The sequence below is a fragment of the Mus musculus genome, chromosome 4 (assembly GCF_000001635.26).
Source record: "Mus musculus strain C57BL/6J chromosome 4, GRCm38.p6 C57BL/6J".
NCBI classification, from domain to species: Eukaryota; Metazoa; Chordata; class Mammalia; order Rodentia; family Muridae; genus Mus; species Mus musculus.
In genome coordinates this window covers 11,955,665-12,016,612 of record NC_000070.6, presented here as the reverse complement: position 1 = coordinate 12,016,612, position 60,948 = coordinate 11,955,665, and the positions used below count along the sequence as shown (strand labels likewise).

General features: G+C 42.7%; 1 protein-coding gene and 4 long non-coding RNA genes across 9 annotated transcripts; 1 reads left to right on the top strand and 4 right to left on the bottom strand.

The window, feature by feature from the left end:
• Window positions 1-451: 451 nt before the first annotated feature.
• Window positions 452-2,653, bottom strand: Gm46844. Its single transcript, XR_001784245.1, has 2 exons — window positions 1,722-2,653; window positions 452-907 (listed from the first exon to the last, which is right to left on the bottom strand). It is a non-coding gene; the product is annotated as a predicted gene, 46844 (long non-coding RNA).
• An 8,174-nt stretch (window positions 2,654-10,827) lies between these two features.
• Window positions 10,828-14,117, bottom strand: Gm42255. Its single transcript, XR_881131.3, has 3 exons — window positions 13,940-14,117; window positions 11,678-11,788; window positions 10,828-11,251 (listed from the first exon to the last, which is right to left on the bottom strand). It is a non-coding gene; the product is annotated as a predicted gene, 42255 (long non-coding RNA).
• Window positions 14,118-14,760: 643 nt separating this feature from the next.
• Gm52722 lies at window positions 14,761-21,349 on the bottom strand. The gene is made up of 2 exons (XR_003955368.1): window positions 17,703-21,349; window positions 14,761-16,879 (listed from the first exon to the last, which is right to left on the bottom strand). It is a non-coding gene; the product is annotated as a predicted gene, 52722 (long non-coding RNA).
• Window positions 21,350-22,317: 968 nt separating this feature from the next.
• 1700123M08Rik (RIKEN cDNA 1700123M08 gene) lies at window positions 22,318-50,039 on the bottom strand. Its single transcript, NR_040577.1, has 5 exons — window positions 49,930-50,039; window positions 40,026-40,169; window positions 39,043-39,156; window positions 36,205-36,471; window positions 22,318-22,748 (listed from the first exon to the last, which is right to left on the bottom strand). It is a non-coding gene; the product is annotated as an RIKEN cDNA 1700123M08 gene (long non-coding RNA).
• A 123-nt stretch (window positions 50,040-50,162) lies between these two features.
• Pdp1 (pyruvate dehyrogenase phosphatase catalytic subunit 1) lies at window positions 50,163-58,430 on the top strand. Of its 5 annotated transcripts, none has more exons than NM_001098230.1 (3): window positions 50,163-50,311; window positions 50,965-50,999; window positions 54,380-58,428. In NM_001098230.1, the coding sequence occupies exons 2-3, from the start codon at window positions 50,969-50,971 to the stop codon at window positions 56,038-56,040; spliced, it is 1,692 nt and encodes a 563-aa protein (NP_001091700.1). In that variant the 5' UTR covers window positions 50,163-50,311; window positions 50,965-50,968; the 3' UTR covers window positions 56,041-58,428. The 5 variants fall into 5 exon arrangements, with proteins under 5 accessions (NP_001091700.1, NP_001028625.1, NP_001277320.1 ...); NM_001290391.1 differs by lacking the exon at window positions 50,163-50,311 and adding an exon at window positions 50,632-50,729 and having other exon boundaries at window positions 54,380-58,430; NM_001033453.3 differs by lacking the exon at window positions 50,965-50,999.
• Window positions 58,431-60,948: the final 2,518 nt, after the last annotated feature.

Below are 60,948 nucleotides of genomic sequence, written 5' to 3'. Positions count from 1 at the left end.
TGTGACTTTGACTCTCTTTAGGGGACTGTTTGAATCCTGTGTCACTCAGGAAACAGAGTCACACAGAACTTTCAAAGGGACAGAGGAAGGAAAGTACCTCATTCTGAACATACTCCACGGGACAGAGCAAGTCCCAGGCTACACCCAGTGTACAAGAGTTCTGGGAGAGACAGGCTCCAGAGTCTCAGATAAACAGGCCAAAGAGAATGTCCTTCCCCTATGGGGAAGCCTCCATTCTTAAATAGCATTTAAAATACTTTACTTCAAACATGAAATGAAATGAAGTGTGTATGTGTTTGATGCAGCTATGCATTGTTATATAAACATGTTCTTTACAAACTTCATATGAAAACTTCTTCATTCTTATCCAAAATAATAAAAAAGGAGTCTTTTGTAAAAGCTAGACACATACCCACTGAGTCATAGAATAATTGGAATTCTGACAGAAAGGTAACTGTAAAGTAGTTCTTTAAAAAGGAACACCACTCTGCTTTATTTAAACCCCACAAAGTAGGTAAATGTTTTATGGGTCATGGATCTTCAAACACAGGCATTATGTAACATGGGGCTCGGCTTTGAGTGTGTTTCTTCTTTGTCCTTCTTGCACACAGTGTACACGCTGCCTGCTTTCATCCTGAGGTCTGGGAGGCTATTGGGTTAGACCTCCTGAAAAGAAAGGTTACTTGACACCAGGTATAAGGAACGGCTTTGATGAATCACAGAATTAAAGCGTTCAGTTCTTGGCAGGGGGAGCTTCTAGCCAATGCATTGAAAGGACAACCATATCCCCACCTGCTTGGAGACAGAACTACAGATCTCAGCTGGCTTTCTGCAGACAGGACAGGTCACTGACTGGTTGTCTAATAGACAACTTTTAAGCAGCATCAGCAGACAAAATGTTTCATTCCTCAAAGAAGAAGTAGAATAAAGGCCAGTAAGCTTGCATCCTATGGAGAATGTAAGTAAAGATGGCTTGATCTAGCAAAAGTGTTCTTATCTGGAATTCTCCTTGAAGCACTTCCCAAAATCAACCAGCCAAACAAAGAGTGGAATATAATTTTTTAATGTGCCCCAAAGGGAAAAAAACCACTAAGTTTTTTTTTTTTATTCTTTGTCATATGCCATTGGTTCATAGTCCTGAGGTATATCTGATAAGAAAAATGTTACCTCAGAAAATAAAAATGTTCCTTAAAAAACATGGCCTAATCGAATTTACCTTAGCTGAGGGTCAGAACTGAGCCATCCCTTCCACCAAGTATTTTTGCTTTTTCCTTTTTAACCGAACAGAACACACTGCTTCGGCAGTATTCTGCTGTGGTTTATATCTGAATTGATCCTTCAATAATTGGAAGAGCTTTAAATTTAATAAAAAGGAGTTCTCAGACAAGCGTGGTGGTGGCAGGTAGCTCAGATCTACACTCCCAGCTGCTCAAGAAAAGTAGGAAAAAAAATAAAAACAGGACTGGAGATGTAACTCAGTGGGTCTAGGGCTATAATATCAGTGATAGGCCAAGACCCCGTGTCAGATCCCCAGAAACACACACACACACACACACACACACACATCGAGGGGGTAAGTGAGAGGGAAAAGAAAGACAGAACCTTGGTAGATGTTTTCCCTTTTGGGGCATATAAAACATGCTTGGCTGGTTGATTTTGATTTCTTGAGACAGACTCTTGCTATGTAGACCAGGCCAGCTTCAAACTTGAAATCCTTTTACCTCCATCACCCAAGTCCTGGGATGATGATGTGTACCAAGACATCTTGCTTCATCCAAAGGCCTTCTGCCAGAATTCAGCCAGCAGAGTTTACATTTTCATCTTGAGCCATTCTGATGAAATGCCCACTGCAGATACCACAGTGGAACCTGTTTGCCTCCAACTGTTCAGGACTATACAGAGTATGATCTACAACACCAGAGTACCTGAGGACAAGAGCCAAAATTATTGATCAATAAAAGAATGAACCAGTTCTTTCAGAATTTATGTGACTCATTCATAGCTAGCACTCAGTTGAATTCTCGTTCCACTGTCTTATACAGGAGAGTGCCTCAAGCTAGCAGCAGCAATGAATTTATTCCTGCTCTTGCATTTCTAAAAAAAATAAAAGATAAAAAATACTTTAGGTCGCAAGTCTTCAATGGGTAATTTTATATACCTTAATGGCATTCTACTTTCTTTGTTTCCCCCTGTGTGTAGTAGGTGAAATAAACTTTCTAGTAATCAAGTGATATTAAGTTTTCTTTAAAAGTAAATATGATCTTGCTAAAATAAGATTTTATTTAAAGGCAAATATGGAATATCAGAGTAAGTGAAATGGTCTGTAGAATTTGGCAGTGGTATCATCAGATTCTAAGTTGTTTTGTTTTGTTTTGTTTTAAGAGAGACATTATTGAATCACTGTCTTTGTTCATTACTGGTCTGTTCAGATATCTTATACACTTTGTTGTGATTCAATGCTAACAGGCTGTTTAAGACCAGGGATATATGATTTTCTTCTAGGTTTTCCAACTTCTTAGTGTACAACTGTTCATGATGATCTCTTAAGATCCTTCATAGTACTGTGGTATCAGCTGCAATATCCCCCCTCTCTCTTTGTCTCTCTGTGTCTTTGTCTCTGTCTCTCTCTCTTTCTCTCTAGTTTTGTTTTTGTTTGTTTTCTGTTCTTTGGTTTTTTTTGTTGTTGTTGTTTTTGTTTTTGTTTTTGTTTTTTTGAGACAGGGTTTGTGGCTTCTCTGTGTAGCTGTAACTGTTCTAGAACTCAGTCTGTAGACACGGCTGGCCTCAACCTCATGGAAACACACTTGTCCTGCTTCCTGAGTGCTGGGACTAAGGGCGTGTGCCACCACGGCCCAGCAGTCTTTCTCATCTGTGAATTTACAAATTTAAGTTTTCTCTTTAGATTTCCTAATTAGTCCAGAGAAAAGTTTGTTGATTTTATCTTTTTTTTTAAGTAATCAACTCTTAATTTCACTTTTTTAAAAGTAAAATAAAAATTTCTCCAGGTTTTCCCACAAAATTGAAGAAGCACAAATTTTAGGAGTCCCAAGTCTCCCTAAATCTCAAAGCCAAACAACAGCATTGTATATAGGAAAAAAAAAATTAAAGACCAAACTCCCTGATAATGCTAAATACAATTCTTCAAGACAACATTACTAAAACAAATTCAATAATGAGGGATGGAGAGATGGTGATGGCTGCTTGCTCTTCTAGTGGGCTAATGCCAGGAGTCTCACAACTGTCTATAGCTCCAGCTCCAATGGATATTATTCCTATAACCTCATAGCACACCTGCATTTAGGTGCATAAACACACACAATGAAAGATAATAAAATATTTTTTTAAGAAGAAGAAACCTAGAACTGTAAGACTACCTGACTTCAAAGCTATAGTAGTCAAAACAGCATGGTACCAAACTGAAAAGAAACATTTTGATCAATGGCGCAGACTAGAACGCCCTGTGATAAACATCTGCTTTCACAGTCATTTTATCTTTTTGGGAGCAAGAAGATAATCTTGTCACTACACAGTTTGAGACTAGTGAATATCTACTTGCAGAACAAAGAAATTAATGCCCTTCTTGCATGTCACATAAAAATAAATGCAAATGAACTCCATATTCAAGCTTTAAGGAAAATAGTAGAAAACACAGAGAAAAGTGATAGTGATCTGGACAAATATTCTAAAGCACCAACCACAAAAGCAAAAATTATTCATGTTGTGAGATTGCTGGAACTTAAAAGTCTTATGTACAGCCAAGGAAACAATAGAGGGAGCAAAGATGCAGCGTAGGAAAACAGAAAAAATAATGCTTGCAGACCATACATCTGATAAGTGGTTATTGGCCAAAATATACAAGAACTCAACTCAATGGTAAGAAAATAGCCTGACTAGAAAATGGACCAAGAACTAAGTAGACATTTCTCAAAAACAGATAAAAAGGTCAATGAAAAAATGTTCAGTGTCACCCATCATTGGAGAGAAGAGAACTTGAACTTCAGTGAGATACTGCCTCACAAATATTAAAATGGCTTCTATCAAAGAGACAAGAGGCAACAAGCGTTGAGAAGATGATTTTCATGGGTGATAACAATGGTTGCACTGATGCAATCATGAAATATATGTAAGCATTCTGTGTGACTAGTCACATGCAGTAGCTTATGATCATTTGTCTTAGTCAGGGTTTCTATTCCTGCACAAACATCATGACCAAGAAGCAAGTTGGGGAGGAAAGGATTTATTCAGCTTACAATTCCATACTGCTGTTTATCACCAAGGATGTCAGGACTGGAACTCAAACAGGTCAGGAAGCAGGAGCCGATGCAGAGGCCATGGAGGGATGTTCTTTAATGGCTTGCCCAGCCTGCTCTCTTATAGAACCAAAACTACCAGCCCAGAGATGGTCCCACCCACAAGAGGCCTTTCCCCCTTGATCACTAATTGAGAAAATGCCTTACAGTTGTATCTCATGGAGGCATTTCCTCAACTGAAGCTCCTTTCTCTGTTATAGCTCCAGCTGTGTCAAGTTGACACAAAACTAGCCAGTACATCACCCTTCACTGACTTTGATTGTCGAATGTATGTTGCATGGCCATTACTATTAACCCAGGAATTGTACACAGCATATGTTAATAAGCTCAATCCCACACTATACACATATTTTAAAATGTGTATACAATAAGTATATACTTTAAAAAAGATCAAGTGACTTGTGAATGAGCTGATCTGAGAAACAGTTTCTTGGTATATAACTGTTCACGGAAGACTCTTAGGATCCTTTGTAGTTCTGTGGTATCAGCTGAAATGTCTTTTTTCTTTTTGTGTTTTTGTTGGTTTGGTTTCATTTTTCTTTTGTTGGTTGGTGTTTTTTGTTTGTTTGTTTCTTTCTTTGTCATGAGAAGAGTAAACATCTACTCTTAGCATGTTTTTCTTTGTGTGCATGTGTGTGTATGTGCATGGGTGTGTGTGTACATGTGTGCATGTATACATTTGTGTGTGTGTGTGTAGGTACTCAGGCCACAGGGAAGAAATAAAAGTCAGAGGATAACGGAATTTTGGAGAGTCAGTCATTTCCTTCCACTATGTGAGTTCCAGGGATCTGCGCAGGGCAGACATGGTCTCTTCCTTATATAAACAGTGATGTAGCAGAAGCAGAACAATGAAACCGACAATGGCAGGGTCAGGTAGGAACAGAGTGAGGAGCACCATCTACAGACCTCAAATGTATTGTTCAAATTCGATAAATAAAACGCAAAACATTCAGCCAGGCGGTGGTGGCACACGCCTTTAATCCCACAACTTGGGAGGCAGAGGCAGGCAGATTTCTGAGTTCGAGGCCAGCCTGCCTGGTTTACAAAGTGAGTTCCAGGCCAGCCAGGGCTATACGGAGAAACCCTGTCTTGGAAAAACAAACAAACAAACAAACAAACAAAAAAAACTCAAAACATTCTCCTGTGGGCATGGTGTTCTTTTTCACCTAGGTTGCTAGCTCATGATAATGCAACTTTCATTAAATGGAAAAGCTAGTGGTGTGAATATTTCTGATTTGACTTTTAATATTCAGGAGCATGTGTGCTCCTGAAACAATAGCAAGTACTCAATCTCCTCTTCCCTCTCCCCCTCCTACCTGGAAGGCACCTTTGGAGACACTGCATTGCTTATAGAAAAGGTAAACACTTTCATTTACAATCCACTTTAACTCTGAACAGCAACGAGACGAGACTCACTTCAAGAATGAAGTGATGCATGCTATTTCATTCAGATAAGAAATGGACTACATTCTGGTGTGCTAAGACCTTAGAGAGAAGATCAACAAGGTGATTTACATAGAAATAATCAGACTAAGTTCAAAGGCAAAAGGAAAATTTAACTTTAAGAATAACTCTTAGATTGGTTAATTTTTACAGAGAACGATTTTGATCCAAAACAAGCGGCACACACGGCTCAGTCAGGCCTTGTGGTTTGAATTTCATCTGTGGAATCCAAAAGGCAGAAGAGAATCAATTCCCACAAGTTGTTCTTTGATCTTTATACATACACAGGCATGTGTGATGCCTGATCACAAGTGCACTCACACACACACACACACACACACACACACACACACACATGCACGTGAGTGTGCATTCATGCACACATGTACACACTACAATGCCAAAACCATATGATAATGGCTCATCTATTTTGTATTTTAAAAAATAATGGACCATGGTTAAAGTAGTGGTGTATACACAGGAACATGTGAAGAAATACACAATGTAATATTCTGGTGAGTAACCTAGCAACCAGGAAATGTTCATAGAATTTCCAGTCAAGCGTTCATTGGGTGCTAGCATCCTAGCATGAGAATTAGTGCTGTATTAATGTCTTGTCATATGGCTCACACATAATGGATATCCAGACAAATATCAGTGCTCCTCAGCACAAGAAAAATGCAACATTCTATACACCCCCCTCCCTCCTTCATCCAGAAGTGCAGGCTACTTGGCACTTTGCCTCACAGAACAATCATGTGGGTTAGTTAAATGAAGGCTGGCCACATGAGGTCTGTCATATCCAGGTCTCTGTGACTTCCCCATGAAAGACACAATCACCTGGTTTTTTGCTGTTATTTGCTTGAAGCAATGGGAATGTTTAACATGAAGAGTGCTTCAATCTGTTTATGAAGGTCTGCCCTATACTTCCTGTGCTCTGTCTGTCTCTCAGGTGTGCTGATTTCCCCTCATAGTCTCTGGTATCAATTGCTCATGAAGGAAACTACTCTGTGTTCTTTTCAGTGTCCTGTCATCCTGTCCAAGTCAACATTCTGGAAGGACAACCTCCTTGGGATGCCTCCCCCACCCCATCCCTCAGACTGTTGGCTCTGCTGCCTTAGTTTTGGCTGTTGTTGCCATGAAAATCTCACCCCCCTCTCTCCTCCTGCCTGCTCCTCCTCTGTGAGGAGTTGCTGTGAGTTTGGAGTTGTCAAGACTTTCCCTCTCTCTAAGGCCTTACTCAGATGCTCTGGTTTCCCTTAGCTCTTCACTTTTTACTCCAGCTTTTTCTACCATCCCTAGCCCCCTTCTCACAATGTCACCCCCAATGTCACCTCTAAGACCCCTTTGCCACTGATGTCATGTCTATACTCCAGACTGACTTCTGTTGTCACGAAGTTTCCCTAAAGTGCTCTCTGGGTCAGCACTCTTGAGACGAGGAAGTGCCCTGCTTCCCTGTTGGCACACTCTGCTGCATATACACATGTCACTGACAGCAACAACAGCTGCTCCTGTGACTGAGCCGTCATGAGTCAGGCCTGGGACAAACACTGTATTCATCGAATATCACAGCTTCTCACAACATTGCTACAGAGTGGGTATTAAGCTCTCTGTACAGATGAGGGAACAATGGGAGCATGTGTTTTAATGGCTCATCCAAGATTTCCAGTTAGAATAAGGCAGAGGTTTGACTACACTTCTCCTGATGCAAGTGTTAAGGCTACGCTGCTTTCCAAAGGCGTGAGCTTCCAGTTCTTGGTCTAACGTTCATGGAATCTTCTGTTCTAAACTAACTGATTGGTGTTCTGTAGTAGGTGCCGTCTACTTCGGAAGGGCCAATCTCTGCCCCTCACATAGCCCATGCTAACCCTGTCCTCTCCACCTTTTCCTCAGCGGAGTCTCACCCTAGGAATGTGTTTGCCCTTAACTGCTGTTGATATAAAAATCACTGATTCTTAGAGGTCCTGAGAACGTTCAACCTCCAACACAGATTGCTCTCCAACCAGTGGGTGAGTATCCCCATTTTTATTTATGGTCACTGGGCTGGAGAGCAGGCTTAGTGGCCAAGAGCACTACTGCTCTTACAGTGGACTTCTGTTTAGTTCCCAGCCCCCACATCTTACAACCATCTACAACTCCAGTTCCAGAGGGAATCTGATGCCCTCTTCTGGCCTCCATGGGTACTGCACATACACATGGAGACCAAACATTTGTTGATATAAAATTAAAATAACCTTTACAAACTTTTTTTTTAATTTACCATCAGTATTCTGTAACTTAGTTTAATCTCTCCAGTTGGACATGAAATTGGAGCAGGTAGAAAAGATTATGTAATTGCTCTACAGATCCACAGAACTGTTAGGATTCTAATCTGGGATCTGGAGCTGTGGGACCAGAGATGCTATTTGTCCTGCCTGAAACTGAGTTTACTCCTCTGTAAAAGATAAGAGTCCTTGTTTGGCAAAGTTGTTACACCTATTTTATGAGATAAAGACTCAGAAAGCTCTTTCTGGGACCAGCCCTGTGCTTCCTAAGTGCCCGTGAGTTTCCCTTCCTGTTTGAGGGTTGGGCTATGACTCAGACTTTAAGAACTATAATAAGGATGTAGCATGTGTTTTCAGTTGTATAACAGGGTATTGAGTTACATTGAAAAAAGTAGGAGAAAAATATCCCGTGTGCAGAACCCATTTATCACTTTGGTAGAGAGAGTAGATTTGTGAAGTATCTGAGCTGAGAGTGCTTGGGAGAGAATAGACTCAAGCAGACATGTGCGCATGCGTCCTCCTGGAAGCCCGGAGCTGGAAGCCAAACGAGCATCTGCTGGTGGATGACGGATAAACAAACTGTGGAGTGTGCAAACAGCAGACTCCTTCAGCCTCCAACAGACAAGAGACCACAGTATATAATGCATACATGGACAAATGTTGAAGACGTATGTCTCATGCACAGAGTCACTGACAAAAGGATAAGCGATGTATATATAACACCCCTGGGCGCCTCGGGTAGTTAGATACACAGAAAGGGAAAGGAGAAAGATGACTTCCAGGCATCAGGGAGGAGAGCGACGGGAAGTCACTGTTTAATGGGAGCCAAGTTTATTTGGGGTTAAAAGATGATTCCAACTGCACCTCGCTGTGAGTGTTTAACGCTCGTGACCTGTGCACCCACGTCAGCAGCAGGATAACATTTTATGCTATGCATATTTTGTCCTAATGAGCAGAAATCTTGAAAAGAAGAAAGAGGCAAAGAGAATGGGACTCTTCCAGATTTCCACTCAGAGGCAAGAATGCACCTCCATTCCCATCCCCAACCCCCCAGTAAACAGATTCCTGGGGACTCAAAGGACACACTATAGCTGTGTTTGTCATTGCTTCATCAGTCTGGCTAGTTCAAAGTACAGGTGACACAGGAAACAAAAACCCAACTGCCTTATGCTCGTAAGCAGATTTACTGGCTGACGTAACTAAAAGAGACTGTGACTTCCAAACTTTAACAAGTATTGGAGTCTTTTACTCAGTTCATAGGAACACAGGTGGCTGGAGCCTGCTCCCGAGTTTCTAGTAAGGCAAGATTGGGGTGGGGCCTGAGAATTTGTCTCTAGCTGCTGCTGCATTGCTGGATTGCACTGAGAACCACATTTCTCGCACACTCAGACACCTTCTATGTCCTCAGGGCTCAGACACTGGTGCCCTCCACACTCTGATGCTTCCTTCAACCTGTCAATCCGTACTTGTCTTCAGGTAGATCTTCCCCATGATCATGATGTCTACCCTGAGAGGAGTCTCTTTCATGCATGGTGTGTGGTTAGCAAGCCAAATGCCAGCATTTCGAGAGCAATACTAACTGGATCTCTTTTGAGTGGATTTCTCTCACAATCCCATCACACTGGCTGGGTGTGGGTTGTATGGATTGGTTAGTAGGTACTGCTAAGGCTGTGGTGGCTCCAGCTTCCTTGGAATCAATTATGTAACTCCCAAGAGGAAGTGAGAAAAGGAAGCATGTCAAGGAACAGTCTTTTCCAGAAGAAAGGATGTCTGAGATAGGGAGAGAATACACCACAATGCATGCTGGGGTGGGGGGTGTCAAACGACCCTTAAGCCAGTGAACAGGGCTGGCATATAGTTCAAGGTTTAAAAATGTTTGTGGTACATCTTACTTTTGCTTCTTATTGCTGAGGTACAATATCCTAACAAAAGCAACTTAAAGGAGAAAGGGTTTAGTTCTTTCATGATTCCAATACAGTCCATCATTGTGGGGAAGTCAAGAGGCTAGGCATGCAGCATCCACAGACAAGAGAGTTAATGAGTGCCCGCTAGTGCTCAGAACGCCCCTTCCTGTTCATCTGGTGCCCCGCCCACCATGTGAAATGGCTCCATTCAGACTTTGTATGTCCACAGGTCAACCTAATCTAGCTGCTTCCACACTGAGATTTCCCTTCCTGAGATTTCCCTTCCTGGTGATTTTACATTGTGTCAAGCTGACCATCAAAACTACTCACTGGTGACCTGAGTTTGAACCTTGGAATTCATGGCAGGCAAGAACCAATGTCAGGAATGTCGTCCTTTGACCTACACTCACAATCTGTGGCAAACACACCCAACCCCTAACCCCTGCCCTGACACACACACACACATCATACACCCACACGATAAAAGTATTATTTAAACCCAGTGAACTCCAAGTAATTATAATCACAGGAGTGCCGTGGTTGGCATCGGGATGACCTCTCAGGCAGATGTAAAGGATGGACAGTTCCATGTACAGTGTTGTGGGAAGAGATGGCTCTGAGTGAGCCTCCTCCTCGCTTGCTGCCCTTTGGAAATAGTAAATCGGCCGGATGTTCCACACCCTCCACTAGGCTCTACCTCTTCTCCTTCCTCTTTCCCAAGCACCTCATCTAATATGCTACATTCTTTTGTTTCAAAAAAGGATTTATTTATTATGTAATGTTTATTATATAATAATATATAATATATAGATTTAGTATATAGATTTATTAATTTATTATTATGAATATGTGTACACACACACACACACACACACACATTCTAATCTAGCTCTCTCTTTCTACAAAGTGGCTAATAGTCAACAATGGGAATTCTACCACGCTGCTTTTTTCTAAGCCTAGAGTCTTCCCACAGGCCTGATTCCTAAACATCACAGTTAGATACAGCTATCCTTTTTTACTAACTACCTACAATGGAGATTACATTCAACTGAGTTTCAGATAGCACTCGCTCCATTCAAAGCAAAGTCATTGGGGCTCTTCCCTGATTGCCAGCCAGGAGCTTCCATCTTCAGGCTGCTTTTCCTCTTATGCACCTCTACACTGCCCAGAACAAGACAAAAGTGCATACCTCAGTCATCAAGAGCACATCCACTGGGGTTTGTATTTGTGTGGCCTGTGGCATCCGCCTGCCACAATGTATCACAAACGGTGTGTTCTCTCCACCAGTGGTTACTCAATATCGGCCAGAGAAGTGTTATTAGCTTACACACTGCAAAGCAAGAGAACATGCCAACCAGCATTGGATTCATGCACTGAGGTGTGGTTCCCCATTCTACTTCCTCCCTTAGGGTGTCCTGGCACTGTTGAACACCAGGATGGAAGGGTGAAGCAGAGCTCAGAATGGGTGGGGCTTCAAAATCTGGTCCACCTGGGGATGCCAAGGGAGGACAAGGGGAAGGCCTTCTCTGAGGATTTTAATGCTACTTGCATCTGTCTTAGACGATATTCAGTGAAACAGTTTGTGCTCATACACTCTATTCCGGGTGAATCAAGGGCTATGTATGAACCTTGGAGAGTGGGGAGGGGTTCTTCTTAGGGTGAACTTTCATTGGCTGATGCTGAAGGTTCTGGGGATACCTTATTTGCATGGAGAGGCAACCCAGTCACACCAAGCGCTTGCTGAGCAGGTCCTTACCTGAAGAGAGGAAGTCGAACCTTTAAATGTTTCCAAGGACTCTGGGACATTCCTCAGGTAGAAGACTCGGGGGTCGGGCTCCCCACATCAGGCAGAGAAGAGGAAGCCCTGCTAAGAAAAGGGAGTCCTCCATTTTGGCCTGCTCTCAGGAAAGCTGTGCAGACACGGTAGGCTACAATTTTAGTAGTGAGGCGTAAGTGTAACACTGAGGAACAACGACAAAAAGGAATCAAGACTCCCAGTTTGCTGTTTGTTAACAGAAGGGACAAGGAGCAAAGCAGGATCCTCTGTAGTTGGAAACCACGTAGCCATCTTTCCTGATAACGACAAACAGGAAGTAGGACGGCTAACCAGTGTCCTACCTGTCCTACTTTTTGAGTGTGTATTTGCATGCATGTTTGTACATGTGCATGTGGCTGTACATGTATCCACATGTGAGTATGTAAGCCACAGGATAACCTCAAACGTCTTTCCTTGGGTACAATTCACTGTGTATTTGTTTATTTGTTTGTTTGTTTGTTTGTTTTTTAGACAGGGTCTTACACTGGACTAGAGTTCATAAAGTAGATGAGGCTGGCTGGCTAGTGAACCCTAGGGATCTATCTGCCTGCTTCCACCTCCCCAGAACTGGGGTCACAAGCTTGTACCACCACCCCAGACTTTTTACATTTTTGTTTTGTTTTTCCATGGGTTCTGGGAATTGAACTCAGGATTCCATCCTGCTGAGCTCTCTTCGGGCCCTTATTGCCCCCTACATCTGTAGCACTCACACTAACCTCTCTCCCAATCACTCATTCATGACTAAATGTCCCTGCAGCAACTCTCACTTAAGAGTCTGAACTCTGTACTTTTAACACGGGTGGATGCGAGCAAAGGACAGCATCAACTCCATTTCCCTGGTGGCTTTGAAAGCATTATAGTTGCTGCAGAGCAAGTCAACAAGCAGGCCTACATTAGCGGTGGCACGCCTGCCAGCCAGCCTCCATAGAACCACCCACCCTGGGCCTACCTACAGGACCAGCTTAATGGGGCCACTTCTGAGCCACTTGGCATCTCGGCTTGTCACGAAGACAGAGACTTAACAGCTTCCCTGCCCAGCTAAATTCTCCTCTGCACAGCTCGAAGGCTAGGGTTCTTTTTTCAGGCTCTACCTAGCAGACCATCTGGCATGGTAAGTTCCCTGAAGCAACTATCTATGTTTGTAAAACTGAAGATTTGTTCCTATCACTCTAAGGGATTTTTGACATCCTAACCAAAATGTGCTGCATTTACGGACTGGGGGCATTAGGTTTGGGGTTTTATTACAGCAGCGCACAAAGGCTAATGCTGGCTGTTCTAACCACAAAGAAGTTCTCAGATTTATGACCTGGATTTTACCCAGAACCTGACAAAGAAGGTCTGGGAAGGATCACAGAGGACTCTGATCTCTAAAGTGAGACATTTTCACCAGCTAACAAAGAAGGCAGTGCCTTCAAAGCCTGTTCAAAGCTATGCTCCAGAACACTATGCCTTCGAAACTCCCCTTCCCCTGGACTCCTTGAGAATTCTGTTTGCACTGACTCTCCATGCAGTACCTGGTGTTTTACAATCCTCTGCTTTCTTCTCCTAACCCTAAATTCAGCTCTAGGTGATTTGAGGACAGAAACCACATTGGTATCTCCACCATAATCTTCACAGTGCACAGCACAGTTCGACTTCTCAATTAAAACACGTGGATTATCACCATAAGAAGCCTTTGAGGTTTGGGGACTTATTGATGATGGAGCCTGTCATCCTTGCAAGGACAATATTTTAGTAGTAGATATTCAATACTGAACTTCGTCTACACTCTCTATCAAAACTGATCTGAAGAAGTACCTGTCAACAACTTCCAAGTTCATTTCTTTGCAGTTTGATGTTATTCTCATGCAGTCAGAGAATGGTTTTGCTTTATTACAAACAGTAAGACTTCGCAAGTTAAATTGACAGGCATGCATTGAATGTCACCACTATGTATAAAATGGGTCTAGATGATTTAAGAGTACAAAGAGAAATACAGGACAAGCAGACATCCTTGCAAGCACAAGGGCCTGAGTTCTATTCCCCAGAATCCACATGGCGCCATGGTCCATGCTTGGTATGCTAGCGCTCAGAGAGCAGAGGCATGGAAGGTTCACCAGTCAGCTGGCCTACACTACCAGGCAAGTTCCAGGCTACAGTTAGAAACCCTGCCTCCAAAACCCCGGATGACTGGGTTTGTAGCACAGTTGGTAAGATGCTTACCCAGCAAGCACAGAGACGTAGTTTCAACCCAGCACTGTGCAAAGCAGTTATGGCAGCTTACGTCTATAATCTCAGTGCTTGGGCGATACAGGCAGGGGGATCTGAGGTTGTCTTCTGGTATCCACATGTGATGAGTCTATATCCACAGTATATGCACCTGCACATACATGCACATATACACAAACAACTTTTTAAAGTTAAAATAAAAATACAGGATACCCTCGGCCCTCAAAGACTTTAGCCTACCAGAAGACAGACACGTGTACATGCCAATGAGGTGAAAGGTGAAATGATATAAGCACCTTGGAAAAGCTCCCTGAAGTCCATGGAAACATAACCCAGGGATGCAAATGAAGTCACCCAGGACGAGCAGGAGGCGCATGGCTGTACCATCAGCCCTCAGGAGGCCGAGGCTGGAAGACTACAAGCTCCAAGCCATTCTGGGTTACATAGCAAAATCCTATCTCAGAAAGAAAATAAAATCATCCAGACTAGTGCTCCGAGGGTGACTTACATCCTCCCCATGATGTCATCAAATGATCATCCTATCTAGCCCATGGTTGTTTAGCTGTACCAGCAGGGATTCATTGTCTACATGACTTCTAGTACAGCTGCGGTCTTAATAGTATCAGTGGGTAGATGCAGAGGTATGCTGGGCAGTCCACTCTCCATCCTTCGAAACCCTGGATGCCTACCAGTCTTAGCCATCTGCCACATGGCAGTGGGCAGGCATATTTGCATAGATGTGGAGCTCTCTATGAGTACCTTAAAAATATGTACAAAAAAGAATAAAAACAATGAGATGAAGATGGAATGCATTCTACTTTTCAAATAATCCATTTTATTAATGTTACCCAACCTTTTTGCTCTCATTGTAATCATGCTGTTATTAACAATGTCTCATTTTCCATGCATGGGTTATCATGGTAACTTCACACTGTCATTAGTTCAGTATTCTAACAAGGCCTGCTATTCTCTTCATGTATTGCTAATGCCCGCAGATGCAAATGCACATTTCAAATTGTCTTCTCAATTATTCCAACTGTGTTGGGCAACTTCTAGCTAGATAATATGTTTGTCTCATTAACATGGCTGACACAGAGCTCATTCTGAGGACTGGAGAGGGTCCACCTCTGCCTCTTTATTGATGTCCTCCTGTGTGTCTCTTTGTGATCTGCAATCCTTATAGGGGGCTACTTTAGTTAAATCAAGATAAGATCCCCCCTAGATAAGCAATCCGCTGCATATCGAGATAACTCTAGGTCAGCAAAGAGCCAAGCTGTGTCTGTCAGCTTTCCATATTACAGAAACCCGCTCTTTCCTGCAAACGCTGGGTGAAAGACGTTCAATACATGATGAATTATCACGTCCATAATCCCTTCATTAAAAATCACTGATTCTGATTTATTGAATGCTTTGGTTGTGAGGGGAAGAAGGTTGCATTTGGGTATGAAGTGCCCTTCCAGGAGGCCTATATATTGAAAGGCTGGTCTCCAGATTATGGTAATAGTTCGAAAGGCTTTGGAAACTTAGGAGGTGGGAGCTGGTTGGAGGCGACAGAGATAATATACCCTCTAGATCCTCTCCTGTCACTCTTTGTTGCTTGTCTGTGAAGCAGCAGCAGACAGCCTCCATGACACACCCCCATTGTCACAATGCTCTGTCCAAGGACAGGGCTCAGGCAAGCGTGGGCTGAATGTTCTGAAACCAAAAGCCAGAATGAGCCAGTAGATCCTCCTCAGCTGTTTGTGGGAAGTATTTTGGTCCAAGTAGCAGACAATGGCTGAGACCTGAAATGAGCCTTGACACTGAATCTCAGAGATAAATGCTGCGAGCTTCCCATGAGTTGTCTACACATGGGGATTACAGTCAGGTCTTTCTACAGTGAATCATTCAGCTGCTCAAATGTAACAAACACAGCTATCAAACACTGGACAAGCAGCAGCTAAAACATCGTCTTTCCATGGAGTCGCTTTTGGTCCCGACTCTCTGTGTGTACCATGGCTTAGGGAGACCAGAGCCTTGTATTTATAAAGAGTGTTTTAAGTCAGATCATCCTATCCCACTCACTAAAATCCCAGCCCTGTCAGAAGGTGTTCAGTTTTCCTGCACAGCCACGCTGGAGTCTCATGGCTTTTCAATAAAACCTACTCTATCTCCAACCATTTCACACCCCACCCCCTAGGTCTCAGAAGTCTGTGCTGAAAATGGCAGCCATTGATGTACCTGAGACCCAGAGAACGCAGAGACGACCAGAGAAAGCTGAGAAAGATAGGGTAGAATGGCCTGAGAAGGGGTATATGAGCAAGTGTTTACCAAGAAAGATGGAAAATCTTTACAATCCCACTGTCCGGCAGGACTCTACAATCCCGATGTATGGCAGAAGGTGGTCTGATGGAAAGCCTGGCTTTCAGGGCAGATACAAAGCTGGAAACAGCATTTTAATGAGTGCTCGACTGAGTTTTAATACTATTTCTCTATATATATTTTTAAATATCCCCTATCTGATTTCCTAGTTACATCAGTCATAAGTGCTCCTTCACACTTCATTATAGAATTGGAAACCCTGGTCTGAAGTTGGAAAATCAGTTCATCCAAGGTGAACAAAAATACACGTGTTCCTTGATTCTAAGGACACAGTTGAATCATTATCTCTTATTTGGTATAAACTCTGACCATGTTTTTTTTTTGTCTCAGCTGGGGTGCTATTGGGACAAGAGACTTCCAGGCTAAGGATGTTGAAAGACTTTTGAGGTCATTGTTCAGTTTACATCTGTGAACAGGCTTAACCCAGAACATCTCCCTGAAAATCCTGACTGCTCATAGGCCAGACCGGTGGATGCTTCAGCTCACTTACTTGAGTCACTTGGAAGAAATGGGGACATCTCCTGCTGGTGAGGTGGAGCACAGACCCTTTCTCAAGGCCGCCTTTGTGAAGGGCTAGGACAAATGGACTTCATTTAGTTTAGCATAAAAATTTCAGTGTGAGATAAAAGAAATAAAAATTAAACTGTAAAGGAAAAACTAAGGTGTAGCATTCTCAAAAATACAAGAGAATAGTGCTCCTAATGTATTTTAAATGAGCATTATAATTGAAGTATAGACTCCCATTCTTCCTTGTTACCTGATTGATGGGGTCACAGTCATTCTTGGTCATTACCTTCCTATTTATTTGTTTGCTTATTAAAATGCTACACATGTTATTTATGTGTGAGAGAGAATGTGCATGTACTCATGCATTTGTGTGTGCATGTGTGTATGTGCATGTGTGTGTGTGTGTGTGTGTAAATGAGGCATGTGTGTGCTAACACACATGTGTAGAGTTCAAAACCTTGAATATCGGCTCTCCCCTTCTACCTAGTTTTTCAATGAGGTGCCTTTGTTGATTTTTTTCCTGTATAGGTCAGTTTAGCTTGCCTAAGAGCTTCTAAGAATCCTCCTGTCTCTGACCTCATTTCCTCATAAGAGCCCTGCAATAGCAGAAGTTTGCTCTATCACACCCAACTTGAACACAGTATCTGGAAACTCAGACTCAGGTCCTCTCATTTGCTCAGCAAGCATTCTTACCGCCTCTGTGCTGTGCTACACTCCCCACACCCTGGCCACGGCTTTTCAGAACGCTCTCTCTCAAAGACTAGAGAAAGGCATGCATGGGTTGAAAGACCATCAAGGGACTTATGTAACCTTTAAAGCAGTTTATAAATATCTCGGGGAAGGAAGGAAAGGAATCAACCCCAAACCAGGTGCATTGGCAATAAGCTACCTGGCATAGTGTCCTGGGAAGCCCTCTTATCTGGGAGCCAGGCATTGTTGGTCTCGAGGACACGCGTGGGATGAAACGCCTCTCCTTGTCTATCAAGAGCAACACTTCCTTCTGTCTTTGCAGTCTCTTTAGCAGTTTTCTCAGGATGCTCACGCGCTGCGCTTTAGTGCTTATTCAATAACAGAACTGTTCCCTCTCTCCTTGACTGTTGAGAAGAGCGATTCTTGTGTAGGAGGGTCTCTTCTAATTCTATTTCACCAACACGAGGCATCCACTGCAAGTGAGAAGCGCTCCCACCACTAACACCCACATGCTCTCCACGGAGGAGAATCTCCAGGCAAGCTAAATTATCTCTAGAAGATTCTTTGGCAAGTAGATGTAATTATGACACCCCCTCCCCTCCATGAAATGATACTTCAGAGTCCTGACCTTAAAATATAAAGGTTTTTGGAAATTAATTCTTTACAAAGATGATCAAGTTAAATAAAGTCCGGGATGGAGTCTTCTTCAATAAGAAGAAATGTGGACACGGAGACAGACATCCACAGAAGAAAGATGAGGTAAAGAGAGAAGCAGCAAAGGCAGCCTTTTTCAAGACAAGGAGAGAGGCCTTCCTCTACGGCCTTCAGGAGATAACCTGAAGATAAACAACGCCTGGATATGGTCTCCTCAGGAACCAGAGTGCATGTAACCTCTGTGATGTGAGCCACTCGCTGTGTGGTACTTCGTCATGAAGTCTCTCACCAATTAATATAATGATATGGAGTCAGAACAAGGAATATCCCTGTATGAATTGACTATAAAGTGGCACTGGTGTGCCCTCATGTTCCACATTAATGGAGCAGATCAACACCACCATCTACCACATTGCCTCCATTCCTGCTCCCAGAGTGCTAGGGCCAGTGGTGCACCTCGGCCTTGCATTCTTTCTTCACGCCACACAGCCTGCTCTGTGAACATTGGTTAGCTCTGAGATCAAGATATGAGAGGCCTGTCTGGTTATTTTTAAATACATTTTGTTTGTATTGTGTGCAGGTCCTTATAGTGGCCAGGAGAGGGAGTCAGATGCCCTGGAGCTGGAGTTACAGGAGGTTGTGAGGCACCTGCTGTGGGTGCCAGGAACTGAACTCCGGTCCTCTGTGATATGGACACTTAACTGCTGAGCCATCTTTCCAGTTCTGAGACCTTGTATTTTACATCTGTCCTTGGCACAACTGCTACTGAGCTTTATCTGTCCCATCAAAGGACTTGGCCTCTGCTTATGACCCCACAGCATTCAAACAGTGATAGACTGAAATATTAAAACTGCTAAATATTTTTTCTCTTAATCCTCATAAAATTGTTGGAAAGAAGCTAGTGCTGTTTATAATTTACAGATGAGAACGTGATGGGGTTGGGAGTGTTAAAATTCACAGCCATCCCGAGGCTGCAGATCTAGTAACTTGGTTTGTGAGCTGCCTTGTTTTGTACTACGATAGATTCAAACACCAGCAACAACAGCACATCAGCGGAAACACAACTCTAGGCATTTCATCGTAGCTATGCATGAGTATCCACTTCAAGCTTTGAATGAGAAAATGAACTTTATTGGAGATATGCTCAGCTTTATCAGAAATGTGCACTCTTCCAAATTGACATCAATTATTCTTTACTTGTTATTTATGCAGTATTCCCTTTATTCCAGAGGATCAAATATATAACAGATTATCTTGTATAAATGTCACCATGCTTTGGCAAACTAGCTACACAATAGTACCCAGCTCCAATGAGCAATAGCAATAGCCTAGATAAGAAAGATCCAGGCAATACAGGAGCTGAATAGACTATCGTCTATTCAGGAGTAGACAAGACTGTTGTCTACTTCAATCCATTTCCTCTCTTATTCCTTAACAGACACTCACCATGCTGGTTTGCTACTCTCTAAACGGCAAGTGAGGACTACATGTTCTACCTGTCCTGCAGCCAACTGAACTTGTGTGGCTAAGTTCTAGCCAATAAAATAGAAATGAAGTGTTATGAGAAACTTCCAAAATATCAGGTCTGAGGATGCACATGTATGTCTGCGTTTGGCTCTTCCTACTTCATGCAGACTGGAATAAAGCTGTGAGACCATGTTGGACAGCAAAAAAAGCAAAGGGCAAAGAGCCTGGTTTCTTAGTGAACATGATTTTGATATCAGTTCCTGACTCTTGACTCCTCTATATGACCTAGAACTAAACTTCAATCATCCTTAAATCTCTGTTATTACATGTAACTGTAATGTTTTACATAAAGATGTATTCCTAATGTAGTTATTTAATTTTTAGATTTATTTATTATTTTATGAATATGAGTGTTTTACCTGTATGTATGTCTGTGCATCATGTAATGTGCCTGGTGCCTGAGGAGGTCAGACAGAGTGTTAGCTTCTCTAAGACTAGAGTTACAGATGGATGGGAGCTACTGTGTGGGTGCTGGGAACCAAACTTGGTTCCTCTAGAGGAACAACAAGTGTTCTTACCTGCTGAGCCAACTCTCTGTAATTTTAGAAATCCCAAGGAATTAGATTAAAAAAAAATAGTAACTCATAATATATTCCAGGCTGTTCTTGAACTCATGATCCTCCTACCTCAATGATCCACCTTCAGGAATTACAGGCACATACAACCCAGCAGTGGAATGGAATACTTTTTTTTTTTTTTTGGTTTTTCGAGACAGGGTTTCTCTGTGTAGCCCTGGCTGTCCTGGAACTCACTTTGTAGACCAGGCTGGCCTCGAACTCAGAAATCCACCTGCCTCTGCCTCCCAAGTGCTGGGATTAAAGGCACCACCGCCCAGCTGGAATACTTTTTATTATTCAATTGTGTTCCATTAAATTTTGTTCATAAAAAGAGAATAGTGGTTGTCTGGCTTACAAATTCATTATGTAAGTTGCCATCTTGCTTGTATGTTCATTCTCAAGGATTCAACCTGATCCTTCATACCTACCAAGTGCCTAGACTGAAAAGGTCTCTGCATTAGATTAAAGAGGGTAAAGTCTTTGCATTAGGGGCACGCCCAATCTGGTTCTAGAAGCAAAGGTATAAGTATTAAATTGTAAACTATACTAACATTGAAGACACAAATGTGAAGTCAAGACAGTCACTAAAGCAATTATCTCTGCTTGGAAAAAATGAGGATAAGTAAAATTGTCAGAAAAAAAAAAGAAAAATTAAAAGACAAAGAAAGCAACCAGGAGTCCCTGGTGGACAGAACACAGGGTAAATGCAGAGGAAGGAAGGAAGGAAGTGAGCAGAGGAAGGAGTCAAGAGCCCAGTCCTGTCATCATGGATGCTGCCCTCAGGGCCAGCCACCCATGGGAACCTTCAGTAAGTGGAGACACATGCCCGTGGTTGTGCTTTAAAATAAGAATCATAAAAATAGGCCAAAATCCTAGAAGTAAGGAGTGGGATGACAGTTACCAGCAGCTGGAGTGCATGTGGACTAGGGAGATGCTGGTCAAAGTATCGGGGGTTCTGGTGTGGTGATGACTCAAGGTGTGGCTCCGTGGGAGAGAGTTTGCCTGCCACTCAATTCTGAAATTCTGAATATTGAAAAATGTGTGTGTGTGTGTGTATACATGCAAGCGAGCAAAAGAAAGGAGGGAGGGAGAGAGAGAGAGGGAGGGGAGGAGAGGAGAGGGGAGAGGGGAAGGGAGGGGAGGGGAGAAGGGAGGGGGGAGGGGAGGGGAGGGGAGGGGAGGGGGAGGAGAGGGGAGGGGAGAGGGGAAGGGAGGGGAGGGGAGAAGGGAGGGGGGAGGGGAGGGGAGGGGAGGGGAGGGGGGAGGGGAGGGGGGAGAGGAGGGGAGGGGAGGGGAGGGGGGGAGAGAAAGGGAGAGACAAAGAGATTTTAAGTTTTCTGAGGCTGGGAAGTTACAAACAAGATGGGGTTTGAAACTTGGAGGGAATGGAAAAGTTACCTTAGAACTAGACCTGAACAAAACAGGAAAGTAGTGTGCACAAGGATCTGAAGCCCTGTGACTCTAGTTAGGGACACGGAGGGAGCAAGGGGACAAAGACCAGATGGTTGTGTGTGTGACCGGAAGAAGAGAAGTGCTCATAGAGCATGCAGTGTTAGGGCTCCAAGTATGCATGGCTAAGTCCTGAAAGCTACAGAAGGCCCAGTTTCTACTCTGCTCATGAGCAAGCAAGTTCCCTGTGGCTGCCCAGAGTCACCAGGTCTCTGCAGTGGTGGCAGAAACACTGTGGGAAGACTATCACAGAGAACACGGAAACAGTGCAGAGCTAGCCTCTCCATGGCTTTCTACCTGTTGCTGGGCACTGGGTGGGGAGAAGACACGGAAATAGTTTGGACCTTGATGTCTTGATGACATTTTCTAGGCACAGGGCAATGGTTCTTTTTATTTTTTAGTTTATCTCAAACTGTGCCTAGGAAACTACTGGTCCTCACCAGCCTTATAATGGATGCAAACACTGGCATTTATCAGCAAACTCATACCACAGCATTCCAGAAAGAACACTGAAAGTGTTCCAGTTACAGTGGCCATATATGTGATTTCTAAATTAACATTTGAACTGATCAAACACCCCTCTGCAAACATTTGAGTGGGGTGGAAGGAGCCTGATTACTTGTTGTTCTGAAGCAAGCAAATGCACAAAGCGCATCTTTATTGAGCCAACTTGATGTGGCATCATTACTTCTCGGACAGTCACCTCCTTCTTGAGCATCAATTGTTGCCAAGGGTTCTTGATTCATCCAACCTTGTATTCACTCACAACAGCTTTACCAAGGTAATGTATCAGTGTAAGTCCTGTTTTCTATTCTACCTGACTCCATATCGATGCCCAGCTCACTCACTGTGCCAAACAACAAAATCTGAGACTCAAGCCCTGGCCTAAGAGTCTGAAGACTGGGGGTCCAGAGACTACTGGTCCACAAACTGTAGCCATGGCTCCTTTACTTGTCTCTGGCCTTGCACAGACAACGTTTGTCTCTTCTCCAGGCTCTTGAATGTCTCATGTCCAGTGCCTTGGAACATTCCAGACTTGACCTTGAAAGCAGCTGTTACTGTGGGTAAAACAGACAGAAATGATCAATGCGATTGCTCTCGTTCTCTCATGCAGCCATCAACAAACAGCTAGTGAGTCGTTTCTAAAAGGAATGCCCAGGGAGGTACACGCTTGAGAAGTCCTATATAATAAAAGTTTGAACCGAGACTATGCAGGCGGTTCTCAAGGGCTGCCTTCCTCCTTGCATGATCTTTTGGTGGAATCTGTGTCCTCATAGCACCCACGCTCACTGGCTTTAATCTTGCACATCTCTCTAGCAATTGCCTGGTGCTTCTTTGCTCATTCTAAATGTGTAACGAAGTAATCTGCGACTGCACTGCTCTCTCCCCTCCCTCTTGCTCCTCACCTTCACCATCTGCCCGCTTATTTGCGTTTCAACCTTTGTTTTCTGTACAGCTGGCACTGTGCTCAAGGGTGTGGCTACAGAAGATGAGGGGCACTGTCATTGTCCCAGTGCACATGGTCTTCAGGAATAAAACACAGCACAGAAAAGAGCTTAGTATGAGGAGAGCAGTTACTTGGCTTTGAATCTCGACTTTCTTATGGCCTTGAGGCAAATGACTTTACCTCTCTCCTCTGAACCAGTTTCCTTATCAGTGCAATAGGGTTCTTCATGATTTCTTCCCTCTACAGTTCTTACAAGGATAATGCTAGGTAAGAGGATAGTACATTGTCTAACAATGGGGTGGATTTCCTGTTATTATTGTAACACAAAGAGCTCAAGAAGGTGCTTTGGAACCCATGGGCACTGTTTTCAACTCAGGCCAGAGAGGGAAACAATGTTTGGAAAGGTTTCCTGCAACAGAAGAATGGCCTAAGATGAGACTTGAAGTTTAATTAGCAACTAGCTAAAAGGAAAGGGAGAGAGGAAGGTTATGCTAAAGGTACTTAGGGGAACTGTCCTGGGACAGCAGAAGCCTCAGAAGGACTTCACAGAACAGCGGAAGACTCAGACTGGCTTCCTTGGAAGGTCTCTCTGGAAGCAGATAGATGGCAAAGTGGAGGAGAAACCAGAAAATGGCGAAAGGGAGGTGTTGGCTTTGATGGCTTTATTTTTAGTCTCTCTCTGTATCTGTCTGTCTGTCTGCCACCCATGTGCATGTGTACATAATGAGGGTTATGTATGCTATAACATGTACTTGGAAGTAAGAGAACGAATCCATAGTTTGTTCTCTCCTCCTACCTTTACCAGAATTCTGGAGATCAAACTCAGGTCACCATGAGGTTGCTGGCATGGCAAGCAATCTTACCCACTGAGCTATCTCACTGGTCCTGTGACAGTTAATTTAGTGTGTCAATTGACTGGGCCAGCCAGTGAGCTGTCCAGATAATTGGACAACTCTGCAAGAATGTTTCCAAGTGGGGTTAACATGTGACTCCGTAGAGGTGAAGCAAGCTGTCCCCCACCCCAGTGCAGATGACTCTACTCCATCAGCTAGTTGGAGACCTGAATAGAACAAAAGGAATGAATAAGAAGAACTCTTTCCTTTTGCTTGATTGTCTCCAAATTGGGTGCAACTCTTCTGCCTGTTGACTCTGACTTAGTTCTGAGCTTATACTATCCATTCTCTTGGTACTCTGGCCTTTGGCTGCACCACTGAGTCTCCTGGGTCTGGAACAGCAGTCTCCAACATCAGAAGACATGAACACATTACCATTCTGTCTCCTTGTACTTCAGGATAACCCTCATGCACTGGAGTAAACTAATGCCGCCTCCTGTCTAGCTAAGTTGCCTTTCCAACAAGTATCTAGGCAGACCAGGAACTCCCTTGAGACCCTTCTAGTCCCTGCTTCTCCATGATCCACAATCCGTATCTTAGAACTACAGACCTTTTGAAATTTGCATTCAGCATCTGGTTTGACTTTCTTCTTTTTCTTAGTCCCCTCTTTACCACTATCACCATGCTAAAGACACCCCATCCCTCAGACATTTGTACCTCTTGCACCAACCATCTCCATTCTCTGCTGTGCCCTTCCCCATTCTCTCTCTGGCTGGATAAGTGCTAGCAAGCATTTGAAATCCATCTTAAGTGTCACTTCATCAACATGTCCATCCCCAAAGTTATACAGCCCCAGTTATGCTCCATTCTGTATGAAAGAGTGTTCTCCATTGTGGCAGGAATGAATCTTTTCATGGCACCTATTTCTATCACTAGATAGAAGGCTTCACAGTTTCAGCTTTGGACCCCAGGGATCTAGCAAATAAGAGGAATTCGGGCCCTGAGTGCTGGAATTCTGAATATAAGTAGGAACATGAAGGTGTGGTAAAAAGATGCAAGGCACAAAGGAAACAGATTGAAGCTGTACTACATCCCCCAAGGCAGACTTCTCTTTAGATGTTGTCCTACTTAGGGTTTTACTGATATGATAAAATATGATGACCAAATGCAATTTGGGGAAGGAACGTGTCTATTGTATCACAGTCCATCACTGAGAGAAGTCAGGGCAGGAACCTAGAAGCAGAAAGTAAATAAAGCAGAGGCCATGAAGGAATGGGCCTTGCTGAGGCCCACCTGTCCAGGGATGGTGTCACCCTTACTGGGCTACTCCTCAGCAATCTAACCAATGTCCCACAGATTTGCCTCAAAGTCAGTCTAATGGATACATTTTCTCAACTGAGGTTCCTTCTTCTCAGATGACCCTGGGTTGTATCAAGTCAACAAAAACTAAGCAGCAGAGATGTCTTGTTTAGTAAACATGTTGTCTTTCCTAGCAACCATATACACTGTGGCCTTGTTTTCATAAAATTTATTTTTGTAAAAGTTCTTATCAGTTTCTAACTGGGCTTTGTTGTGTGACTTTTCCTCGTGAGAGGTCTGCAATGTTCATTCATTCCAGATACGGTGCCAATGAGTGATCAAAGAAAGGATTTTACCAAGGTCTATGTTGACCCAGTCAGTTTATTGGGGTTATCCACAGGGGTAGGGGTGGCACACAAGCAGCCACAGCATTGAAAAGATCACCCCAGCATGGGTGATGACTCAGGAAAAGTGTATCCCTGAGAGCCCCCTGCCCAACATGCTGCAGCTGCACTGAAAAAAAGAGTCTTACAGGCCTCCACCCAGCCCTCACCCCACCCCAGCAATATCAACTTGGGAAGGAGTCTCACAAATCTTGTAACTTTCCAAGCCTTCCGCGTCCTCTGAGCCACTCCCCATTTCCTCCAGGAAGGGAAGTTTCAATCTGGAGGAAACAGTTACACTGAAAGGCCTGAAGAGCCTTGCGTGATTTCATACTGGAGAAAGTTCCAGAACATACGTATTCTGCCTGGTACTTCTAGGTTCATTGATTCCCATGATATCAGTATCCATTGATGGCATGGTTTAATGTGAAATTAACATTTTAAACAGGATAGAAGTTCAAGAGAATATTCTCTGCTCTTTTTTTTCAATGATGACTAAACACACACTCAGGGTTTTGAAAGTCAAGCTCTGTAGCTCATACAGTGTGAAAACCATAGAGTAGTTAGTCATGTTTTGTAATGAAGCTTGGCAAAATCTAATGCGAAGATTAAAAGGGAAAACAGATTTATTTTTGGCAGTTGACAGTTTAGGCCTGGTGAGTTTCTTATCCTGACTCCTATTAAGCAAGAGGAGAAAACACCTAAATATAGGATCTTAAGAATGAAACTCCAGAGGGGATAACAAAAGTTGGTTTCATTATGTTAAAAGCAATGCAAAGACCAGAAAAGAAAGTGCTTGACACCATTAGACCGTACAGGCAGTTGGCCTTGATGTTTTGCTGCTGAGCAACTGGGGAAATGAGTTATTTCCACTGTGGCCCAAAGCTGCAGGTTTCTCCTATGACTCATCCATTAAAAAGCTTGGTATGAGGAAGGGCTTTGAAGCCTTGTGGCCTCTCTCTGTTAACCCATCGGTGTAAAGCCAGGCTGGACTTCAGCAGGAGTTTTGTGGGTCAGTTTTATTGGGACACTCTGAGGTTTGAGGTCAAGTGATTTCATCCTTCATTTTAAAAAATACATAATTGCAATTTTGTATGTACACATGGATAGCCACAACACCTTCAGACCAATTCTTATTCTCCATTCTGCAGGCTAATGTAAACATGACCACCTTAACTTTGGGGAACAGTGAACACAGACTTTTCTTTTTCTCCTCTGAGTTAAATGAAGAGATATATGCAAACTGCCTAGCTCAATGCCTCACACATACTCCTTGTTCCCACAGTAGCAGCTAATGAAGGTGTGCTGTTATTAGCATTAATGATATGCGTTGGGTAGATAGCTGGCTAGAAGTCAGAGACCCAGTATGCAAAGTGGCTCAATGAGTCTTTATGCAAAGACTTGGCTTATGCCATTGTAAACCTGTGTTTACTCACCTATTACTTAATCTACTTTCACTTCCTTCCAACTTTCTAACTTCAGCCCTTTTAACCCCGTGAACGTAGTGATCAACACAGGGGGTGCTCATAGCTCCATGCCCCAGGCTTCTTCATTGCTCCTGACATTGTCTTCAGCCAGAGCAGGTCTTATGTCTGGCCTTCTGTGAAGCAAGAAGAGCTCTGAAATGGTTGGCTCTGTGTGGCTGCATAAATGCTTTGCAAAGCCACAACCCAAAAGATGTTTGCTGCAATGTTTTCCAAATCCAGGGACAGCCTGACTAAAAAGTCTTTTAGTAAAAGCTTGTTCTCAGATAAAACTCAAATTTGTCTGAGTCAGTAACAAGAGATACTATTTCATTTTCAGTGAGAAAGATGGCAACTTTGTCCCATAAACCCGATGGAATTTAATCATTTCAACTTGGGAATAGAAAACTTTTACTTGAAAAAATAAAACTGCCCACACTAGCTTTAGATAAGGGGCAGACGATGAGGACAGTATAATTTCTGCCCCTTGCATCTAGATGGCTTGTTCCCCTTCAAAGCCTTCGTCAGACATTTTGCTAAGTCTTCCCACAACTGTGGCACAGGCAGGTGGGGCAGCTCCCAGAATACAGCCATTGCTTAAAGAAGAAAGCTGGTCTCCAGAGGTCATGTGACTCTTGCTTGGGTCAAACTAACTTATTATCTTATGCACACCACCAGACATGTGACTCCCATGCTCTCTAGGCTCCCACACACCTCCCAATCCTTGGGATATATCTGAACAGCAGCGACTCTGCCTTCTCCATTAGTTGCCTTGGAAGCTAGCAAAATATTTTGGCATTTTCATGTGATAAAAGTAAAAGAAGTTTACAAAAAAAAAATTGCAACTTCTCAAGAAGGGCTGCTTGCTAAAGGGTGAGGGGAGGGAAGACTCTATCAAGAGATTCTATATAACCCTCATCAGCTGAGCACTTTCAAGGGGGTTGTTCCATGATAAGCATTCCACTATGAAAAAGGTCCCTGGAAAGGGTCATGCCCAAATAAAAAGCACTACCTCTCAGAACATTTCATGGAGACATTTATTTGATTAAACGAATGCTACAAGAGATGCAGGTCTGTGAATCAGAAAAAAGGGCATCTTTGGCTCATGGCATAGATTGTATTCAGTCCTCTCTGCTGTTAGGAAATGTGTCATATGTGTTTCTTGCTTGGGCTGGGGAAGAAAGGACCTCCTGTGGAGGGTTCTGACTAAGGTCTCTTGAGACATTGAGTAGGCTTACCTACCACAGTGACAAGGAAATACAGACAGACAATGTTTGCCTAGATAACCACAGGGGTCCCATCTCGAAGACCAGAAATATCTTTTCCTTCTCCCAGGATGCCGCCGCTGAGCATGCCCAGAATTTCCTTTTGCTTCCAGCAGGTGCTAAGTCCCCTCTCTCAATATATATATTTCCCAAAATAAAATCACTTTGTCATGTGCCAGTCTAAACACATAACCTGTACACACACACACACACACACACACACACACACACACACACCGAGAGAGAGAGAGAGAGAGAGAGAGAGAGAGCGCTACATTGAAATCAAACAGTTCTACTAGACCCCAGGAAATGTGGCAGGCAGTGAGGTCTGGAACCAACAAAATGAGGCTGAGCTTTGCCTAGGAAGGCACACACATATAAGGATACTCCTAGCAGGAGCAGGCCTAATAGAGCCCTAAAGATGTGGAGGAATGTGGCTCCAAAAGTTCTTATAAAGATCAGGGTCACTTCAGTCCAGCATAGAAGAAAGTCCTCAGTCTGGAGTTTTCCCCCTACTGTTTCTCTCAGTCCCACTGTGCAGTGTCTGGTTAACTAAAATCTACAAACATACAAAAGAGAAGCCTACAGACAAACAGTGAGTGATACATTGCTGTTAGAGTCCCAGACGAAACTAAAGGGAGCAATAACCTCCACTCAGCAAGCACTGCAGTTGCCAGGAGCAGCCCTGTGCGTGTCTCTGCAGCTCTGTCAGGCAGGTCTTTACTATTCCCATTTCATAACTGGGTAAGTTGGCTCAAATAGAGATGAGTAACTAAATGTGTGAGGAGAAAACCAGGCAGCAAACCTAGATCCCTGCCAAGCTCCGCTGACTCTAGGCACTCAAAGAAGGGGAGAGTCTTGGGAGAGAGAGAGAGAGAGAGAGAGAGAGAGAGAGAGAGAGAGAGAGAGAGAGAGAGAGAGAGAGGGAGAGGGAGAGGGAGAGAGAGAGAGAGAGGGAGAGAGAGAGAGAGAGCTGCAACTAGAGTTGAGCTCACCCCATTGTGTTCCAGCACACTCTGCAGTTTCTTACTGGTGGTCTCCCTGCCTAGCCTGTGAGACATTGGAAATCACAGAAGACAAACTTGCAGAGGAAGGAAATGAAAGGATTCCTAGGGAAGTTTGTACTAACACACACACACACACACACACACACACACACACACACACACACACACACACTGTACCTCTGGTGTCCTCCCCTCTGTTGACCATGAAGTAGAGGACAAGATCTCCTTGCAGGTCAACATCTACTGCAAGTGCTGCCCAGAATAGACTTGACTGCTCATCACTTCATCAAATTACAGTAGCCTATTCCAATCTCTGTCCATCACCTGCCTAGCCACACCTCGGCTCCACCCCACTCTCCTCTTTCTTCCTCTCCTGACCTCTCTGTGGATTAGCTCCCTGGGCTGGCTCAGTTTGTACTTCCCAAACAAGAATCCCATCTCCTCCCTAGCACTCTGCGAAGTCCCCTTTGGTTTCCTCCTCGGATCTTCGCAGGACATACTGTGCCTGCTGTCTTTCAGGTTGTTAAGAACGAATGTCAAATTCGGACGGCTGACACCAGGAGAGCAGCTGTCATGTCCTGGGTACACAGAGGACTCCTCCTAGCCTCTAAGGCTTGCACTCATTCCCAGTGCTACTGCCTGGGTTGGCACTCAGCTTCCTGAGTCTCACTTTTGTTATTTGCATGATAACTACAATAATGTCTTCCTCAAAGTGTTGGGAGAAGTTAAGGAGATAATGGTATACAACACTTAGCAGATGGCCATTATTGAAAAAGTCCTAGCTATTATTACTATCATTGTTATGATGTGACTTGTTACTCAGCACTGCCATGACACAGATCTTCCCTTGTTTTCTGCCCCCTACAACACCATTTATAGGCTTTTTTTTTTTTTTAACAAAATAGAGATTGCCTGGGTAACCTTTACAAGTAGGTGTGATCAACCTAGTTTGTGAGAAGACAAAGTCATAGATAGGTTATGTAATTTTCCAAGGTCGGAACATGTAGAAGAAAAGCAACTGGGATGAATGCATTCTCTCTGTTTCCCACAGTAAACAGCTGCAGGTGCTTCTAGACCACTTTCTTTGCTAGGGGCAGCACAGACATGGGCCAGAAAGTGGGAACAGGCAAATGTGACATATGCAGTTACACAGGCAATTACAAAAGAGTGGGGCAAAGTATTTAAGTAGATAGCCAGAGCCTTTGGGGGAAGGTCTGGGCATGATACTCCAGAGCCCATAACTTTTCTACTACCATAGAGCTGCTAAGTTTAAGCTAAACAAGCACTACTCCCTGGACACACTGAAGGACAGAGAGAGTGATGAGGATGGGGACAAGGGGACCGATCAAAGAGAACAGGTAATGGTAGACAGCCATATTAGGGACCATTTCATTCAGAAAAGGCTCATAGAGATGAAAGGAAAAGACATCTAAGATGTGGGACTAGCCTGGGCAAAGGTGTTTGGGCTAAAGGTCAAAGGCTTTGTGGTATAGAAGAGCATCAGTAAGCATGGGACCAGATCAGGAAGCCCCAAGAAAGTGATGCTGACGTCAAAAGGCAGCCATCAAAGGGGCAGATAAATATTACAGTTCTTCTGGGTGGCAGCATGAATGTGGAGGGTGGAGAGGAGAAAGACCAGAGGGTCTGTCTTAGCCTACCTCATCTGTGTGCATGTAGAGAGCACAGGTCAATACGGAGTGCCTTCCTCTAATTTGTGGTAAGGTCTCTTATCAAGCCTGGATCTTACCCTGCATTCCTTGTGCAGTTCACCTCTCTGTAGGAACATGCTGCATTGTGCTTCTGCTTATCTGCACCGTTAGCTGTGGAGGTGGGCACTTCTCAGAAGTCTAAACCAAAGGTGGGCACAAGTCCCTATGCCTCTAATTTACCTCTAATCTGACTGGCTTCTCCATTGTTTCCACACCCCTCTCCTCTAAGAAACCTAAGCATTACTCAAAGGTTACACATTAGTTACTTTTGCACTCTTATGACAAAATACCAGTGGCGGTTTGAATAGGAATGGCCCCCATAGGGTCTATATTTGTATACTTAGTCATCAAGGAACAGTACTGTGTGGGAAGGATTAGGAGGTGTGGCTTTGCTGGAGGAAGTGTGTCACTGTGTATGTGTGGGCTTTGAGATTTCAAAAACCCATTGAAAGGCCCAAATCTCTCTCTCACCTCTCCCCCTCCCTCTCCCTCTCCCTTTCCCTCCCCCTCCCTCTTCCCCCTCTCTCCCCCCACTCCCTCTCTCTCTGGTGCCAGTGGATCAGGATGTAGCTCTCAGCTACTGCTCTAGCACCATGTGTGCTGCCATGCTCCCACCACGCTCCCCACCATAATAAAAGAGTAACCCTCTGAAACTTTCATAAGGTTGCCTTCATGCAACTCTTCATGCACCATGCCTTCATGGTGTCTCTTCATAGTAATAGAATAGTTATGAAGACAAGACCCAATAGAAACAACCTGAGGAAAGATTAATTTTGGCTCATACTTTCAGGGTTTTTTTTTTAATTTACTTTATTGTTTGATGTGTGTTTACATGTGTATGCATGTGTATGTATGCATGTGTGTGCTTGTGGAAAACAAAGATCAACATGAAGTCCTTTCCTCTAATAATCTCTGTTTTTGATAATGTCTCTTATTAAGCCTGAATCTTACCAGTTTGGCTAGAATGACAAGCCAGCAAGTCCCAGGGATTCCTCACCGCAAGCTCTGGAGTTACTGATGTAAACAGCTACACCCGGTTTGTTATGAGTGTTGATGATCTGAATTCAGATTTGCTTACACAGCAAGCAGTCTACCCACTGAGCCATCTCTGGAGCCTGGTTTTGGTTTTGTTTTGTTTTGTTTTTTGAGTCAAGATTTTACCATGTAACCCTGGTTGGCCTGAAACTTGCTAAATGATCCAGGCTGGCCTAGAACTTGTGCTAATATCCTTGCTTCTGCCTCCCAAGTGCCAGGTTTACAGGCATGGACTACCATTGCCATTGTGACTCAATTTCGGGGGGTTTTAGTTTGTCACAGCAAGGAAGACATGGTAGAGCTTACAGCAGTGGAAACATGTGATAGAGGCCCTTTGCATCAAGGCAAAGCAAGGAGCAGAGCATGGGGCAGAAATTAGGGGCCAACCTACAACTTCCAAGTGACCTACTTCTCTTTGCTAGGACCAACCGTAGTTTCACAGCTTCTCAAAATGAGGCCACCAAGCTGGGGCACAAGCATTTAAAACATGAGTCCATGGGGACATTTCAGATTCAGATTATAACTGTACCCTAACATGTTTCATGCCCCTTGGTTCTTGCCACGGCTCATGCTTTTACGCACTATCTCCTTTGCAGAAGAGTTACAATTCTGCTATCATGTTCTTAGTTTTTCCACCTCAGAGCTTGTGGTAAACTATATACAAGGATTTCCAAGCTATTCTTGGAAAGTCAAAACGTAAATTAAATGCAGCATAGATTATTTTGGGCTTCCTATCTATGTTTTCGGATTGCTGTTGGGTACATTGTCCCCATCATATAGAATGCCTAAGGAATTTCTGACTGTGAGCAGCTGAGAAATTCTAGAACAGAATTTAGATTCCAGAAAAATGTTCCAAAGAAATCTGTGTTTGGTATTTTTCTGTTGCTCACCAATTTGTAGTAGTTTAACCATATATTACTAAAAGTTGTATTAAAAAGTACAACAAAGCCTTTATTTAACTAGAGTAGGGTCTCTAAACCCCCCACTTTCTGGTTAAAAACATAAGAAAACAGATTTTAACTAGTGCAGATCTTAGTAATGTAATTGGTTTTAAGTCAGAGAAACCCTGACTGAACTGATTTAAGCAATAATAATTGCTTCACATAACACCAAGCCTGGGGACTCAAGGTCTTAGGGTTTAGTGTTTCTGTGACAGACATCAAGGATACAAGTTGTTTATATCTTACTATGACTTCGTTGAAAGGTTGGTTTTTATCAACAGACACTTCCTAGGTTGCAAGAAGGGGCCACCAGCTAGGGATCACCTCTTCATGCAGCCTGTCTGAAGTGGCACATTTCTCAAGTCGTCCTATTTTGCTAAGGAAACCATTCCCAGAAGCACCCCACCCCATCCCCTGCTTTTTGTTCTCCGTTCATTTTTTCCTAGATTCATTTTCTCTCTCTCTCCCTTCCTCCCTCTCTCTCTCTCCCCCTCTGTCTTTTTCTCTCTCTATTTTTTAATAAAATTTCACCTTACTGGATAGGATCACAAGCATTAATTTTTCATTATTCTAGGATCCAAAGGTTTAAAAGAATGGCCTGAATTTATCTTGATTATGAAGGTGTAGTTTGGTTGGTACAGTTTGGGCAAATCACCAACATTCATTGGCTGTGATGTACCTTTTAACAGGAAAAGTGGACTGCTGAAAGCACTGTTGGCCACACTGCCTCCAAATTTAATTGCTTGGCTATTGGCCGTGATCACTTGGCTCCCTAAGAACTTGTAGAGGAAGGAATAGAACCTGCCACTAGGGCCAGGGAGGAGCTGCAACTCTTCTAAAGTCACATATCAAGTCTTATGATTCTCAAATGTAGCTCGGTACAGTGTGATACATAGTCTGAAAATGACCCTAAAAGTCCACCAAGGAAATGAGCAAATGGAACTAGAAACCTCTCAGCAGAAAAAACTACACCCAAGTCCAGGATCCCCTGCTGCAGGGAGATCACACCGTCCTACAGTCGCCAAGGCCTGCAGAAGTTAAACGTCCAGGTTTCCAGCAACATCTGTAAACAAGTGGGCCTCAAACCCAGGCTTTCTGGACTAAGATCCCTGAGTACACTCTGCTGCTAAGACAGCTGCTCCATTCTACTTTCTCTGGGGATGTAGACAAGAAGGGATCCCAGTCTTGTACTGGAATATGGACCCATGCTATGCATCCTGCAAAGCCACCTTGGTCTATTTGTGGGACCACAGGAAATAATAACCTATTCCCTTCCTGTGTGATCTTCCCAACATGGTTTTCATTTCCCCCAATAAAGTCTATTCTTTCACTAAGCCAGGATGAATTAACAGAATTTATTTCAAATCAGAGGCAAAGTGCTCTAAAGGACCCAATTTACCCACAGGACACACTGGCTTCTTTTATGTGGACAGAGAAACATTAACATTTAATCGTTCTCACGTATGCTAAACTGCAAACACAGCAATGAAGAAAAAACACCTATGAGACATTTTCAGGGGCTAGAGAGATGCCTTAGCAGTTAAGGGCACTGGCTGTTCTTGCAGAGGACCCTGGTTCAATTACCAGCACCCACATGATGGCTCACAACTGTCTGTAACTCCAGTTCCTGGCGAGCTTCTGTCCTCTGCAAGAATCATTCGTGCTAGTGGTACACACACAGGCAAAACAAGAAGATAAATAAATAAATAAATAAATAAATAAATACAAAATGTTTCACTCCTAGTTTGAATTATGCCTTATGGCATAAGCCTTAAGCTACCCAACTGAGCCCAGGTATGACCCACAGCAGAATCACCAAGCGGAGCTCAGAACTAACAGCTGATAGCCAAAATCAGGAGTTTCTCAGTGAACGCTGATTCAAATCACTCCATTTTATGTTGTTACACAACAGATGTGAAATCGATGGGACAAGTATCCGTAATGGAAGGATATGATAAAGCTGAAGGTCCTCTTTCAGTATTGTAGTTGTGTAACTTGATGAGAAGATTCCAATGCCAGCAGCAACATGTAATCCACATAAATCACAGTTGAAGTCATATGTTATGTGTCTCTGGGATTCTGTGTGTGACAGAATGGGTAAGAAGATGTGGTCTTCAACTGAACTTTCATATGAGCTATGACTGACTTTTGCACATGACCAGAGGGAACTATGATGGACTGTTGCAGGCCCTCCTCACATTGGTTCTTTGCCATGCAGTGTGCTGTTACCATCATGGTGGCTGAGTGCTTGAGATGCAAAGTGTGTGTGTTTCCTTCGCATGATTCTATCCCATCTTGAGGAAAAGCTATATGCAATTGTTGTTATGTATGGATTCTCTGTTGAAATCACTTGCAAACTCACAGGCAGCCATAAAAAAGTGCAGCTGCTATAATGCTAAAGAAAATTGCTTTCAGACTACTATCCAGCACAATGCAATTTCCATCAGCTAAGACAGAGGCCTTGTGAGTGAGAAGCAATCACAGAAATGCCCGCAGACCCATAAATCCTACTGCTGAGAGAATGGCAAAGAAATAACAGCAGCAGCATGAGGTCCTAGTGTTTTTGCCTGGTGTTGGTGGCAAATAACAGTTTTTCCATAAGGGCAATTCTTCAACATTAGAGAAGATGTGAGTGCGTGCGTGTGTGTGTGTGTGTGTGTGTGTGTGTGTGTGTGTGTGTGTAGTACATATACATAGGTACACAGAAATCTTAAGAAGACATCAGCTGTTCTCTTTTATAATCTTCTCCCTATTACTTTTGAGTTAGGGTCTATCTCTAAACCTGGAGGTCACAGTTTCTCATTGAACCAGAAGTCCCTAGCAATTCTCCCTCGGCCCTGCTGACAGACAGATTTTCAGGTATGTGTATGGCACCCAGCCTGTTACATGGGAGCTGGTATCCAAGCTCCAGCCTTCATGTTTGCATAGCAGGTACTCTTAACTACTGAGCTATCTTTCCAGCCCTAAGGACGTTTTAAGAAAATCACAGTTTATCTAAATCCTTCCTGAACGTTGGCGAAAGAGCACTTATGAATTGTGGAGATGATTCTACCTTGCTGTGGCTTCTGCTTACAGTTCCCAAGTCACATGTGTCACATGGAACACACACAACCCCTGGCTTTGGTTACAAACCTGGTATCCAACTGAAGTCACACAAAGAGGCCAGGCAAAGGCATTTTTGAGCATAGAATGTCACATCAGAGACAGCGTCCTTTCCAACTCCGCCTTTCCATGGCTCATGGCTCTGGCTTTGAAGCCCAGGAACATCAGGAAAGTAAAGACAGATTTCATCTCCATTTGTGGTACCCTTTCCCCCACTTCTGCTTGCAAGTCCCCTGAGGACTTCAAAGTCTTTCTCCTCTGGATGCCCAGAGCGGAGCCCGGAGGAGGGATGGAGGCCTGTTGGAAAGAACACTCTGCATTAGGTACAGAATGTCCTCTCTTATCTTGCTTTTTTTCTTTTTTCTTTCTTTTTAGCTTGAAGGACAGAGATAGGGAGGGGAGTTTTGTTCAAGGTGATGGCCTACACAACATTTTTAAAAAATCACATGACTTTAAAATAAAAATATTTGAAAGAAGGCCTCACTATGTAACTCAGACTGGCCTTGAACTTGTCTTGGCTTCCAAAGTGCTGGGCTTACAGACACAATCCCCAGCCTCCAGTGTTTAAAACCTTTTTTTTTCCCAAATGTTAAAATCCCATCTTTATAGTTTTATGGGGCAGTAGGATGAGAACTCAGCACAGAGATGGCTTGAGGTTTGAGATGTAGTTGTTGGTAGAGTGCTTGCCTTGCATGCATGAAGCCTTAGGTTCAGTCCTCACCACATTAAACAAGGTATGGTGCACATGTTTGTAATCCTAGCACTTAAGGAGGTGAAGTCAGAACATTGCAAGCTCAATGTTACTTTCCACTATACACCAAGTTTGAGGCCAGCCTGGGATACCTGACATGCTATCTGCAATAAATATTCTATCAAGTCAAAAAAGAAAAAAAAAAAGGAAAATGTTTGATCAACAATCATCCAAACAAATAAAAATGAGCACAAAGCAGACCATTGTGAGCAATATAAGACTGCTTACTTGTGCTAGAGGTGATTTTGAACAATATGTGACTGCTTACTTGTGTTAACATCTGCAAATGATCAAACTGTGTGTGATTCATGGAGTCCTGGGACCTGCTCTTCCTTAAGCCTCTTGGATGGCTTCATTGCTCAAAGTTGAGCCATGCTTGACCTGGGAGGAGGCCGAGGGCCTGAGACTCAGAGCTGAGGGAACTCAATGTTGACAGATTCGACAGCTCCCTTTACTTCTCCCATGCCTATCTGAGAGTGGGGAAAACAACTAGGGAGATTTTTATGGGCTAAGTTATGTCCATCCAAAAGATATATTTAAATCCTGATACCCAAGCTTATGAATGTGGCCTTCCTTGGAAGCAGGGTCTTTGCATGTATTGAACTTAAGATGAGATCATCAGGTGGGGCCCCAAGTCAGTCTGCCTGGTGTGCTTATCCCAGAAGAGACACTACAGCTGCATGAGGGAGAACATCATGCAAGACAGGCAGAGATGGAGGCACCGGAGCTTTAAACCAGAAGTTCTCAGTGGCTGACAGCTGGGAGAAGCTAGGAGGAGGCGAAGAATCCCCTGCCTCTTACCCAGGATTTAGAGGGACCACATGGCACTTCCATTTTAATATCTGGCTTCCAGAGCTGTGAGACAATACATTCCTCTTTTAAGCCACACTGTGCTACATTGTTAGGCAGCCCAAAGGGATGAATCAAGGGGGTTGAGGCAAACAGCCCACTTTCCCACAGCTGGTGATGGCCTAAGAAGCAGGAGAATGTGCCCCAAAAATTCCCTTTCCAGAGTCCTGTCTGTCCTGTCTGTCTGTCTGTCCTGAGCGTCACTGTTCTGAGGCTTACCCATAAACTGTCTGGGTTTTCTCACAGTTTTTTGGTTACTATTCTGGAGTCTACAATGCTTTCCTTCAAGTGGATTTTTCTAATCTCTTTCCATCATTTAAAAGAAATTGAGTGAGCCCTCAGGGCCAAGCCAAACTACCCTGAGCAGCCTGCCATTCTGGGAGGACCTCCACTCTTTTGATGCCCCTTTTCCATCTCCATCAGACTCCTGAACCATACAGATAAGCTTCCCTCTGCCACCCATCTTCTCTGCTCTTTGAGCCCTCTGGGCCAAGCTGAGCTGCCCTGAGCAGACTACCATCCCAGTAGGACCTCCATTCTCCTGCAACCTCTATGCCCGCCTTCATCAGACCTGAGCCTCCTGAACCATATAGAATTGCAGGTTCAGAACCATATAGCCCAAGGATATCCATCAGAGACCTGCCACATCGGGGCCATCAAGGTTTCCCCCCCTCCGATGGACTACAACAAGAACATCCAGGAACCAAAACCATCCAGATGGCTAAAAGAATACAATCAACAAGAGCCAGGACAATATGATACCTCCAAACCCCACTACAGCAAGCAAAGAAAATGTGAAAGCTAAAAAATTTCTGACACAAAACGTCCAGGAAATCTGGAATACCATGAAAAGACCTAACCTAGGAATAATAGGAATAGAAGAAGGTGAAGAGTCCCAGCTCTAAGGCCCAGAAAACATTCTCAACAAAATCATAGAAGAAAACTTTCCCAACCTAAAAAAGAGATGCCTATAAACATACAAGAAGCTTATAGAACACTAACTAGACTGGACCAGAAAAGAAAACCCTCCTGGCATATGATAATTTAAAACACAAAATCTACAGATCAAAGAAAATATTATAAGTGGCAAGGGAAAAGGCCAGACAGGAGCATGTTGTTCTTTGAGAGGCTCCACCAAGCAGCTGACTCAGACAGATGAAGACACCCACAGCCAAACAATGGATGGAGCTTGGGAAAGAAAAGGAGGAAGGATTGCAGGCCTGGAAGGGGATAGGAACTCTGCAGGAAGACCAACAGAGTCAACTAACCTGGACCCTTGGGGCTCTCAGAGACTGAAGCACCAACCAAAGTACATTCAGGGGCTGGACTTAGGCCTCTCCACACATCTGTAGCAGAAGTGCAGCTTGGGCTTCATGTGGGTCCTGCACAATTGGAACAGGGTTATCCCAAAAGCTGTTGCCGTTACATGAGATATATTCTACTAGCTAGGCTGCCTTTTCTGGCCTCAGTGGGAGAGTTTGCACCTAGCCTCAATGAGACTTGAAGTGTTGGGGGTGGGGATGGGAGTGGGGAGTACCCAGGGGGCCCCCTACTAGAGGAGAGGGGATGGGGGAAGGATTGTGGGATGGGGTGACTGGGAGAAGGGTAGTGAGTAGGACATAGAGTGAATAAGCAAAAAGCTAAATTAAATTATGAAAATTGAGCCATATGGTTGCATCTAAATTCACCAACATCTCATGGTTGCTTCTTTTGTTTTTCTCTCGATATTTCCTTACCTTTTCCTTTCAATTGAAAGTTTCTGACTTCGTGGCATTTCCCATCCAAAATATTTCAATTGGATGTCTCCAAAGAACAGACACATGCATTCCCCTTCATAATGAATGGTCAAGGAATTCAAGCCAATACAAAACTACTGTGTAATAAAATGACTATGCTCTGATTTCCCGTTGTCCTCTAATTGTCCTCATTAGACAATTTCTTTCTTCCTTCTTCCTCTTACCCTGTTTTCTCCCTTCCTTAATGAATGGATGCAGGCCCCAGTCACCGGCCTATCATGTCTCTTTGATATCTTTTAATTTGGAGCTTCCCAACATCTCACTTTTGTCTTTTTATTCCTTTGACTTTCACAACATACAGATTGAAGGGGTCTGAGCAACCTGTTCTAGGAAGTGTCCCGAACAGTGACTTTGTCTACTTGTTTTGTGATTCAGGTTAGATCTAAAGACATTCTTTGGTTGGAAATGGACTCCTTCTTTACTGGGCATTCCCACTGCATCTCAGCATCAAGTACCTTCTAGTCCACAGCATTAAGGATAGCAGAGTTTTGTTAGGCAGGTATCTGCAGGATCTTCCAGTATAAATAAAGGTGCCTTCTCAGGATATTGAGTCATCTGCATACTGGAGGGAGCTCCTTTTTCCAATGCCTCAATATGATCTGGATATAAAAGCAAATATTCACACAACACACCATTCCACAGCTGAAATGCAATACCTGACATGCTCAGCTTGAGTCTCATGTGTTTACAACGGTGAAGGTGAGGTTAAGGTTAAAACTAGCCTTCCTCCTTTACAAACCACTAGCCAGCCTCCAGCAATCTAAAGGCATGCTCACAGCTTTACCAACATCATCCAGGTTTGGGGCTCATCTAAGCCTTCTAACCTTTATTAAAATTTGCATTGCTGCACTAACCTAGTTTCAATCCCCTGTGCCCCTGTGCCCCCAAACTACACTGAAACATAAGAAGGCATACTAAAAGTTAAACATATTAAAGAGCCATACCATAGGAAGGCAGCCCCAAGGCTTAAAGCACAAAATGACTTTAGGCAAATCAAAGTCTGCTTCTCAGCATGCCAAGGCTGCAGTGCCATGGATAACACAGAGCTTATTCTATTACACTTCAGCAGGGGGGTGGTTTCATTGCTGGCCACCACAGAGAACATGAACTTGAGAAAGCAGGACAAAAATAGATCCTCACAGCCATGACAATAATTTCTGAGAGGTCAAAATACTCTCTGCTTTAGCTGGAAGTTATTGCTTCGGTACTCAGTGGACCACAAACACATCCGGAAAGTCTCTGGGGGAATATTAAACCTGGGTCTCAGGGTGCAGAAGGCACCAGACCAAGCCTCATGGCATCCCAGAGCCATAAGAGGCTAGGATCACTGGAGGATTCCTGTGAAGCTCACTCTGTAGGGCTCTTCCCCACCAGGCTGCAGGTCCCACGGGAGCAGGGTCATTGTCCTCTTTTATCTTTAGTGTCCAGAATAATGTCAAGCACACAGCAGGTGTCCAACAATTATAGGTTGGATGAATTAATGACAAAAAGTCATGTTCTTTCAGGTTTAGTTCAACTCAGCTTTACACAGGCTTCCCAAAGGAGAGCTGTAACATTTTTGACTCCCCTGCCTCCTTTTAATTATAAAATATGTTTCTCTAGCGTGTAGGAAAGGGAGTAAAGAGGGCCTCTTAGTTCCTCTCCCCTCCAACAGCCCAGCTGGTCACTTCAGGGCAAACAAGTGTAGAGACTCAGCTCTGTGTGCCAGATCAGGTTATTACTGCCCCTCCTGAGGCCACAGATGGTTCTACCGGCATTCTTTCTTTACTTTAACACAACAGGAACCAGGAAAACTCACTCATCCTCACTGCTGAGTAACCTCCTTCTGAAAGTTTCATTGCTAAAGGTCACGGGGAGAGAGAGATCTGAGCACAGTGAATCGGCTATGTCGTTTGCATAACTACTTAGTATTTCTCTACTTTGTTTAGATCGATTGCTAGAAATTTTGGTTCATTTTATTAAATAAATAATAGTTAAATCAAAAGAAATAATATGCCCTAGAAATTTTAGTATACTTTTTGTTTGTGTATAAACATTTTAGTGCCAAGGGGCTCCGGAAAAACCAATTAGCCTTCAATCAAGACCCTCCAGATACATGTATGGGGGCCAACAAACAACAGAAAATGGCACAGGAAAATGGCATTCTTTCCAGAAAACAGCAATATTAGAAATTAAAACTTAAGAGTAGCAGTCTGCAGTCACTGCGTACATATTCCATATGGGTCTACAAAGGCCCCTGAAGGGCTATTGAGCTTTGTTGTGGAGTATAGGAAGCAGGCTTCGCCTAGGCTGTGCTTTCACGGTATAATGAGGTGGGACAAGAACTTGAATGAAGCATGTCTGACCTCAGAGCCCTCTTGCTCAAGTCTCCACAGGGACTGAATCCAAGTGCAGGGTAGAAATAAAACCTGTTATTTACAATTGTTGTCTGGCAAGTCTTCAAGGAAATCTTTGATGGTGTCTGAAAGCGCTTGTGTTTGGAGGCACTCAGGACAGATAAGTTCCTGTTAGGTCACTGGCCTCAGAGTTCAGGCACAGGAATGCTACACTGTTCTAAGCATCTTTTGATATTATTGACTCTTTCAATAGTCTTTGTGTTTCCCCTTCAATCCCTCATCAAACATGACACATTCACTGAAATCATGGATGCAGTTCAGTTCTAGAGCAGTCCATGCTTGACTGTATGGAAGGCTTTGCTGCAGCAAAAGAGTTGAATAAGGGACACTGGGCACAGACAGCCGTCAGCATGGCCCAGCCACGGATTCTGATACTGATGACTTGCTTAGACACGCAGATCCAATGGCTCATTCTCTCCCCCTTCCCCTTGCGAAAAATCTGGGAGCAGGGGCAGATACTATACACAAAGGTTCTGCTTAAGTCTAAAATACAGAAGTAAGTGGAAGGCATATATTCCTCGGATTTTATTTAATGGTGTAAGATTGGAATGGGGAGACTTCCCATATCCATTTCTATGTTGACAACTGCTTTCCGCAGTTCCCATTCTCTACTTCTGCAGGACTTTTCTTCTCCACTAATACTCACCAGACAAATAAAAAAAAATACATTTAAAACTAGCTGTAAACAAGTATATATCTCTTTTCCTTTCTTGCAAATTAATTTTCCCTTAATGCAGATGTGATTAGGCCAATAAGCAGGTGTTCCTTTCCAAACAAGTGCATCTCTCTTCCGTCTCCAGCTCAGGTGGAACCATTAACAAGGCTCTAATCTTTGGATTTGAAGGACCAATCAATAATAATAATGAAAAAATACCCCCTATAAGTGCATTGGAATGAGTCTGTCAAGTTTCATTTTGTAATTAGAGAAGCTAGTCACAAATGTTATTATCATAACTTTAGAAGAAGGAAAAAAAACACAATAGAAAACTTATGGAATGAACATAACTGTAGCTAAATAAGTTTTAAAATCAGTTACCTTATGGAACTTTGGGGTTTTAGAATCATTGTTCACCATTTTAAAAAAGCATTCTGTCACAAGTTTGTGGAAATTCTATTGTTGACCTGAAACTCAATGGAGGGATGGATGCAGGGAACGGTCTTGCTGATGTCTCTCCTTCCCCTGTCATGGAGAAACAATCTTTCTTCTTTCTTGAACATTTTGTGAATAACTTTTGTTATAGCACATTGTTACATAACTATTCCTGTCAAGCTTATCCAACAGCTACACCACAAGCTTCTTTTTTTTTTTTTTTTTCTGAATTTATTTAGAGTGAGTGCCTGCACGCACCCATGCACCGTGGTGATAATCCGAGAACAAACTGTAGGAGTCTTTCTCACATTCCATCCTGTGGGTCCCAGGGATCAAGCTCAAATCCTTAGGCTTGGTGGCCAGTGATTTTACCTGCAGAGCCATCTCCACAGCCACCCAGATGACACCAATTGTGTGAATCTTTCTCCCTTTTCAGAACATGAGGCCCAGAATACATAAAGAGTTCTAAAATTATTTATCAAATATACTTGCATAGTCAGATGTAAAGAAAAGATTCTTTCCCTATACCAAACTGATCACCGTTTGCCACCTGGCACGCCACAGCAGACCACAGACGTCCTAGAGATGAACAGTAAGCTACAAATATATCCAAGCTCCACAAGCACACAGTCATGGCTTTGTGGCTTTAAACTGAAGTCGAAGTAAGTAGAAAACACCTTGTCCTGAAGAACAACCTCAGCTAAGAGACTGGCTTGGAGCTGTGTTTCAACATTGTTAATGGTTCTGATTTATATGTGTTCCAGTGAGAATGGAATTTGCAGACACAGTATAGAGTAGGAACCATCAAAAGGTAGGGTGACAGCCAGCAGCAAATGAAACACTCTGTGCTCATTAATCCTGGTCATTTTTTGATGAATCATGGATTTGTGGTCTGAAAACTGAACACTGAGCCCAGAAGTTCCCTGAAACCAGGAAAACAACATTTTCTAATTTATTTTTCTGACAAAAATCTGGCTGCCATTCAGCAATGCAGAAGAAATACATTCCACAAAAATACTTACTTATGGGATTCTCAGTACACTGACAACTTCCTCTCATAAGGGGTAGCACCATTAAAATCTTTTAATTCCTTGCACATTATCTATCACATTAAAAGTGTTGGGAACTAAAATTATAATCAATTGTTTCTAACGAAGAGAACAACATATTGTGTTTTGTTTGTTACTTTAACTCCTTAGTAGCATGTTGAAAGGTTTAATTCTGGCTTAGAGGTAAGGTTTGCATTCACTTTGACATTAAAGTTGTGAGGTACACTGTTTTATGGGTGAAATTATGGCAGCTCTGGCGATTGGAAGGGGTATTGGAAGAAGACTGAACCAGGTCATCCCATTTGCTGATGTTCATTCTCCTAGTCTGTAAGATAAAGGAACTGGAAGCAGCAGTGGGGGCCAAACTCAAGCATGTTTAAATCCAGTGCGCGTATGAAGGCAACATGGCACAAGATGTCCCTCAGTAATCCTTCACGAATGTTAGTGGCCCCCACGAAGGCCCTAGATGGTCTTTGGGGCCAGAATCCACATCTTTATGGAATCCCTCCCAGAGTTTTACCAAGGTTGGTTTCTGCAATGAACAGACTATCGCCCTGATGGTTATATGTCACTTCTAAGATTGCAGGTCCACGCTGAGCCTTCTGTTTGGGTCTTTTTCTTAGATCACTCGCTCTGGGGGAAGCCAGCAGCCGTGCTGTACACAGCTCAATAGAGACGCCAATAGATAAGGAACAGAAATGTTCTGCCCAGACCCATGTAAGTAAGCTCGATGGATATTCTCCAGTCCCAGTGGAGACTTCATACATTTTTGTCTTTTGATGTTTGAAAAGAAAAGCTTTTCTTAAAAGTCGGGACAAAGGCTTCCTGCCCGGTTACGTTCACTGAACACAATAATAAGGAGAAGCTGGTGACTGCTCAGGTACTTCTTGGAAAATGACTGCTTATCTGCAGGCCCCAGGCTACCTCATAGAGATGCTTCTTGACTTGCAGTTCAATTACAGCCCAGCAAATCCAGTGAGTGCCAAGCAACTGCCTTCCCACGAGCCAGGAGACCTCTGCCCCCACTTTATCTTTCTCTTCCATCACTGCATTGCCTTTTGAAATCTGATGAGAACAGATTCAGTTTTCAAACATGAAATGAGAAAACACAAAAGAACCCAGAATAGCCTGGGTGAGATAAGCCATGGTCTCTGTTCTTGTTTCTGTCCAGAACAGGATTTGTTAATCTCACTGTATCACTTTCTGGTGGTTTGAATAGAAATGATCCTCAGAGGCTCATCTATTTGCACTCTTGGTCTCCAGTTGTACAGCTTGGAAAGAACACATCTAGCCCAGTATCTCTCTGTGCCTATCTATTGCCCATGGATCAGGACGTTTAGCTCTTGACTAAGGAAGAAATTGGTACCAGGGAGTGGTGCATTGCTGTGCCAGGGCTCAACATGCTATTTGTTGAAGAAACAGAAAAACACTGGGACATTATACAAGAAAAGTCATTGAATATTTTAAGCAGGGCTTAACTGGGCCATCCTACTAGTTGCTTGGAAGTAGTACTAAGAGCAACATGGGCCCAGCTCAAGAGGTTTCAAAGGAGAAGAATATTAGTTAAGTGGCCTAGAGACCATTCTTGTGATATTTTCATAAAGGATATGGCAGCTTTTTGCCTTTACCCAAAAATCTATGCCAGAGGTTAAATTGAAGAGTTTTGGATTAACAGTTATTAGCAGAGGAGATTTCGAATGGCAGCCTATTACTGACTGTGTCACATGGTTATTAGTAATCACTCTTGTGCAGATCTACAACAAAAAGGAGCAAGTGGGCCAAGTCGAAAAAGAACAGCAGGAAAGGTGATGTTGAAGCCAAGTCTTGTGCTCATGAAGATCAAATGTTTAAAGGAAAGCCTGACACTAAGTGCAATAAGGAGCAGTGACCTCAGGGCAAGACTCCACCCAGCTAGGCTCCCCACTTACAAAGGGGCATTAAAAGAAAGCTTAGATAGAAAAGAAGATCACCAAGAACTGAAAACGTAATAAAATTAGGGGCACTGGTTCTAGCCCTAGCCCTAGTGACTAAGACACATTTCAAGTAGCAAGCAGAAAACCATGGCACTTCAGCCAGTTGGTTCTGGAGTACGAGTCCAGGATTCAGGGTAAAGGGGTTGCTGAATCTTCATCTGAGGTTAAGGAAAGCCAAACGGGCCAGGAAGTTGGCAAGGCAGTCCCTGCATGAGGTACAGAGGGGCCACTGTGGGAAGCTGTGAAGGTGAAGCCTTAATTGTGAAGACCCCAAGATGCTGGAAATGCCAGTGTTGTGGGATAACTGTCAAGAAGAGCTGCTAACAGGGTGTGGAACCAGACCCAAAGAGAGAAGTGTTTCAGTCAACAAAGCTGAAGGGAGCTGTAGATCTGAAGAGACTTTGACATGGAGACACCGAATTTGGAGTTTTCCCTGCTAGGTTTTATTTAAGTCTTGCTTTGGTCCAGTATTTCCTCACTATGTGCCCTTTCCTCCCTTTGGAATGGTAATGTATATTCTGTGCCATTGTATGTTAGAAGTATGTGATCTGCTTTTTTTATTATTATTTCTTTTATACAGGGTTACAGTTAAGAGATTGTCTTAAGTTACAGAAGAAATTTTAGACTTTTAAACAGTGTTGATACTTAGACTCTGGGGTCCTCTGAAGTTGGACTAAATGCATCTTGCATTATGATATGGCTACAAGCCTATGGGGTGCAGGAAGTGGGATGTGGTACTTTGAATGAGAAGGGCCCCCCATAGGCTCATGTATTTACATGCTTAGTCTCCAGTTAGTGAACTGCTTTGAAGGAATAGGAGGTATGCTGACCTTGTTAAAGGAGGTGTGCACACTGGGGTGGGCTTTGAGGTTACAGAAACCCAAGTCAGGCCCACCCAGTCTCTGTACCTGCTGCCTGGGATCAGGATGTAGTTTCTCCAGCATCATGCCTGCCTGTATGCCACGACGCAATGGACTAACCCTCTGAAACTGTAAGCAAGCCCCCAATCAAATACTTTCTTTTATGTAAGCTGCTTTAGTCATGGTGTCTCTTCAGAGCAATAGAACAGTGATTAAGACATACTCCAAGTACCATTAATTTTAAGACTCACCTTAACACCAAGAAAGCAAGCATTGATTGATTAGTTACTAGTTACTAGTTACTTGCTGATTTCCCAGAAGACCTGTAGAGAATCAGGAGGAATATGGAGAACCAGCCTCTCTTCCTTCTAACTGATTTTGGCCAAAGGCAAACAGTAACCATCAGGCTGACATGTTACACTCCTATGTAGGTTTATTTTAAGCTTCTTGGCTGGGACCTCTGAGGCTACTGGATCATATGCTGTGTGCCAAGAGAACAACTTAAATGTTACTGGTCACTTATCTCTGTGTTAGTATCTCAAAGGTACTTGTGTAGGATAGACATAGTTAATTTTTCAAAGACCCTGCTTTCTCTCTGCCTGTTCTGTCTCTATGATAATCCTAGGTTGTTTTCATGTTACTTCTCAATATCTTTCAAGGTTGAAATACCAACAGGTATTCTGGTGGCTCAAACAATCAAGTTACAGCAGAAACCCCACAGATCTGTCCTGGCCCTGGCCACATAATAACAGCACTACTGAAGTAAGTCCAGTTGGGTGGATTCCACCCAGAAAGAGAGGAAGGCCAAGCCAGAAGAGAGTCAAGGCAGAGAACTTCATCCAGGACACAGGAGTTGGAATCGCTGTGGGCTGGCATTTCACAATATGCATGTCACTCAGTCATGTAACTAGAGAATAGAACTTACACCTCTGAGACTATTTCAAAGTCATCACTCTGAGGAGGCTTTATCCCAATTCCAGAAATATCTTGGCATTCAATCTTGGTGACAAATTATTTTGACTATATTTAGTCGTGGCAAGTTACTTTTTTTTTTCTTTCTGAGAATCAGCATTATTTTCAAATATAGACAGGTCATCCAAAAGCCAGAATAAGATGGGGAAATCAATACTATCCAGGTAGAAAACTAAAAGGTTGAACATAGTAAAATAAGTTGGAAATTCTCATGCAGATACAAAAATCAGTTTGAAAAGAGAACTTTATGCGACGCGGATAGCACTGTGTTATGAGCAAGTTTGACTACTGTGATAGCCTTCAAGGTCATCTGCTGTTGAGGCATGAATTTTGGAATCTCATTATTTACAATTCTTATGTAAAGAAGTCAGCAGTCAGGCGTTTCTAGGTTCTTGGTCTCTTAATCCAGAGAACTGAAAATAAGGCCTCACGCAGATTTGCAAAAAAATCACACAATAACTTAATTGAAATGAAGCAATAACAGACTAGAAAAAGATATAGGTTGACAGTAGGCTACACGAAGAGTACTGAGGGATGAAATTATTGTTCGGGATTTCCTTTCCGAGAGTTCAAGAAAATTTGGTTGATAAGGGTTGTAATATGAGAGCTTTTCTTTTTCCTGGTAGATTAGGGCCTGCATTCACTGTTTTCATCTGTGCAGGTTCCTGTCTGTAGTGCACCTGACATTAATTAGACACACAGTCAACTATGCATAGGCAAAGTCCGGGAATATGGCATTCTCCCTAAAACGCTGAGGATACACTCTTGCCTTACTGTGTACACACCAAACTAAACCCTTGCATCAGATATATTGGGACTGTCTCTAAGTAGAAATGGCTAATCTTGATTGTTGTTAGGAGAGGATAAATGTATCTCTTCTCCAAGAGGGGAAGGCAGGGGACTGATGGGGATCTTGGCTTGTTTGTTCTTGGTTGGGGAAAGGTACCTATATTTTCCCCCTCACCAATCATCTCTGCCCGTAAGCCTCTTCTGGGGATGAGCAAATTCTCCAGTTTAGAAATAGAGGCAGCTTGAAAGATTTGGGGAATTATGAATTGCAGGTTTGGTTATATAAGGTTTTTCCTTTATTACATAAAAATTTAAATACTTCAGGATTAATAAAATTTCACAGTAAACTTGGGAGTTCATCTATCTAGTCCAAATTACTTTGTAAACTTTATTAGTTAATAAGGTGTAGAATAAATCAACGTAAACTCATTAACACTGGGCAGAAGCATAGCTTCTCCCAAGAAAGTTTCATGTCATGAAGATGGCATCTATGTGGATGTAGGTAAGTGAAGAAGGCACTGTCCCATAAAGAGACAACCGCAGATGGCAGCAAGAACCCTTAGTGTGTTGTTTAGCACATCTTAAGCCTAACCTCACCCCACAGATAGGCAAACTGAGTCTCATGGGAGGAAGATGGATTTTTGTCACTGGGAATAACTTGAAAGGCTCTTCTGACTCCAAGTTCAGTGCTCTTCCCACTTTCACTGGCTGCATTTTAAAATTCATAACTCTGAATGAGTCAGGGACCAAGGAGGGAATGCTGATTTCAAAGTCCTTCCAAGAACAAGAGCACTCGTGTTATTCTTATCTACAAAGATAAGAATTCCTTCATCAAACTTCCTTTTGCTTTTGTTTACAGCTTCCTAGCCCGGAGACATAAAAATAATTGACTATCAATCCGACCTAATAACCCTAAAATCAGCAACTTGATCTTGAATGAATGAAGCGAGACACCGCCGAGACGCTCTGCCACGCCTCAATTGTGTTGTTCCCGCGGTCTACCTGGGGCAGCCCAGTGCAGAGGAGGCTTGGCTCTCAGGCCAGCCCAGAGCAGCACGCGGGGCCCAGCAGAAGTGCCAGGCATTCGCGAAAGCCCGCCCGCCAGGAAGCAACTGGCTACCAAAGCGCCACGCGCTCAGGGATGCTGGATCCCGCCCAGGCGCTTCCCCATCTGGGAGTCCAAACGCAACCCAACCAAGGCTGTCCACCTCGCGGCACGCGCAAACCCACCTTCACCAGCAACAGGGCGTGGTCACGGGGCGCGCGCACGCGTGGAACCAATAGGCTAGCCGCGCCAAATGGAAGGGATTGTCTGACCTCCGTGACGTCACAAAACTGGCGGGGAGCGCGCCCTCTTCCGCCCCCCGCCCCTCTGGCCCTCCGGGTCCCGCCCACCCGCCATTGCGCAGCCAATCAGAAGGCGAAGAGCTCAAGAGCGCCTGTGGGGGCGGGGCAGGGTGGAGGCCGGGCGAGGCAGGGGCGCGGAGTGGGCTGGCCTGGGCCGAGCTGCAGCGCGCCGGGGTGCTGCGTGGTGCTGAGTGAGGGAAGGACGCGCACGGAGGGGTGCGGCCGCCACCCGGGGCAGACCGCAGCGGGTGCTCGACTGTGCCCGGTTGGTATCCTCGTCCACCGCTGCCGAGTCGTGAGGGGGCGTCAGGGCGGTGAAGTGGAGGGCGCGCGTGGGGAGCGGCCGCGGGTGGAGGGCCGGGTGCGCGCGGAGCCTCGGTCGCGAGGAGCTGCCGCGGGTCCCGGGCGGCACCCGGCTGTCAGCGCGCGGGGCGCCCGCTGTGGCCCGGGCGTGTCTGCCTCGGCTCCCCGCTGACACGCTTGGCCCCGCGTGGCGGAGCCGGCTGCCCACGGCGGGCTGTGCCTGGAGCTCTGCGGAAGCGGGCGCGGCGTGGGGCCGGGCGGGCCTGAAGATGCTGAGTGCTTGTGGGCTCGGTGCGCTGGCTGCATGGAGCGGCGGCGGTGCGCCTGTCCGGGCTCCTGGAGTTGCCCGCCGGGGGCTGTGATGCCGCCTCGCCTGCCGGGTGGGTTTGTTTGGTTTCTTCTTCTCCCCTCCCCTTTCTCCCCCCTCCATTCTCTCCTCCCCTCCCAGCCCATTCACTGGGCTGCTGCGAGACCTCGCCCCTCCTCCGCTCCCGCCTCCCCGCCGCCGCCTCCTCTAATGAGCATCTCTGCTTTGCTTTCAATGGGCCGCTGCTGCTGTCGCTGCTGCTGTCCGCGCGGGTTGTGGATGTTGTCGGCTCCGTGTTGTGATGACAGGAGAATGTGTGTGTGTCCCGGGCCCAGACGAATTGGTAGGTATTCACATAACTACCTGTGTTGGGTACCCAGGGAAGGATGGTGACTGATTTTGTGTATGAATGGATGGCTCTAGGGGTCCTCATGGAATTAAAGGGTGAGATAAGGAAAAGGAGACAAAGGCGCTCTGGACCAGATTTTATTTTTATTTTTATTTTTTGATAGCTTAAGTGTGATATTCTGGGACACACGAAACTGACCAAACAAGTGCTGGTTTGGTTCTTTGTGTTTTAAGGATAATGGCTTTTCTTCATTCTTGTAGACACTGAACTTGAGCTGTGAAATGGCTAGGCGTTTCCAGAAAATGCTGAAAAATTACAAATCTTAATGCAGGGCGTTTAATGCAATCAGATTACATAAACGGAGGTTCTGATACGTGTAATGAAAAGTGTAGTATTTATTTTCATTTGCGTTAGAATCTTTGCAAGACCGAGAAGCTCCAGAGTAGGCGCACCAGTAGCATTTTTCTAATCGATTTGGTCCATGGGTTTATTGATTAAGTGGAATAAAATCTTGACACAGGCTTTGCCCAGCACACCACAAAGAATGGATGGGGCTCTTTCTGTTTCTGGTTCCGGCGCGCGCACCTTTTTATTACTCATTGGCAACATCAGCCAAATCTGCCCAAGACTGATACGTACAATGTTGCCAAGTGTGGGCCATGATGGTGTATGAACTTTAAAAAATAAATAAATAAAAAGAAAGTGAGATTGCTCAAGTTAACCAACAGCTACTTTGAAATTCTTATTGCCTAATCAGGAGGCTTCTATTTTGTTAATTTAGCAAGTTTATCAGCACAGAGTGTTGTTTTTTTTTTTGTTGAATTACAGGGTGTTTAGAAGGATATTAAGAATTTTCATCTTCCTTATACATCATGTCAGAAGCATTTAATAGTGTATTGACTTGTAGCTGTCTCTGGTCGGATGGAAATACTATATAATTGGTACTGACCTGGTAGAATGCTTATTAGTTATAGAGCAGGTTTCCATGAACTCAGCTTCCCTAAGAATATGCCTTTTGAAAGCATGTTAAGAGATGAAGAATTGGAATGCAATCATATGCTAAGCTCTGAATAACTGAAAAGAAAATAATTGAAAAAACTCATGCGTACTCTGTTATTTTGACGTTTAATCTCAAATACTTTTGCTGTGAAGAAAAAAGATGTAGTGTTTGAATTTAAATATTCAGAGCACCTGCTGCATGAAGCTCTTTGTCACCAGATTTCACTCATTTTTAATCGACTTTAAAAGCAGAAAATCTATCAAAACACGGGAACTTAAGGAAAGGGAAAGGGTCCTAGGCTTCTTATGCCTTGAGTAGATGTTTTTAAATGGTTGGACCTTTGCCATCACCCCCACTCTCACATTGTTTTTAAAGTAATACAAACTTACAGATGTCTGAAAAAAATGTACTTCCATTAAAATTGCACTTACATTTTAGTTTCTAATGATAACATTTGCAGCATAAAAACAGCTTTTTGTGCATACATGCATGAAAAAGGTATGGGTTTATACCCACAAGCTAGTGTGATTGGCATATTTGTACACATCTCCTGGCTCAGACATGTACCCTTAACCTTTGGATGACATTCAGGTATTCAGTTTGAACTGTTATTTAGGTGGTTAGTCCTGGTAAATTTTTTGTTGTTAGAATTTTTTTTTCATTTCAGAAGCCTTATTTATAGACTCTAATTCCAAAATTTCTAGTTCTTGCTATTTTGTACTTTTGTCTTTAGAAACAAATCTCTTCTTGGGTAGTCTAATACTTTACTACATACGAAAGACATTCTGTCCAACTTGTATATTTGGTGCTCTCTACAAAAGCAGACACAAATCTGTCAATTTCCAGTGTTTGATTTTTTCTCTTCCCTCATTTTTTCTTTTTACTTCCTGAATGGCCTACCAAAAAGTACGAGAAAATTGTTTAATATAAAACTAACACTGAGATACTTAAAATTCTATCCTTAGTAGATTCTGCTTTTGAAAAAAAAATAGTTGATAAGAAGATTTGTTTCATTTTCCTTTTTTGTTTATTTAAAACAGTTCTAAAGTGTTTCTTGTAATTTAAATGAATGCATGAGACAATATCTTAGGAATTCAGAGAAAATGTGTTACTGAAGATTCTTTTTTTCTTGTATACATTATTTGCAATAGAGATACATGCTCATCTAAATTTTCTAGATAAATGCCTATTGTAAAATACTGTTTTAAGGATACTTATAATGCTATTCTGTTATAATCTAGACCTCACGCTTAATTTATGGTTCTTTGTTGTTTTCCTATAACAAGTAGGTATCTATTTTTAACCAAAAGAGAAAACATTTCCCAAGGAATGAATAGAGATCTCTAGTAGATAAAATAATATTTCGGTAGCTTGCATTATGACATTTAAACATGGGAAATAATAGCAGGTTAGTTAACATCTGAAACAGGAATCATTTGTTTCCAAAAATCAGGTTTATAGCTACAAGAATACTTGATTTTTTTTTCAATCACAAATGGCGCAGCAAAATTCAGCAGTGAATCAGTAAACCCTATATTTGATTTCAAAGCCTCAGTATCTCAAACATTAAAAGCATGAATTCTAAAGAGGCATTAGAGTTAGTCTGCTTGCATGTATTCACTTAAGTTTAGTGGGGAAGGTCCCAGAGAGGTGAAATGTGTTTTCCCAGGATCATTTGGCGAAGAGCAGACCTCTCCTTCTTTAACTTGCTAAGCTGGCACAGTGGTATAGAGAAGGAAGCTTTACAAGAACATCCATCCACTGAGGTTCAGAAATGCGGGAATTTCTGTTTCAGTTTTACTATGTGGAAAATGTTCTCTAGAAGTTAAAATAAACTTTGCATTAACACAGTGGTATATTTATATAATTTACCAGTAAGATATAAACATGGCTTTGTTGAGGATTTATCAGTGCTTCTGGTGATACCATGTGTAATCAAAGGTCAACAATTGACCACAGGTCAAGGAACAGATCTTCATAAATAGTAGAAGTAACTGTGCAAATGGGAGATCTAAGGCCCCTTTGAAAAAGCATAGAGAGGGAGAATGGTGATTGGGCAGGTAGACTGCTGCGGCACAGTGTTACATAACTTCCTGATCTGTGTTCTCCAGCCAGATAGATGTGTATGCTGAACAGTTTGTACTGCACATAGAAATACAAAAGAAAGAGAAAACAGAAATTTAACTGTAGTTCATTCCTGACTTCATGAATGGTTGAACATTTTAATTACCATAAAACACCCTGTAGAAATTAACCTAGCATAGGGATTTTATGTAAATTGCCTTAGGAAATGTTTTCTATAAAGCACAGCTTGTCAGATAATACAGAGTATAACTTTTCTTTGTGTGTGTGTCTGTCTTAATTTGCTCTCTAGGAATCCCAGTCAGAACGTCCAGTCTGCCACTGTTCTCTGATGCCATGCCAGCACCAACTCAACTGTTTTTTCCTCTCGTCCGTAACTGTGAACTGAGCAGAATCTATGGCACTGCATGTTACTGCCACCACAAACATCTCTGCTGTTCACCACCATACATTCCTCAGAATCGTCTGAGGTACACACCCCATCCTGCATATGCTACCTTTTGTAGGCCACGGGAGAACTGGTGGCAGTATACTCAAGGAAGGAGATACGCTTCTACACCGCAGAAATTTTACCTCACACCTCCACAAGTCAACAGCATCCTTAAAGCTAATGAATACAGCTTCAAAGTACCAGAATTTGATGGCAAAAATGTCAGTTCCATTCTTGGATTTGACAGCAATCAGCTGCCTGCAAATGCACCCATAGAGGACCGGAGAAGTGCAGCAACCTGCTTGCAGACCAGAGGGATGCTCTTGGGGGTTTTTGATGGTCATGCAGGCTGTGCTTGTTCCCAGGCAGTCAGTGAAAGACTCTTCTATTATATTGCTGTTTCCTTGTTGCCCCATGAGACTTTGCTAGAGATTGAAAATGCAGTGGAGAGTGGTCGGGCACTGCTACCTATCCTTCAGTGGCACAAGCACCCCAATGATTACTTCAGTAAGGAGGCGTCCAAATTGTATTTCAACAGCTTGAGGACTTACTGGCAAGAACTCATAGACCTCAATACTGGAGAATCAGCTGATATTGATGTTAAGGAGGCTTTAATTAATGCTTTCAAGAGACTCGATAATGACATTTCATTGGAGGCTCAAGTTGGTGATCCTAATTCTTTTCTAAATTACCTGGTGCTTCGGGTAGCATTTTCTGGGGCTACTGCTTGTGTGGCCCATGTAGATGGTGTTGACCTCCATGTGGCTAACACTGGTGATAGTAGAGCCATGCTAGGTGTGCAAGAAGAAGATGGCTCTTGGTCAGCAGTCACACTCTCTAATGACCACAATGCTCAGAATGAAAGAGAACTAGAGCGTCTGAAACTGGAACACCCAAAAAATGAGGCCAAGAGCGTGGTAAAGCAGGACCGGCTGCTTGGCTTGCTGATGCCCTTTAGGGCTTTTGGAGATGTAAAGTTCAAATGGAGCATTGACCTTCAAAAGAGAGTGATAGAGTCTGGCCCAGACCAGTTGAATGACAATGAATACACCAAGTTTATCCCTCCTAACTATCATACACCTCCTTATCTTACTGCTGAGCCAGAGGTAACTTATCACAGATTAAGGCCACAGGATAAATTCCTAGTGTTAGCAACTGATGGGTTGTGGGAGACTATGCATAGACAGGATGTGGTTAGGATTGTGGGTGAATACTTAACTGGTATGCATCACCAACAGCCAATAGCAGTTGGTGGGTACAAGGTGACTCTGGGACAGATGCATGGCCTTTTAACAGAAAGGAGAGCAAAGATGTCATCAGTGTTTGAGGATCAGAATGCAGCAACCCATCTCATTCGCCATGCTGTAGGCAATAATGAATTTGGGGCTGTTGATCATGAACGACTCTCTAAAATGCTTAGTCTTCCTGAAGAGCTTGCTCGGATGTATAGAGATGACATTACAATCATTGTAGTTCAGTTCAATTCTCATGTTGTAGGGGCATACCAAAACCAGGAACAGTAAGTGAAATTACCCTGGCAGTTCTTCAGTTGGAAGGGCAGATCGATGTTTGAAAGAAACTAATATAGTTAATTTTCCAATGGTTCATTCTAAACACTTCATGTTTGATACTCTAGCTAGCCCAGTATTCATATTGACTATGCAGCAGATGATAGCTTCATGAGTGTCTGTTCTGTCCTGTTGGACCTCATGGTACCCACACTTGAGGCAGCTTGTTTCCTTACCCAGGTGTCTTGTAACAGTGACTCACCAACTGAAGAGTATGAAGATAGGCAGATATGATCTTGAATAGGTCAAAAACAAGGATCTTCCTGGGGGTATTAGTAAAGGCAAAACAAACCCATTACCATGTCCATTTGCAGACTTCTGCCATTATAAGGCTTCTAGTGTACACAAGAATATTTACTTACTGCATTTTTTTAAAAAGATAAACAGTTCAGGTAATCACATACATTTATTTTAACCTAAAGTGCAGGTCTAGTACTTTAAGCCATAAATGACCATGAACAAAGAAATCTGGATTTGTAAGTTTTTGTGATTGTGTGATAAAATATGCTTCCTAAAAGGAAAAATCCTAAACTGTTCTTCCTCACCCATGATTTCCTCAGTGTAACAGTAATATTTTGTTTTGCTACACCTAAAAGACAATAAAGGTTCTTAGGTTTAATTTTTCCTAGTGAATGTTAAATAAAGGGAAAATGTGTTTTTCTGGTTTGTATTCATGGAAACCTCTATTTAGTTTGAAATAAAGATACACGCAGAATGAAAAGAGACTGCTATGTTTAATTCTTATCATCTATAGTTATCAGCATGTCACTGTTCTGTGTCCCCCAAATCTTGGCAAGCTAGATGTGTGCTGAGTAAGCAAACTGCTGCTGAGAAATTATACTTATTTATCATAGGAATTTTTATGAATTTTGGAGTTTTAAGAACAACATGTAATAAGTTTAAGTATCAATTTGAGTAGTAAGATTTTAATATTGTATTATGACAGTTTGAGGAAATTTTTTGTTTTTCCCCACTTAGGCCAATTAAAACAATTGGATCTATATTATTAAATGCTTTAAACATACTATAGCTTATAATATATATGTTAATATATACACGAGAAACTTTAAATCGTAACCTGTGCATGCCTGGTACAGAACACTTAGTAGCATCAAGTATTTGCAGCTGTGTCTCTAATTATATGCAGTCCTTTCTAATACTGTCTTAAAGTAAATGAAAATAAGTATATTCACATAGGCTTTTTAGGAGTTCATTTGATATGCATCAAATGATACTTTTGTTTTTACATTTAATGCTGATCTGTGTATAGCTATGCATATATTTTCATCAATTCTAAGAAAAAGCTATGACTTTGTTTAAAATTCACGTAGATTTTTATATAAAACATGATTAGTTTCTGTTATATAATTAGTTGACAATATAGGGGTCCATTTGGAATTTTGTAGAATCTGAACTGTGTGTTCAAGGACTTTGGATTGTGAATCCTAAATCAATATATAGAAGTATTGGCTGCAAAATTAGGTCCAAATGAAAGTAGACTCAGGAAGATTGCAGCTCAGAACAGGATAGAATTTGTTTTCTAAAGTACTTTTTGTTTTTTGGGTTTTTTTTTTTTTTTTGAAGTCAACTTTTAAAATACCACTTACTTCTAAATGTCTTCAGAGACACTAGAGTCTGAAACCCCATTTTTAGTACTGTTTGGAATCGCACCACCATACCAAACATACCACCGTAGGAGAGTTCTGTGTTATGTGCTGACTAACGTCTCATTGCAGTGTAATACAGAGAATATATATTTTGCTTCCTATACTTGTGAAAAGACAGTAATCCTCATTAGCCAAGAAGTTTTATCTACAGTCTGGAAGCCAGCCTATGTGGATAGAAATGTAAATGCAATGTAGAAAAGATCAAAATAGCTGGATATTCACAAGTTTTTAGATACTGTTATTTAAAAGCAGTTGTGATTTTATTGTGATTTGTCATATTCATGACATGTTTAGAAGTAAAGTCAGCTTATGTAAATTTTCATGAAACTTAGTCTTTCTTAATCTTGTTTTATTTAGACTTTCTTACATGTATTCAATTTCTGTATTTATATTTAGTCAGTGCTTCATGTTACATGTACTATGTCCTGAGCTAGTTAAAAAGGAATGGTGGTATGATACTTGGTTTGAATGCTGTCTATGGTTAGAGAAACGCCCACGGTGAATTAAAGCTTTATACCTGCTTTCTGAGATGCCTGTGTGGGTTTTTAAAAATAGTAGCATTCACTGTATGCCTTCTATGGGAGGTTGTGTTTAACTTTAGGAGCCAATAAATGAATAGCATTTTAGTCATTAAAGTCAAGTTATAATTTCAATAAAATTAAAAGGCTTTACATCTATAATGTGAAATCTGGCTGTCAATATCCATGAAAGGCTGTCTTTCACCGTCTACCAGAAAGTGACTTCATGCTCCATTCTAGTTAACCCTTCCACACATAAACACAGCACTGCTACTTTTTCTTTTTTTAGAACATACTCTTTTATGTTGCTTTTAAAAAAGATTATTTTATGTTGAATGTTTTCATGGGTTGTTCCTTATTTGATGAGTAGCTATCCCATTGTATGGATAGACCACGTAATCGTTGAAGTAATTTTTGAACTTTGTCCATTCTCTGTTAAACATTTTTGGTTCACAGCAAGTCTCCTTTTAAGCTGGTTTTTACATGGATGGTTTCTTAGTAATACTATTTGGTTAGGCGAAGTTTCACCTTTACAAGTACAAATACAGGGGAATTTTATAGACTGTAATAACCTTAATGGGGAGGAGTCTGCCTTAACCCTAAAAATAAAAGCTGCAAATTTTTCATGGTGAAAAGTTTGGAGAGTCTTTGGCTATAGACCTCTCTACTGATAAATTTATGTTCATTAACTCATTAAATGACTATCCTAAGAAAACAAGAAAAGTTATACCAATCATTGTTGCTAGGAATGAAGAAAAATAGTGAAGTGCTAACTATCACAGCAAGTATTGGGTGACTAACTTTGGTATTTTCTGCATTTATTGCAGTACTGGGGACTGAATGTAGGCCCCTGGATATGTTAGGCAGGTGCTCTGTCACTGAGCCATACCCCTAGCCTTCCTTTTGCTTTTTTTGATTAGTGTTTATTTTGCTATTTTGCATACACATTGATTCTGACATGGGGGTCTTCCTAAGTTGTCTAGGCAGCTCTTGAACTTCCAAGTCTACCCTAGCCTTCCAAGCAGCTGGAGTTAACAGGTCTACCCTACTGGGCCCAGTTCTGTTTTAGTAAACACAGTTTACATTGCTTGAATGGACGCTCTCTGTTTACTAGGCAAACACATTTCTGAATTTGATTTATTGTTGGCTTTGTCCTTGAGTATAGAAAGAAAATCTTACTTGTATTTTGTAAGTTGAATACTTACGATCTTCTTTCATAAGTAACATTTGATACTCTGGAATTTTTTCAGATTTGCAAGTTGAATCTTGTTGAATTGATGTGCTATAACCACTTCCTGGAAGAGCTAAGTGACTGAAGACAATGACAATGGAATTGACTCACTGTAATATGAAGGTCATTTCCTTGGTGTATAGAATTAATTTACTTTGAAAGCCAAACTTAATCCCACTAAGCTCTACTTGTTCAGTTCTTAATATAACTTACCTTGGGTGAAATTTCAACAACACATAACATTGTTTTCTAAACACATTACAAATCTTCAAAATGATAAATACATCAGGAATGATGTTCATGTAATAGTCTATGTATTAGCCATTAGTGACCATCCAGTGCACACATTTTAATAAGTGCATGATTGATGTGGAATTATTTAGCCAATATATAGGTTCATAACATGTTGCAATAATTTTTTAACTTTGTTCATAGAGACTTCCAGTTCTTCCCGGGCAGCATCTATGGGTTATCTTTCTTCTCTGAGTCAGCACAATATTGAATAAAATTTGTTCATTTAATTTTATATTAGAAATTGTACAACCAAAAAGCCTATGTGAACGTCAAGAATATTTCTTGCTTTCCTTCATTAGAAGACACTGCATTCAGATGCAGGAAAATTAGTTTATTCTTGTAACAGTGATTTCATTTTGCAGTTAACAGCCAAGATTTCTAAAACGTGAACTAAAAGACTTGCTTACTGCAAAAAACTGTTTAAAAGAAAAAAAACATAAAAAATTAATCCTTTTGTAGCCACCACCCCTTTTCCCATTCCTAAACTGGGGAGAGACCTAAAAGGTTCAACTGTATAAACGAGTCCATTGAGCCCAAAACATCTTTTCACATACCCACTCTCTAGTAGGGCATCACCACGGGCCTTCACCCAGCCCTGGACCACAGGCACCCTCTGTGTACCTTTTGAGAGGAGTTAGGATGGACCCCCCCCCCCCAAAAAAAAACCCACCATCGCTACCTTTTGGAAGCATCTGACACCTAGCTCCCATTTGGTTCACTTAAAGTTCATACTACTACCTAAAGGGTAATGCTTGATCTTTCTCTCCTAAGCCTTACCCATGTCACTGGCTTTATCTGTAGTTCTTATATTCCACCAAATGTCATCTAATCCACTACCATGCTGGGAAGTTAGTGAATATATTCAGCCCTCAGAAACCTCAAACCCTAGGCACTCAACAAACCAGATGCCAGTGACTCAAATAGATTTTAACTCGTTTGCAGTGATTAATCAAATTATCTTCCTGAAGAACAAGAACAGTTTGATTTGCTGGCAGTGTTGGAGAGCCCAGCCTTGTGGCAAGGGTGCTGAAGAATAGGAAATATGACAGGAGATCTAAAGAGAAAGTGAGAGAGGAAGAGAATGTTGAAGTAGTGATTAGGTGCTGTAATCAGCTCAGCTGTAATCACGTCAGAGCCTCTGATGCCTTGAATT

What these genes read in the sequence shown, in the direction of transcription:
- Pdp1 (NM_001290387.1), top strand. Translation starts at nt 50,654, where the DNA reads ATGGAGCGGCGGCGGTGCGCCTGTCCGGGCTCCTGGAGTTGCCCGCCG. An exon ending in GATGCCGCCTCGCCTGCCGG is followed by an intron (nt 50,730 to 54,379) that starts GTGGGTTTGTTT and finishes TTTGCTCTCTAG; the next exon opens with GAATCCCAGTCAGAACGTCC.